Source organism: Hypanus sabinus, chromosome 9, assembly GCF_030144855.1.
Source record: "Hypanus sabinus isolate sHypSab1 chromosome 9, sHypSab1.hap1, whole genome shotgun sequence".
NCBI lineage: Eukaryota > Metazoa > Chordata > Chondrichthyes > Myliobatiformes > Dasyatidae > Hypanus > Hypanus sabinus.
Genome location: NC_082714.1, coordinates 19,290,053 through 19,362,141, shown reverse-complemented (window position 1 = coordinate 19,362,141; position 72,089 = coordinate 19,290,053). Strand labels below are relative to the sequence as shown.

Here is a 72,089-nt window from a genome sequence, read left to right as displayed (position 1 = left end):
GGCAGTGTTGATGGAGAAGGAAGGGAAGCCCTTTTCTTTGAAAAAGGAGGACATCTCCTTCATTCTAGAATGAAAAGCCTCATCCTGAATACTACTGGACTCCTGCATTTCTCGCTCACTTTTTGCAGTTGCAGAATTTGTTCTTCTTCGCGCATTGGTGTTTGATCCTTCCTTGAACAGGTTCCATGGTGTTTCTTTGTTTCATGGCTGCCTGCAGGAAGAAGAATCTCAAAGTTGTATTTTGTATACATACTTTGATAAAAACTGTACTTTGAATCTTTGAATCTATTAGCTCTTCGTTAATAATGTTAGCTCTTCCAGAATCTCAGTTCCATTTTCATTTACTGAGTATCTGGCAATATCTTCTTCCTTGACAAATAATTACTAACCAATGAATCATCAACCTTGGGCAAACCATTTTAATATTACTTTACTGCAGGCTATTTAATCTCTGGAGGAAAAAAAAGTGTGAAGATTTTTCTTGACTTGATTGGCAGAAGTCCATCCTGTCTGAGATTGTATATTTACGTGCATGACAAGTTAATTTCCTTATTTGGAAATGACACTCCAATCTGTTCTAAAGCCATCTAGAGCTGTAGTTTTTCCCTAGAAGATGGCACTGAATGTTCTCACAATGTTGTGTTACTGCAATGTTCGTCATCTCTTTTCTTTTAACCAACCGTTTGGATCAGGCAATGCACCATAACACATTCTATCCTCAATCGTTTTGGAATATCCTTGGGTCTCACCTTCAGTTTGAGTGGAAAATTAACCTGGGTGTTAATGCAAGCAGATTCAAATGGAGAAGGCCTTCTTTTGATAACTCCAGGCCTGCCAATCTCATCAAAAAGTGGCACTGAGGGTCAACCCTCCCTGCGCCCACACTCCGAACTACAGCAAGACATCTCTAACTCTGGTAAAGCTCCAGAAGCTGTATGGACTTTTCCCAGGGTTGAAAAGCTAATTTTGGAGAGAAACCTTTTAAGGTATGAAGAAATAAGTTCAAGGGAGATGTGCAGAAGTTTCTCACACAGAGCGTCATGAGTGCCTGGAATACACTGCTTGGTGTGGTGGCAGAGGCATTCGAGAGATTCTTAGAGAGGCACAGAAATGTGCAGGAAATGGAAGCATATGGACATTGTGGCAGGCAGAATGGATTAGTTTCAGTGGGCATTTGATTACTGAAAGAATTAGTTTGTTTTAACACTGTGAGCCGAAGGACATGTTCCTGAGCTGCATTGTTCTATGTTCAATATTCTAGATGTACCTTCACCCAAATGGCCCAGTAGTGCTAATCACCATCAACTTCTGTCTCAATTGTAGTTAGGCAATAAAATCTGGACTTAACAATGAGCCCACGATAAAATAAACACATTCAATTGGAATCAAACATGCAGGTGTTGTATTAGCAAGACATTCTGTTAACATGACATTTATATTTTCTTTGCACCTTCCTTGTGCTTTCCAACATTTTCCCAGAAAAATGACATCAAGTAGTTTTATATTTTGTAACTTCTGACAATGGAGTATTTCTAAATGATTAAATCATAGAAACATAGAAAACCTACAGCACAATACAGGCTCTTCAGCCCACAAAGCTGTGCCAAACATGTCCCTACCTTAGAAATTACTAGGCTTAGCTATAGTGCTCTATTTTACTAAGCTACATGTACCTATCTAAAAGTCTCTTAAGAGACCCTATCATATCCGCCTCCACCACCGTTGCTGGCAGCCCATTCCATCATAAACAAGAGAAAATCTGCAGATGCTGGAAATCCAAGCAACGCACACAAAATGCTGGAGGAACTCAGCAGGCCAGGCAGCATCTATGGAAAAGGACGGTTGGAGGGTCCTGCCAAAGGATCTTGGCCTGAAACGTCGACTGCATTCTTTTCTATGAATACTGCCAGGCCTCTGAGTTCCTCCAGCATTTTGTGTGTGTTACATAATGGTTAAATATACTTTTAAGTAAAAAACTGACCAGCTGGTAATCCTGAACTTACAGTGGATCTGTATGTTGTGGTTGATATATTTGGTCAGCCTCATTTGCATAGCTGGCCCTTTCGTTAATGCTTACCTTGCGATACTTTCTGCAGATCTGCCCTCGCTTAATTAGAATGTAAGAAAAATAATGAGCGAGAGCTTCCTCAGTCCAGCAGAATGAGTCAAACTCCCAAGCCAATTCGATCCAAAATATAGAGAATTTAATAACAGTTAATTGGGATCTGTCAGTCGGTCTTATGAAAAATGTAACATCCGCTGTTACTTCCAAGAGTAATTAAAAGTCGTCAGTCCCTTCATGTGCTGAGCTCACACAAGGTGTTTCAGCAAGAAGTTGCTGAATGTCGAAGGCCGATGAAACGGGACAAACATCCTGAAAATCTTCACCTTTTCCATCATTCGGCAAGTCAAAGTTCAAAGTTCAAGACAAACGTATTATTAAAGTATGCCTATAGCACCATATACTACCATGAGGTTTATTTTATTGCAAGCATTCACAGTAGAACAGAAATACAATATAAAATACAACAAAATACTTATAAACAACTAATGTATAAATGAGGACAAATAAAATTTTTAAAAATATTGAGAACATGAGTTGTAGAGTTCTTGAAAGTGAGTGTACTGGTTGTGGAATCAGTTCAGTGTCTGTCCCTCCACACAAGGTACATGCATCTAGCCTCAGCTGTGGGGCAGGTCTTTTCAAGGGGTTGCAGTCACCAGATTCTCAAAAGAGAACCGACCAAAAGAGAACTGAATTCGTAATATCTGGAACATCTGTGCACCTGGCTCTCGGAGGGAGCTGAGGAGTTGCTAAAGCTGCTGTGAAATCCATGGCAAAGGAGGATTTGGGTGCCATTTGAAAGGACTGCACTCCAGATGATTTATGCTGTGAACTGGGCCACACAGGCATATTAATGTAATGGGTAGCAGTTCTTGACTTCAGCACGTGCTCATGAGAATCAACCACTTTCCATCTAAGTGTGCTGCTGACCACTCGGAACTTCCTGGGATCTTAGCGGGGCTGCTTGGCTTTCACTCCATTGCTGGGTGTCCCAGTCCTCCGTAAGTCCATCTTGTTACCCAGCAACTCAACCGCATTTAGCTCTAATCTCCCGTTCTCTCTGTATACTGCTCCAAACATGCTGGGGTTTCAAGGTAAGGTTGAAAGAAATTGAATTAAAGGATCGTCTCGCTGGTTCCTCACATCATCTCAATAGAATTTCTATTAATTATTGTTGTATTGAAAAGATCATTGTTCTTCTATTTACAATTACGAGCATTCTTATATTTACACATTTAACTCCTTTACATTAAAATGTTAATGTTTTTATCCAGGGCATTGGTGATTGGCTTATTCAGTCAACTTGAATAAATGTATTAAGGTTACCATCAGACTGAGTTCATTGTAATGGTTGTGTAGGACTTATACTCCTGATATATTGTTGCCTGATGACTTAAAATCCTGTCATGAAATATAGCAGCAGCATGACCCAAAAACAGAGCAGAGGAGAGGATTTAGTCGTAAATGATAACTTTAATAATAAACTACAAAATAACAAACCACAATGCACCACAACACAAGTAGAACAGATAAATAACATGACAAAGCAACGAGGTAACAGAAACAACACACACAAAATCCTGTAGGAACTTGGCAGGCCAGGCAGTATCCATGGAAAAGAGTAAACAGTCAACGTCTTGGGCCAAGCCCCTTCATCAGGACTGGAAAGGAAGGGAGAAGTCAGAGTAAGAAGGTGGGGAGAGGGGAGGAAGAAGCACATAATAGTAGGTGCTAGGTGAAGCTGTGAGGGGGAAGGGGTGAAGTAAAGATCTGGAAAATCAATTGGTGAAAGAGATAAAGGGCTGGAGAAGGGGGAACCTGATAGAAGAGGACAAACACCATGGAGGAAAGGGAAGGGGAAGGAGCACCAAAGGGACTGACATGTTGGAATGCTGTTTGTTGAGTTCCTCCAGCATTTTTGGTGTCTTGCTTTGGATTCCCAGCATCTGCAGATTTTCTTGTGTGTTTGATACTAATACTACTGCGAAGTCTCTTTGAGGAATGCCTACCCTAAAGGTTTAAATCTTCCATTCAATGGGATTTCAGTGAAACCTTCTTGCACTGCTCCCCCTCAGTGATTTCTGCTGTCCTCTGATTCTTCGCTACCTTGTACTTCTTCCACCCTTCTCCCCAGCTTTTTATTCTGACTTCTCCCCTTCCTTTACAGTCTCAGCCCAAAATGTTGACTGCTTACTCTTTTCCATAGATGCTACCTGTCCTGCTGAGCTCCTCCAGAATTTTGTTTGTGTTGCTTTGAATTTCCAGCACCTGCAGATTTTCTCATGTTTAAGGTAACTGAAGGCTAAGATCAATTACTTGTGCCTGACTGGTTTGATGAGTGAAACAGGATTGTGGATGAGAGCTGGGTTTAAATAGGCTGCAGGTGATGAGTTGGAAATGAGTGGCTGGTGACTCCTTTTATCAGAATGGAGACAATGTGGTGCGTGCCTACGCAGGCCTGACAGGATGGTCCAACATCTACCCAACAGCCCAAGACAACCCAGATGGGTCCAGTTGAACTTCTCAATGAGCAATGGATCGAAGATGAAATTAGATGGCAACCAAGACCAAGCATTCCTATCTGTACCCTTCCTAGTTGAACAGGTACTCTGCATCCTGTCCATGACAACGTGAATTCATCAATGACAAACTATATACAATGGACAACATTCCAGCATCCTAGGTTCTGAAAATACAAGCCCTGGTGAGTTGAGTGGTCCACGGACCACAAGCTTGAGGCAGGACATGTGGAAGGTAGGTGTAATCCTGAGGGACAGTGGAAAATGGAGATGGTAAGTGACTGGACTGAAGTGATGGGTAATTTTGAAAGGGGCAGTGAACTGAGGTGAGAGATTGTGGGAGTCAGAGAGCAGGGGCAGATCTCAGTTGGATAGCCAGACACAGAACCCAGGATGGAGTAGTTTGGCTGGGCACCACCAGTGGTTGGCCTGGTAGCAGTGGCGCTCCATGCCCTCTTCCAAACATTCAGGCCTCAGCGAACCAGGGCCTGGTGCATGAGACTTCCAACCTTGGCTCCTCTGTGGGAACAACGTGGGTTGGTAGTAATGAAGCAGTTCGAAGGTTGGTGTGTAGATTGTGGGACAGCTCCATCCAGAGCAGATACCTTTTCCATGCAGAATGCTTAGAGGTGGCAAATCATCGCAGAAATGTCTCCAATTGTTGATTTGCTCTTTCTGATTGTCTACTGTTCTGTGGATGATAGCCTGAGGACAAACTCACTGAGGTGCAGAGGAGGGAGCAGAAAGCTCGTCAGAAGCAGAAGATGAACCGTGGGCCCTGTAGAAGTGAATTACATGTTGGGGAAATAGGTTCACCATCTCAGCGGCTGACAGATAATGGGGGAGAGCAATGAAGTGGATCGTCGTGGAGTACTGGTCCACCACTATCATGATCACTGTAACCCCAATGTAACAGGACAAACCCATGATGTAATCCATAGCATTATGGGACCATGGGCATTGAGGGACCAGTAGGAGCTGCAGATTGAAGGAATTGTACTGTGTGCATTGAGAATAGGCAGCAACAAATTGACATTTGTCTGTGATCATGGTGGACCACCAGAAATGGCGTCACAGAAAATTCAGCTCTGTCATGCCCGTGGATAGCTGGAGAGGGATGAGGAGTAGGCCCACTGAAGTGCCTTTGAATGTACATGCGGTTGACAGGAGTGTCAGCCAGAGCAGGCTCGTGCTGTAGGGCCTGGCAGATCTGGTTCTGAAGATTTCAGATGATCAGGGCAAGGATGGAATGACAGGCTAAGGGTCGATCTCTGTTTCAGCTGATCGAACTGCAGAGACAGAGTGACCACCTTCGTGTTCTTGGGCCCGGGTTGGCAGGAGATGGCAAAACTGAATTGCTCGACGAAGAGGGCCCAGGGAGTTGAGTTGGCAAAACTGCTGAATGGATATGAGGTTCTGGTGGTTGGTCCAGGTCAGGAAGGGCTTGATGCTCCCCGTCATCCAATTTCTCCATTCCTCTAAGGCCCATTTAATGGCGAGTAGCTCCTTGTCTCCTACTCCACAAGGGAACTCATTAGAGTTGAACTTGTGTGAGAAGAAGGCACAAGGGGATGTCTTCCCATCCAGCCCTCTCTGGGTTGAGGATGGCCCAGGTGCCTATGTCAGATGCGTCCACCTCTACCAGATGGCGGAAAATAAGTGTGATGATGGAGCATCACTTGAGCTCCTTAGAAGAGTGGTCTGCGATAGCAGACCAGCTTATCCTAGATGATTTAGTGAGAGAGAGGAGAAGAGTGATGATTTGGCTGTAATTCCTGATGAAATGATGGCAGAATCTGGAGAAGACCAAGAAGCACTGTAGCTAGTTGAGAGACTCTTGTTGGGGCCATCCAATAATGGTGCACACTTTCTCTGGGTCCATGGGGTGAAAGGACGTAACCCAGGAAAGAAATGACTGGGGTGTGGAACTGCTATTTTTCCGACTTGCAGTACAGTTGGTTTTCAAGGAGACACTGATGGACTGAATAGACGTGTTAGACATGTTCTTGGGGGTTCTTGGAGAAGATGAAGATGTCCTCAAGGTAGACAAATGCATACCTGTGTAACATGTCTCAGAGGATCTCATGAACAAAGGCTTGGAAAATGGCTGGACTGTTGGAAGAAGATGACACCAGCCAACAATGTAACCAAGACCAACATCCTCCTGACGGTTCATGAAACTACTTCTTTTGTCTTCTTTGTTTTTCAAATGTGGTTCTGCTAATGTTTGGTGTCTGTGATCTACATTTTGGTGGTATGTTTTCAGGTTGATTAAGTGAACTGACACTCTGCTCTCTCCAAAGGAGTTCATTGAGGTCTCAAGCAGCCTCGAGACCAAGAAACCTAAAGACAAGGCAGAAGCCTTTGATCAACTCCACTTCTCACTGACAAAAGCATCAAGAAAGATTGAAATCATCAAGGAGCAAGTGGAAGGCGAAGTGGGCGCTCAGCACCATCTACTAGCCTCTCATTCACTGCTGCCAAAGCAAGGTGTCTGGGGTGACAGTCTCGCTCTCCTTCTCACACACTGCTCCCGAAGGAAGGTCCTTGCATTCAAATGGATTCTCTCTCCCTCTGGCTCGATACTGCTGGAGGATTGTGCTGGACGACTGGGTCTTCAGCGAGGTTTAATCAACGCAGTTTGTGGATTGGACTTTGTAGTTAATGTTATAATGTGTTTCTGGTTCCTGGTCTCTCCTTTCTTCCATTGCTATTTTGGGCAATTTTGATAGGGGCGGCCTGCAGATAACGAATGACATAGTGTTTGATTGAACTGAACAGCGTTCGCCTGGACTCCTTTAATTTTGTGTTTTGTATTCCATATTTTTTGCTTCTTTTTTTTTGCCCCTTGTACAATTTGTCTTTTGTTTGCACGTTGGGGGGAGGGAAGTGTTAATGCTTTTCTCTGAACAGGTTCCAGAGTTTTCTTTGTTTTGAGCTTGTCTGTGGGAAGACGAATCTCAGGGCTGTAGACTTCACACGAATTTTGATAATAAATGTGCTTTGAAAGGCATCACCGGGTATTCATAGTGGCCAGCGTGTGTTACACTATTCATCCCCCTGGTGAATGCTGGTCAGGTTGTACATACTGTGTTGATCAAGATTTGTGAAGATCTGAGGCTTGTGGAGTGTTTCAAATGCGCTATCCATCACGGGGAGAGTGTAGTCATTCTTAATGGTGAGCTTGCTGAGTCCACAGTACTTGATCCAGGGACGGAGATGTCCATCTTTCTTTTTGACAGAGCAGAACCCTGCACCATTTGGGAACTCAGATGGTCGAATTAAGCCATGCTGTAGCACCTCAATGATGTAGTAAATCATTGCTTGTGTCCCAGGACAGGAGAGGGAGAACAGATGACCTCAGGGTGGGGTGGTGCTTGGGAAGAAGTTGATCTCAGTTGTGTGGTCCATGAGGAAGCAGAATGCTGGCCTTCCTTTTACTGAAGGCACTGGCTAAGTCATGTTATTGCTGCAAGAAATGGTAAGGTAGAGAGTTTCCTCTGTCTCCATGGATTTATGTAGTAAAGTCAGCTGAGGTTTCAGGCAACTGCTCCCCAACTCAGCAATGAACCAGTTGATGAGGTGAAGTGAGGGTCATGAGAAAAGAACGAGGGATAACCCAAGAAGACAGGAATTTTGGATGAGTCGATGAGGAGGAATTGAATGGACTCATGGAGCTTTCCAATACTCATATGCACAGGTTGTATCTATGCTCTGACATTCCTTGGCCCATCAGTGGCCATGATGTAGAAGAGGTACAAGATAGGTTTGGTAGAGATTCCAAGCTACCATACAAAATCTGGTCCAGAAAGCTGCCGGCTACACCAGAATCCACCAAAGCTCCTGTGCACGTAGAACCATCAGGGTGTGGATGAGGACGAAGAGAGTTAGGCTACGGTGCTGGAACGAAAAGCTGCGGGGAGCCCACATGATTGTAGGCCACCCGTCTCTACCTGGTGGTGTAGTCTTTTCAGACTCAGTGGACATTTAATGCATGGGTGATAGGCTGGTCTGTTTTAAGGTGCACATTAGTTCTCCAACAATGCTCACACTCTTTTGGGGGGAGCTAAGGGATCTCTCCCTAACTGCATGGGTTACGCAGCCTGAAAATGGTTCTGGGAATAGAACTGTGTTCTGGCTGGTCATCTGTAGGGTCGTTCCATAAGATGCTTATCAACATGGAGAGCCAGAGTGATGAGGCTTTTGAGGTCAGTGGGCATTGCCAGAGTAGATAGCTCGTCTTTCAAGCGCTCTGAGAGACCATGATGGTAATAGGCCAGCAGCGCTTCCGCGTTCCAGCTGTGCCCCGCCATGGGGCAGTTCGGATAGCAGAATCCAGGGCTCCGGGGCAGATGGCTCAGGGTTATTGTAGTGAGACACTGAGCTGGTTGAGAGTGGTGAGCAGGTAGTCAATGATCCCCTCATTAAAGTGTATAACTTCTTTTAGGTGAGTAAACTCTGCTGAGTCAATCACTAATTCACCCATCCCATCAGGAAATATAAAGGAGTTTTGACCCAAATGCTGAACAATGTAGATAATTTAGCATACCAGTTCCCAGCCTGGGGTCCATGGACCCTTTGGCATTAGTCCATGGCTTTAAAAAAGTAGGGAATCCCTGATTTAATGGTAAGCAATAACTTTAATAATAAACTGCAAAATAACAAGCCAAAAAGAGCCACACAACAAGGTAACTAAAGAGCTCAGAGCAACCAGATGAGGCTGGCTGATTTTATGGGTGAACAAGGATTGTGGATGAGAGTTTTGTTTAAATAGGCTGCAGATGATGAGTTGGAAACGAGTGGCAGGTGATCCTTGTTAGCTGAATGGAGACTGGGATGTCTGTGCAGACCTGACAAAAGTCTTTGTGATTCAAAGCATTATAGACAACTGTGAGGAAGAATTGATTGTTCGAAGTTTCATCTCCGTGTTAGTGATGGTGATATTTATAAGCACCTTCTCGTATTTATTTTCAATTCATTGTTTTGAAACAATGTAATTATTCACATCTCAATTCCCAACACTTTATATAAGAGGTTCATTCATTCTCCCCATGACCTAGTGGGCTTCCTCCAGTTAGGGTTAGTAAGTACAGGTTCAAATTCAAGTTCATTGTCACTCAACCTATAAATGTACACTACCACACAAACCAATGTTCTCCCGGACCAAGGTACACAACACAATACACACATTAAATAATATTGCCATGAATAAATTAATTAATAATAAAATACATTCCAGAAGTTTGACATTAAGCTTAAGGTGTATTTTCAACACATGGCAAAAAGTAAACAGTGTAACACTATTGGCATTTTATAAGTGATGAAATCTAGGTGCTGCAGGGAGTTTAGTAGTCTCACAGCCTGAGGGAAGAAGCTGTTTCCCATCCTAACAGCCCTTGTCCAAATGTCATGGTACCTTCTGTCAGATAGTCAAGGGACGCAAAAAGATTGTGGGATGGATGGGAGTGCTCCTTGACAATGTATGTTGTAAGTTACTGAGCATGCTGTGTTGGTGCTAGAAGCTTGGCAATGCTTGTGGGCTGCCTGCAGCACATCGTTGTCCTTAATGCAAACGGTGCATTTCACTGTCCGTCTATATGTGGCAAATAAAGCTGACCTTCAACATCTTTTATCTTGCACACAAACTGCGTTTTTATTCCCGCATAAATGGGATCTAAATGCTTAGAAACTGCACCGTTTATGTTGGCAATTACATGCAAATTATAATAAAAGTCATCTAGCTCACACTTTGAGAATGCTTGGTGCCAGTTAGAATTTGGGCAATGGAGTCCATTTCTCCTACCTTGATCCCACTTGCATCTCAAAGGTCCACATGGTATCCAGTAGCACAACTTGTGCTCAGTACCTAAATGCTACTTATACTGCTTCATTCTCACCCCATTGTTGTATTTTCTTCAGCATCAAAGCTTTTGGACTAGACAAATTTCAGGTGGAATTTGATGGGTTGTGTATGATCACCCACCCATTCAAAAAGCTGCTGTTTTTTTTAATGCAGAATCAATAATAAATCTTCTTTATTGCTGCATTTATACTTACATTTGCATTCTAACTGCTTTGAAAGTTTCGCTCTTATATCTCAGGAATTAATTATAACTTTGAACCCCGGAGACAACATGTGCAATTACTCTTTCATGATTTCAGAAGCTGTTGAAGGGACCATTTAGAATAGATGTTAAGGAGAATTTGTTCATACATAGAAATGGCCTGCAAGTAAGATACTGGAGGCCAAACATTATATTAATTTATGGGACTGTTTGAGATGAGTGCACTGCACAGATCCTCGAGCTAGCTCAGTCGTTGAATTGGATCAGAAGTCTTCTGCATCTTAACTCCATGCCATGTTCTGCTTCACAAGTATGCACTCCGTGACCACCTCATTAGGTACAGGAGTGGAATCCTGTGTGGTCTTCTGCTGCTATAGACCATCCAATGCAAGTTTCAACAGGTTGTGCGTTCAGAGATGCTCTTCTGCACACCACTGTTGTAAGTTATTTGAGTTGCCATCACCTTCCTGTCAGCTTGAGCTACTCTGGCCATTCTCTGCTGACCTCTCTCGTGAATAAGGCGTTTTTGTGCATTTTTACCGCACACTAGATGTTTTTAGTCTTTTGACCCATTATCTGTAAACTCTAGAGACTGTTGTGCATAATAACCTCAGGATATCAGCAGTTTCTAAGATGCTCAATCCTCCCCATGTGGCACCAACAATCATTCCATGACTAATGTCATTTAGATCACATTTCTTCCCCCGTTTGATGCTTGGTCTGAACAATATCTGAACCTCTTGACCATGTCTACATGTTTTAATGCATTGACTTGCTGCTATATTATTAGGTGATTAGATATTTGCATAAATGAGCAGGTGTACAGGACGTGCCTAATAAAGTGGCCACTGAATGTACAAAGGCTCTTACTGACTAAAATACGGCAATGTCAGCTTGGCTCTGATTTTTACTGTTCAAGCCCTATGTACTGGACACGAGGGAAATAGTTCTCAGTCAACTCTATCAGCTCCTTTAATCATGTTAAGCTCATCAAATAGATCATTCCTTAATCTTCCACAATCCAAACTGCATACCAAGTGGGTGCGAAAGCTTGCTGCATGCTGGAAGTCTGAGAAAAAGCAGAAAGCACTGAAGCTGCTCAGCAGATCTATTACAGAGTAAGTGATGGCACTAGTGTTTCAACCTAACAACCTTCGGGCAGAACAAAGAGAATTTAAATGTAAAACCAGTTATAAGGCATATAAGCAGTGAATATCAGTAAAACCTGACATGGTGCATTTAAATGCTTCAGAAAAAGAAACCTCTAGCCTTCTCTCGAATTCTAAGTCAAAGTGAATTTATTATCAAAGTACATATATTTCACCATATACTACCCTCAGGTTCATACTCTTGCAGGAATTTACAGGAAAATAAAGAAAAATATTATTGTATTTATGGAAATCTAAACATAGATAATGACTGGCCATCTGATTGACTCTTGAGCCCGTCAGGGAGCTAACAGTGATGAATTACAAGCAGAAAAATGGTGCTGACACCAAAATTCAATCAGTCATGTTTTAATTGAATGGTGGGGTTTCTCGAGGGGCTTTATGACCTATACTTGCTTATATTTCTTATGAAGGAAGGAAGAGGAGGACCAAACAAATAAATTGGAAGATAGAAACAGTCTCCATAGCACTAGGGGACCTGTCTGTTGATGAGCTCTGCTTCCTGGCTATGGGTCGACTTCCTGGTTCTACGGCAGACACTGTATTTGATGATGCAATGATCCTCAAATGTTAGCCTTCTGAAAACTGTGAATCTTTGTACAGCTATATGAAGAACTGACAATTTCAAATCAGTACGGTGAATTAAAGAAACACAAACTGCTGGAGAAACTCAGCAGGTCAAGCAGCGACTGAAGAGGGAAATCGGCAGCTGACGTTTTGGGTCAAGACCCTCCATCTGGACTGAAAGACAAGAGTCTGGACCAGGAAGTGAAGGGAAGGAGTGGAGTAAGAGTTGGCAAACAACCATATGATCCAGGTGAGGAAGAGTTGTAGACAGAGGAGAGAAGAGTGGAAATAGTGACAGAGGCTGGGAGGCGATAGGGGGAGCAAGAAACAAGCTGGCCTAATCGCCATCTGGAATGGAGAGGTGCACTGCACAGGGCTGAAATAAGCTGCAGAAAGTTGTGGACTCAGGCAGCTCCATCATGGACACGAGCCTCCCCAGCATCCAGGACAGCTTCAAGGAGCGAAGCTCCAATAAGGAGGCATCCATCATTAAGAACACTCTATCACTTAGGACATGTCCCCTTCTCATTGCTAACATCAGGGAAGAGGTGGAGGATCAAAGTAGAACATACAAGGTAAATGGTAGGACACTGAGGAGCGCAGTAGAACAGAGGGATCTGGGAGTACAGATACATAATTCCCTAAAAGTGGCATCACAAGTAGATAGGGTTGTAAAGAGAGCTTTTGGTACATTGGCCTTTATAAATCAAAGTATTGAGTGTAAGAGTTGGAATGTAATGGTGAGGTTGTATAAGACATTGGTGAGACCGAATTTGGGGTATTGTGTGCAATTTTGGTCACCTAATTACAGGAAGGATATTAATAAGGTTGAAAGAGTGCAGAGAAGGTTTACAAGGATGTTACCGGGACTTGACAAACTGAGTTACAGAGAAAAGTTGAATAGGTTAGGATTTTATTCCCTGGAGCGTAGCAAAATGAGGGGTGATTTGATAGAGGTGTATAAGATTATGATGGGTATAGAGTGAATGCAAGCAGGCTTTTTCCACTGAGGCCTGGGGAGAAAAAAAATCAGAGGTCATGGGTTAAGGGTGAAAGGGGAAAAGTTTAAAGGAAACATGGGGGGGGGGGCTTCTTCAGGCAGAGAGTGGTGTGAGTGTGGAATGAGCTGCCAGGTGAAATGGTGAATGCGGCTCACTTTTGACATTTAAGAAAAACTTGGACAGGTATATGGATGAGAGGGGTTTGGAGGGATATGGCCCAGGTGCAGGTCAGTGGGACTAGGCACAGCCAAGAAGGCACAAAAGGCCTTTTTCTGTGATGTAATGTTCTATGGTTCTATGGAGCTTGATGGGGCACACACTCAACAATTCAGGAAGAGCTTCTTCCCCTCTGATTTCTGAATGGACATTAAATCCATGAACACTATCTCACTACTGTTTCTTTCTATCTTTGCACTACTTATTTAATTTAACATTTTAAATATACATATACTTCTTACTGTAATTTACAGTTTTTATTATTTTGTATTGCAATATACTGCTGCCGCAAAACAACAAGTTTCATAACGTATGCGAGTGATTCTAGTTCTGATAAATATGGTGAATAGTTTGGTGAAAAAAGTTCGTTGAATGGTTCAAGCCATGGATTTGTTGATGTGACTTTTTTTAGTTCGGAGTCAATTGTGGGTGCAAGTCCCGCGCCAACTGAGTCCGAACTGGCACTATGCTAAATTAAGGTGCATCCTTCCAATGAGACATTAAACCCGACCAAATCTGTTTTCAAAGGTGGGTGTAAACAATACCAAGGAACATTTGAAAAGCAGAGGATTTTACCCCAGTGTTCTAACCAATACTTATCACACAGTCAATATTCAAAGATTCAAAGTGTTCAAGGTAAACTTTTTATCAAATTAGAAAAATGTATGCCACTATATACCTCTCTGAAATTCAACTTCTTAAGGCATTCACAGTAGAACAAAGAAATACAATAGAATCAATGAAAAACTACGCACAAAGGCTGGCAAACAATCAATTTGCAAAAGAAGACAAACTGTGCAAATACAAAATAAACAAATAAGTAAATAAATACTGAGAACATAAGTTGTTGAGTTCATAGGTTGTGTTCAGTGATCAGTTCAGTGTTGGAGTGAGCAAAGTTATCCCCTCTGGTTCAGGAGTCTGATGGTTGAACCTGGTGGTGTGGGACCTGAGGCTCCTGTACCTCCTTCCTGATACTAGCAGCGATAAGAGAGCATGGTCGGGATGATGGGGGTCCTTGATTACAAAACCTGTTTCAAATGGTTCAATTTAATATCAGAGCATGCATACAGTAAAAAGAACCAGAAATTCTTACTCTTCATAGACATCCATGAAACAGAGAAAAGCTAAAGTATGAATGACAGAATTATTAAAACCCCAAAGCCCCTCTCCCCACTCCTTATAATAATATAACAACATCACAGATAAAGCCAATAGGTTTATCTAGTTGTTATCATGTTGCTGTTCATGGGAGGTATCTATGTGCAAATTAGCTTTGTTATTTCCAATATTAGAACAGTAACCACAGATAAAAATACTCCGTGGGTTGTAATTTGCTGCAACTACGAAAAGCACCAGGTAGTTCATTTTCTGTGTTATTTAATGGCATATTGGATGAAACAGGCAACCCAGGTATCAATATTCTTGGATGGTTTATGCGATGTGAAGACTGCCTTCCTCTTACCCCTACGAGTGAGTTAAAATGAAGGAAAGGTCAGTGACAAAGTTTAAGGTGTTCCCTTGGAGACTTCTTATAAAAGCTTCATATTTCCCTTCCAATGGACAGTGTACTCTGCAGCACTGTTCTGGAATCATTTAATATTTAGCATCTTACTTCTCTTTGACAGCTACATAGTCATTGTGAAAACCAATCTTACCTCTGCTTCCACTTTCAGAATACTGATTGTGTCTTCTTTCAATGGTTCGCCTGTGAATCGTTCATTAGAAACATGCACCTCTTTTTAAGGTATTCTTAATCTTCCCCCCCCCAAAGAACCCAACATGTGAAGTTTTAGATATTTTTTATTATTGGCACAGGTGTTGGTGATGTATGAGTCTCTAAAAATTAAGTGCATACTGCTATATTGTTTCCACGGAGATGAAATAATTGGCTGGTAAGGCAAACAAGGAAGGCATGTAAAGAATAAATGAGAGTTTAATGAAGGAGTTTGAAAGAAAGGATATTTTTTAAAGAGAAGAGGGATAAAGGTCCTCGTGCGAGGTACGATCTGCTGTTTAGACAATTTTAAACGTCAGCCCAAATCGGAGGGAAGAGCAGATATCAATCGCTCTCCATGATTTTCACTCCTCGCCCTAGGATGCCAGAGCTTTCCACTGTTCTGTTGTTTGGTCAAGTTAAACAAAAGCCAAGATAGACAGAAAAGACAGGGTTTTGGGATCCAAGGCAAGAGCCGATTTCACTCACTCTCTGCGATGGTCACTCCTCTCTTCACAGCATTGATGCTCCAAAGACTGCCCTGGCTGTTGTGCCCTGTGCCCACTAATATGACAAACTGATTATCGAGGCTTTGGGCCTGCTCCGAGCTGCTCTGGGACTCAGATCTGAAGTCTCAATTTGGTTCAGAATGTTGTTGTTCACTTCAATTGTTTGCATGATTTGTGTCTTTTCATTCTGTCACAAATCAAGTGTTGGTCTTCTATTTTATTTTCATTCTTTATTTTTCTTTTACTGTGTTCTTTCGGATTTCTTGTTTTGTGGCTACCTGTATAATTTATACATTCTTGATAATAAATGTACTTTGAGTGAAAGGTAATTCAGGTAAGAAATTCCAGAACTTAGCCTGTTATGTTTGAAATGTGTTGGGTGGTAGTTGCCATTGAACATGCAACTGGTATCAAAAGGAGTGGTGGGCCTAGAAAAGGTTATGGAAATAGGATCGGAGTCAGGAGGGGTGGTGAGATTGGAAAAGGTTATGGAAATAGGATCGGAGTCAGGAGGGGTGGTGAGATTGGAAAAGGTTATGGAAATAGGATTGGAGTCAGAAGGGGTGGTGAGATTGGAAAAGGTTATGGAAATAGGATTGGAGTCAGAAGGGGTGGTGAGATTGGAAAAGGTTATGGAAATAGAAGTGAGGTAGGCTGGCTTAGATAAAGTAGCATTTATACATAAAATGAAGCTAAAGTTCAGTTGGTGAGCAGCAGAATCTTGACTGAAGTGGTTTCTGGAACATGGGAGGCGGCATCTGTAGGCAATCCAGCAATCAAAGGGTTAAGAATGCTGCCGAGCTTCTGATCCATTGTGAGTGGATCGTTCCTGGCCTTAGGTCACCTCCACCACCCCAAAACATAAACTGTGTCTGTGGTTCCTCACACTTCTTTTGCTATAAGACCTCCCCAAGCACTACTTTGCACTCACCCCCACCCGGTCCAGTACCCAACGTCGTCATAAAGAAAGGATGCTTCAAATGTCACTGGACAATCGAGATAGAGCAGGCACAGTAACAGGCCTGTGGTGAACTACATATACCTGTCTGGACACGCCACCCATGCTGACTGCTCCTGTGGCTCCTCCCACAGACCCCGGTATAAAGGCGATTGGGGCCTGAGCCCTGCCCTCAGTCTCCAGGATATAGCATGGTGGTCAATTGCTGCTTGTTCTTTCTTCCAGTCAATAAAAGCCTATATCTCGCCTCACGTCTCAGAGAGAGTTATTGATGGTGCATCAAGGCCCTTCTGGCCCAACAAGCCTGCACTGCCCAATTTCACCCACGTAACCAATTAACCTACTAACCTGTACGTCTCTGGACTGTGGGAAGAAACCGGAGCGTCTGGAGGAAACGCATGCAGTCATGTAGAGAAGGTACAAACTCTTGACGGGCAGCGGCGGAATTAAACCCGGTTCGCTGCTGCTATAATAGTGATATGCTAGCCGCTAAGCTATGCTACTGTTTTAACGTGGCAGCACAAATAATCAATCATGAGTAAACTGCCCAGGTCAGGAAAGCAAATAGCATCTTAAAGCTAGCTGAATTGTTCCACTGCATTTCAGGCAGTCCTTCCAACAGTGAGCCTGCAGCTTCAGGGAATAGCTGTCTGCACTCATTTATGATAGAATCTTGCATAACAAAATGCTTGGGAAGCAATGACCTGTGCTTTTTCCCACAGCAGAAACATCACAGCCCATCAGAAGAGGAGGGGTGTTCTATGTAAAGCTTCCTGTCACTGCATGGCCTCAGACATCGAGAAGAAAATTTAAAAAACATAATTTATACACTGCTTTTTAAGAGGCCAGATCCTTATTGTTAACCTCTCTGATGCTAAAGTCCCTCAGGATAATATTTCTGCATTAATTTTATTCCAGTATTTTTGTTGCTTTTGGGTACAATGAAAGGATCCCCTTATTAGAGTCTCTTCTGTGTCCTTTCTGCTTGAGTTGGACTAAAGGTAGTCAAAAGGCCACTGGGTCTCCCCATGGGAGTGGGTAGGTGTGGCTTGGCTGGCAGGTTTCAGAATGTGGCTGTGACTGCAGAATTTAAGCTTTAAGCTTCCATTTGTTGGTGTAAGTGGAAAGTGAAGTGGGCTTGTGGTGAATATACTGTGGGGATAGTGGAACTGACAAAGGCCAGTGTTGGCCCACTCACATTGATCAGAAGCTTGGCCACCAGTACTGTTCCTCTCAAGATCTGAGCCCCATTACATTATCCATGCTCTGTCTGCCTGCTTGGAGATCATGGAGCCATAGAGTTGTATAGTGAGAAACAGGCCTTTTGACCCATTACATCCAAGCTAACATTATTTGCCCATTTACACTAATCCCATCTGCCCACATTAGGTCCATATCATTTATGAGCTGCCTATTCAAGTGCCTGTCTAAACATCTCTTAAACATAGTGACTGTGCCTGATTGCAGCCTCTCCTCTGGCAACATGTTCCTCATTTCAACCGCTCTATATGTAAAATACTTTACCCTCAGATTCTTCCTTGAAGCTCCTTCCTCCTAGCATAAACACTATTCCATCTTGTGCTGACAGCCCTACCATGGGAGAAATGATTTGGACTATTGAGCCTATCTATGTCTTCTGTAATTTTACATATCTCTATCAGATCATCCCTTCAGCTGCCTTCTTTCCATGGAAAACAAGCCTGTCCTATCTGATACTCCCCAATAACTGAAGCCCTTTAATCTTCTCAGCTTGGAACATAAAACAGTACAGCACAGTACAGGCACCTCAGACCACAATGTCGTGCCAAGCCTTTAACCTACTCCAAGGTCAATCTAATAGTTCCCTCTCACATATCCCTCCATTTTTCTTTCAACCATGTGCCTATCTAAGCGTCTCTTAAATGTTCCTTCTGCATCTGCTTCCAACACTATTGTTCACAGTGTATTCCATGCACCCACCATTCTCTACATAAAGTACCTCCTGCTGACATCCCCCTTATGCTTTCCTCCAATCATCTGAAAATTATGCCCTCTTGTATATGTCATTTGTGCCCGGAGAAGAAGGTGCGAGTGTCCACTCTATCAAATCTTCTAATTATCTTACAACCCTGATGAACCTCCTCGGCAGTGAGTATGGTTCCAAATTTTATATCTCTTGCTCCTGTGCAGCTGGTTGGCTTGATGCTGAGTGTCAAGCGGGTGATCACCAAACTGGATCTGGTGAAGGTTGCATCTAACCCTGCCTCATATCAGGGCATCAAAGGGTATGGGGAGAATGCAGGGGAGTGGGGATGACTGGAAGAATTGGGTCAGCCCATGATTGAATAGCGGAGCAGATTCGATGGGCTGATTAGCCTACTTCTGCCCCTATATCTTATGGTCTTATGGAAGTGTCAATGCACGGGATTATAAAAGGCTTCAGAGGGTTGTAGATTGAGCTAGCTCCATCAAGGGTGCAAGCCTCCCCATTATCAAGGACATCTTCAAAATGTAGTGTCCGAAGAAGGTGGTATCCATAACGAAGGACATTCACTATCTGGGACATATGGTCTTCTCATCAGGAGCCTGAAGGCCCAAACTCAACATCTTAGGAACAATTCCTCCCCTCTGACATCAGACTGCCGGATGGTCCTGGAGCTCAAGAACACTATCTCATTGCTCCTTTGCACCACTTAATTATTTATTTGTTACTGTAATTTTAGTCAATTGTTATGATTTGCGTTGTATTGTTGCCACAAAATAACAAATTCCACAACTACTGCCTGTGGTGATAAACCTGATGCAAACTAAGTAACAACCTTCTCATTTTCAAATAAGCATTGTTTCACTTCTTTTACTCTATTTCCAAAGTATTAAATAAAACCGTTACCTGTAATGTCTCTGTGTAAGCTGCCACTTACTGTGATTTTCTTAAAATGCTGGACAAGTTTTCTGGATGTTCAAAGTGAAATGTTGCATGTCCTTGAAGTACAAAACAATTGCGGAAATAATTTGATTTGATTTGACACTCCTTTCTGTAACCTTCAGAGAGAGGACTGAAGACCCTTTCCAAAGTCAAAACTAGTTTGCATTAAGTACCAAGGTTGAAATCAAGTCACCTCCAGTTAAAAACATAAAACATCAGCACTTCCAGAGGTTTACTTAGGACAAGGCAAACAATACCCAGACAGGACAAGCAAAAAATAACTGTAGATGCTGGAAGTCTAAAATTTAAGCCATGAATGCTGGAGATATTCAGGACAGGTGGCAGCTGTGGAGAGGGAGAAGCAGAGCTAACAGTTCAAGTCGATGACCTTTCTTCAGAAGATCATCGTCCCATGATAAGGATGTGAAAGCTTTAGAGAGGTTGCAGAGGAGACTTATCAGGGTGCTGCCTGGATTAGAGAGCATATCTTATGAGTACAGGTTGAGAAAGCTAGAGCTTTTCTCTCTGGAGCAAAGGAGGGTGAGAGGTGACTTGATGAAGGTGTATAAGATGATAAGAGGCATAGATCAAATGGACAGCCAGAGACTCTTTCCCAGAGCATTAATGTCTGATACAAGGGCTATAATTTTAAGGAGATTAGTGGATAGTGTAGAGGGGATGGCAGAGGTGTTTATTTATGTACAGTAGTGGGTATATGCAACCCCTTACCAGGAGTGAAGGTAGAGACAGATACATTAGGGACATTTAATAAACTCTTAGATAGGCACGTGGTTGATAAATACATGGAGGGCTATGTTGAAGGGAAGAGCTAGATTGATCTCAGAGTGGATTAAAAGGTCACCACAACATCTTGGGTCAAAGGGCCTGGACTGTGCTGTAGTGTTCTTTGTTCTATGTTTCATGTTCTAAGTGCCTAAATTAATACACTCAGTGGCCACTTTATTAGGTACCTCCTCTACCTAATGAAATGGCTACTGATTGTACGTTTGTGATCTTCTGCTGATGTAGCCCATCCACTTCAAGGCGGGATATGTTGCAGCTTCAGGGATGCTCTTCTGCACACCACTGTTGTAACGCTTGGTTATTCAAGTTACTGCCACCCTCCTATCAGCCTGAACCATTCTGGCCATCCTCCTCTGATCTCTCTCATTAACCCTCTCATGTGCTTTCTCACACAGAACTGCTGCAAACTGGAGTTTTGTTTGTGCTTTGCTGTCCTTTTGCCTCATTCTCTGCAAACTCTGGACACCGTTGTGAGTAAAAATCCCAGCAGATCCGCAGTTTCTGAGATATTTAATCCACCCTAGACACCCATTTGATATTTGACCTGAACAGCAACTCAACCTCTTGACCACGTCTGCATGCTTTTATGCATTGAGCTGCTGCCACATGATTGGCTGATCAGATATTCGCATTAATGAGCAGGTATACAAGTGCACTTAATAAAGTGGCCACTGAGTGTAAGTATCCCGAACTTAGTTTGTGTTTATTCATACAAGGGAACCTCAGTTGCTCTGGTCTCACATTAGAGAAGATTAGGGCTCATTTCCTTTACCTTAATGCAGCGACTACAGGTGACTCCTGCATTTTGGGAGGGAAGGTAGGACTGGGGACTGTGTGCCAGAAAATCACCTGTATAGTGAACTTCCATCACCCAAAGGCATATCATATGCAAATGTACCAAGAAATGCTTAACAACTGACGCTCAGATTGTGTAAGAGCGTATTTTTATTCTGTATCTCAGAATTTTATTTTTGACAATGATTTATCAGTTTGCATAGTCTGAACATCTGTAATATGGAGGTCACCTGTGCTGGATCAGCTGCACTTGAAGGAATCTGTCCTCTGCCCTCTTTTGGAGATGGGACTTTGGACGAGGGGTTCAGAAATTGCACTTTCACCCAGTTCATGCAGGTAGGAAAGGCCTGGAGTAATTGGAAAAGCAAGGACAGTGCACCAAAACGATATAACCATATAACAATTACAGCACGGAAACAGGCCATCTTGACCCTTCTAGTCCATGCCGAACACTTACTCTCAACTAGTCCCACCGAGCTGCACTCAGCCCATAACCCTCTATTCTTTTCCTGTCCATATACCTATCCAATTTTACTTTAAATGACAATATCGAACCTGCCTCTACCACTTCTACTGGAAGCTCGTTCCACACAGCTACCACTCTCTGAGTAAAGTAGTTCCCCCTCGTGTTACCCCTAAACTTTTGCCCCCTAACTCTCAACTCATATCCTCTTGTTTGAATCTCCCCTACTCTCAATGGAAAAAGCCTATCCACATCAACTCTATCTATCCCCCTCATAATTTTAAATAGCTCTATTAAGTCCTCCCTCAACCTTCTACGCTCCAAAGAATAAAGACCTAACTTGTTCCACCTTGGTCTGTAACTTAGGTGCTGAAACCCAGGTAACATTCTAGTAAATCTTCTCTGTACTCTCTCTATTTTGTTGACATCTTTCCTATAATTTGGTGACCAGAACTGTACCCAATACTCCAAATTTGGCCTTACCAATGCCTTGTACAATTTTACATTACATCCCAACTCCTATACTCAATGTTCTGATTTATAAAGACCAGCATACCAAAAGCTTTCTTCACCACCCTATCCACATGAGATTCCACCTTCAGGGAACTATGCACCATTATTTCTAAATCACTCTGATGCATTCTTCACAGCATCATCTCCTGATAACCACAATCACTGCAGGCTCTGCACCCTAAAGCTAGCTGTAAATAGTAATCATCACATGCTGTCAGACTAGTGACAAAGCAGGGAGCTTGATAAACTGGAGAGTAGTTTATTGTTACAGGTACTCTATAGAGATTATAACAATTGATATTGTGTCATATTTTAATGCACTCCCCATTTTCACTAAGTTAAATAGTCAGGGGTTATAGTGTGCAGACAGAAAAGAGGAGTTCAGGCCAGCAATAAGATAAATCAGTCCAAATGAAGTGTCTCAGCCTGAAATGTTGACCATTCATTTCCCTCCGCAGATGCTCCCTGTCCTGCTGAATTCCTTCAGCAGCTCATTTATTGCACTGGATTCCGTGTTCAGCAGGCACAGCCATTGGTAACCTTTGACTTAAAGTCCATCCACAGGGGCAGAGCCACCCCTAGAAACTGTTTGCGTTGGTACCATCAGGAAGGAGGTCCAGGAGCCTGGAAGGAGGTCCAGAAGCCTGAAAGGACACACTCTGCGACCCAGGAACAGCATCTTCCCCTCTGCCATCTAGTTTCTGAACCCATGAACATTAACTTGCTATTTTTTTTTATTTTTGCACTACTTATTTAACTACAGGTAATTCATAAATGTAATTCACAGTTTTTTTATTATTACGTAATGCATCGTGCTGCTGCCGTAAAGTTAACAAATTTCATGCCATATGCTGATGATATTAAACCTGATTCTGATTCCCTTTGAGTCTGACAACACTGGGGAGGAAGCTGCCCTTGAGTCTGGTGCTGCGTATTCTCGAGCTTTCATGTCTTCTGCCCTGAGGGAGGGCAAGGGGTTTAGAGAGAATAGCCTGAAGGTGAGTGATATATGATCATGTTGGCTACCTTCCTGAGGCAGGGGCAAGTGCAGATGGAATAATTGGAGGTAGCTTGTGTGATGGACTGGGCCGAAGTCTGAACATACTTTCCTACTTCCACACTTTTCCAAAACCCATTCCTTCCTCAGATATCCCTTTCTTACTCATAAACCATTCAACCCTGCTTTAATGATCATATTCAAAATTCTATGCTATGTCAGTCATAATTCCACTGAATAGAAAATGTTATTTTAAAAGCTTTAATTGTAGAATAACATCATAGCCAGACACATATTCATTTCTTTCTCTACTTGACAAACCGCCCAGGATTTGGTGTAATGTGCAGTGCTGAGATGCAAACGTGAGGATTTGACAAATGAAGAAACGTGAAATTAATTTTCTGTATCTCCACAGTTTCGAAACCTTCATCAATCACAAGACCAAACAGCTTCTCGATAAAGGACTGCCAGGTTTAAACGGGAGTGTTGGGGCTCAGTGAGACACACACCTCTCAGTGAGTTCAAGTCCTCTGTGGAGCTTTGAGCACGACTCATTACCGAGGAAGGACAGCACTGCTGGAGGTGATGAGTTTTTAGGTCAAACTGCTATTCGTTCTTTCAGATTTAGGAAATGGTGCAGCATGCCACGGTACAAAGGAACAGGGAGTGTTTCTAAGCACATGAGGGATAGGACTAGGGGTAGACCCTTGGGCCCGTCAAATTAGAATCAAAATTACAGTCTTTGCAAAAATCTAAGGAACATATGTGCAGCTAGGGTGCCTGAGATTTTTGCACAGTGCTGTAGGAATTTTATGCATTGCACTGTACTGTTGCCACACAAAAAAAAATCAAATATCAAGACATACGTGAGTGATATAAACCTGATTCTGATTTGGTTCTCTTTTGTTGACTGAAGGGAGCAGGGAGAAGGAAATAGTGGTTGGGAAAAAGGAAAGGGAGAGAGGAGGGAGCAGGAAGCACCAATGATTCACTTTATAATGTTCAATAAACCAGTTGTTTGGAATCAAACATTCACGCCTTGTGTCTCAGGGCTGGGTGTGTCTGCACCAGTGCCACCCAACACCCCTGGCACTCCCTCTCTGCCACCTGCCCCACACCCCTCACATGGCACTCCACCCTCACCATTTCCAACATCCTTTTTTCCTGTCATATTTACAAACTTGCTCTCCTTCCACACTAACAAATATAGTACTGTGCAAAAGCCTTAAGCACGCTAGCTATCTATAAATGCCCAAGATTTTTGCACAGTACTGTAGGTTTACTATCCCTGATGTATACCATAACACTTGTTCATTTTCAGCAGCAGTTATGCATAAACATTACATAAATTACAATAGGAAATATATAAAATAATAGAGTGCAAAATGAGAGCACGATGGTGAGGTAGTATGCATGGGTTCATGGACTGTTCAGAAATCTGATGGCAGTGACAAAGTTGTTCCTAAAATGTTGAGTGTGTGTCTTCAGCCTCATTTGTAGTAGTAATAAGAAAAGGCAGATCCTGGATGGTGAGGGTCCTTAGTGATGGAGGACTGAATCCATCCTGAAGACTCAGTTGATCCTGCCCTCAGTTTACTCTGCAAAATACTTTCCTCATTCACCCTGTAATTTTCAGAAGAATAGTTCAAGTCAAGTTGGGTTTTATTGTCATGTGCGCCGGAGTGGTGAGGCATAGTATAATGAAAACTTGCACAGGTAGCGCAGACAAAACACAAAATATAAATTATACATAGAGTTTTATCATACAATAAAAAAGGCCATGCAAAACCAAGATCAAAACACTGGAACGCAAGAGAAGGCAAGGCCACAGTACCACAAGAGGTGGTCTGTATTATTCCATTGCTGAGGTAGAGTTAGGGTTGTGCACTTTGATTCATTAGCCTAATTATTGTAGGAAAGTAGTTGTTTTTGAACCTAGTATTGAACCTAATATTATTATTAAGCCTTTTTGGTATCTTGCTTTTAAATTAGATCATCTTATTTTTCTAAACTCTGTGTTTAGGTCTGACCTGTTCAAACAAATCAAGCCAGGCAAGCCTTTCATCCTGGTAATGTATTTTTCCTGAGTCAGGTTAAAAAGATCCTATTTGTCAACTTTAGATTTAGGAGCAAGTGTAGGCCATGCAGCCCCTTCAAAAATGTAGGGGTCGGTGTTTGAGATGGTCTTTACCCAATTCCATATTCCCACTCGTTCTTGGTAACTTATCACCCGCTTGCTTATCAAGACTGTAAAGGTCTTTTGTTGAAACACTTTGCTGTGCGTGGGATCTTGCCATGTAGATATGTTTCCTCAACAGCAATAACAGTATCAATGAATGTGGTTCACTAGCAGCAAAGCTCATCGGACACTCTAAGTTAATAAATGTATGCTATATAAATGGAATAATTACAGCAAGTGACAGTCTGTGTAAGAGTGCAGAGTTGTAAACTCAGACAACTCCATCATGGGCAGTCGTCTCCCCACTGTCGAGGACATCTTCAAAAGGTGATGCCTCAAAAAGGCAGCATCCATCGTTAAAAACCTTCAGCACTCAGGACATATTACGACCATTAGGCAGGAGGTACAAGAGCCTGGAATACAGAGTCAACATTTTAGGAACAGCCTCTTCCCCTCTGCCATCAGAAATCTGAATGGTCTAAGAACCCATGAACACTACCTCCCTATTTTGCATTACCTATTTACTTTGAATATACTTCCGATTTTAACATAGTAATTTTTTATTATTGCACTGTACTGCTACCATACAACAACAAATTTCATGGCATTTGTCAGTGATATAAGCCTGATTCTGAATCTGAGTGTCATAATGATTCAAGATTCAAGATTGTTTAATGTCATTTCATGTACACCGAGTGGAAAAGGAAACAAAATGATTCTTACTCTGGATCTGATGCAGCAAAAAAACCCAAAAATAAATAAGATAACAGAATAATTTAAAAATATAATAAATATAAATACATAAGATAAGTAGCTTATATACATAGATTTATTGTAAGTACTTAATGCTCATCTTGGAGGCAACTTTAGGATGAAGGGACATATTAAATCTAACCCTGGGTGGATGGAAGCATACTATAAATTTAGAAAGGCTCTCACTACGACATGCATTTAATCTCAAGTCATGAAGAGAATGATCGAGCAAAATAACAGAATCTTTCTTGTGTGAAGAAATCTTCCTTCATGGCAGGAGCTGCAGCTCTACAGTTATCTGGCTGGAGTCCTCCATATATCTGAAGGTTTCTGACAGTACACAGCATGGGGCCAGGACAAGTTCTTTGACATGATCAAAAATAATTGATTTTCCGAATACAATTATGTTGGCTGCAGGACGGTGGATATATATATTACAATATAAATGTAGGGCCATGAAATGTACAGTATGGATGTTAACTCTGGTTAAATATGAGATGAGAGAAGGACAAAAAGGACAAACTCATCTACATAGTACTTGATATGATCTGTCTTCATATCTGTCTTCATAAAATGTACTTAAAACATCCTCCTCTCTAAGATTAAAGATGATGAATGGTGCCAGAGACCTTGTAGCTTTTATTCAAGCCCATGGCACTGCAACTCAGCCCCAACCAGTCATGGAAGGAGCCTGATCTTTAGCAAGATTGCTCAAGGGGGTGGGCAATTCGCCCTCTGCCTTTCAGGGAATTCTGAATGGACCTATGTAGTTATTAGTAACTCTTCCTTGTGTACTGGAAGATAAGGAATAAATTAATGGGATCAAAGCCACTGTTAAACCAAAGGGGAATTACAGTGAGGGACATTTATGTATGGCCTCATCTTGATAACTACAGCTTCATTTATATTTCAACCAGTAACAATCTAAAGAGAGCAGTTGGTCACAACTGATAAAGGGGAAAATTGCGTGCGTGTGTGTGTGTGTGTGTGTGTGTGTGTGTCTCCACACACGCTCTGATTTCCTGTGTCAATCCGCATAGATCCTACTTCACCTGCCATCCCTCCCATTTACATTTTTGTTCTGTAATTGACAATTGAATTTTGTAAAGCCAAGAGCTTCTGCAGCTGCTGGAAATCCAGAACAATGTACACAAAACACTGGAGGAGCTCAGGCAGCATCAATGGAGAGGAATAAACAGTCGATGTTTCACGATGCAATCCTTTGTTTTTGATTTTTTATTTTATTGTGATACAGCCATTCCAGCCCTTTGATCAAAATCAGAATCAGACTTTAATCGCCAAGTATCTGTACACAAACAAGGAATTTACTTCTGGCAGATGTTGTCTCTCTGCTCATAACAATAATAATGATAAATATAAATGAAAATATAGATTATACATACAAGTAGTGCAATCCAAGTAATAGTTAGCCGACAGTTAACCGGCAGTTAACTGTTCAGCAAAGTGACCGCAGTAGGGAAAAAACTTCTCCAGTGCCTATTAGTCTTAGTCTGGAGGGATCTGAAGCGCCTACCAGACGGAAGCAGTTCAAACAGTCCATGCGCAGGATGGGAGGAGTCCTTTATTTTGATCCATGCTGTCCAGCAATCTCCTGATTCAATCACGGGATAATTCACAATTGCCAATTACCCTACCAACCAGTGCCTCTTTGGAAACTGGAGCACCCAGAGGAAACACACATGGTCATGGGGAGAACATATAAACTCCTTCCGGGCAGCGGCAGGAATTGGCCTAGGTCACCTGCAAAGTGTTGTACAAACCACAACGCTACTGTGCTGCCTTCAAATCTTGATGAAAGGTTTATTCCTCTACATCAGGGGTTCCCAACCGTTTTTATGCCATGGACTAATACAATTAAGCAAGGGGTTCATGGACACTAGGTTGGGAACCCCTGCTCTACATGGATGCTGCCTGACCTGCTGAGTTCCTTCAGAATTTTGTGTGTGTTGTAATTGAATTTTATCTGTTTTTTTCTTCCCTCTCACTCTTCATTTTCCTCTTCCTCTCCCTCATGCTTCAATTGCATCGGCCAGGAAAGGAAGACCAGGATCGGCCAGGGCTGAGGCTCAGGAGGAATATACTTTGACAGTACACAGTATACCTGGAATATATCCAGCATCCTGCATACCTCTTAATCAAATCTGACAAACCATTTTAACTCCACTCCCCTGTGCCCATCCTGACACGGCCTCCTTTACTGCCTCAATAAGGTCACTCTCAGATTGGAGAAGTAACACATTATATTCCATTTGGGTAGCCTCCAAACTGACAGCACAATCATTGATTTCCCCAATTTCTGATAATTCTTCCTCCCTCCCCTTTCTCTCCTTTTACATTCCCTATTCCGGCTCCCCTCTTACACTGCCTCTTCTCCTCACCTGCCTATCACCACCCTCTGGTCCACTCCATCCATCCCTTTCTCCCATGCTCCAATATCCTCTCCTATCAGATTTCTTCTTCTTCAGCCCTTTATCTTTTCCACCTATCACCTCCCAGCTTCTCACTTCATTCTCCCTCCCCTCTCACACCTACCTTCACTCTCACTTGACTTCACCTATCACCTTCTAACTTGTACTCCTTCCCCTCCCCAATACCTCCTATTTTTGACTTTTTTCTCTTTCCTTTCCCATCCTGATGAACGGTCTCAGCCCAAAGTGTTGACTGCATTTTCCTCTCCGTAGATGCAGCCTGACCTGAGGAGTACCTCTAGAATTTTGTGAGTGTTACCCTAGAGACCCATCCCACCTTATGAGCCCATGCTAATTACATAGACTTCAATCCATTGGTTCCAGTGTGTGCATTTAAATATAATCACAATGACACCAAATTAAGGTGATTAGCATGAGTGAACTAATGCTGATTGGTCGAGTTTCTCTCAAATGATACCAATTCATTTGATGAGAGATCTAGATGATATACCTACATGGAAATTGTAACTGGAATACAATGGTATGAAAACAGGTGTTAAGTATTCTTATTATCAATAAACATTATTCCCTAGAGCGTTGGAAAATGCAGGGAGATTTGATAGAGGTATACAAAATTATGATGGATACAGACAAGGTAAATGCAAGCAGGCTTTTTCTGCTGAGGTTGGGTGAGACTAGAACTAAAGGTCATGGGTTAAGGGTGAAAGGTGAAATGTTAAGGGGAACATGAGGGGGGGAACTTCTTCACTCAGAGGGTGGTAAAAGTGTGGAACGAGCTGTAGAGTGGTGGATGTGCTGGATTTGGATCAGTATATGAGCGAGAGGGGTGTGGAGGATTATGGACAGGGTGCAGGTCAATGGGACTAAGCAGCATAGTAATTTGGCACAGAATAGACTGAAGGGCCTCCTTCTGTGCTGTAGTGCTCTATGACTCTATAACTAGTCTTTGATATTTGTTGAATGTTCTAGCACCACATAGATTCACACACAAAAGAAATTGCTCCAGGGCACTACAGTAGCATAGTTGTTAGCATGATACTGTTACAACTCCGGGTGTCGGGGTTCAATTTGTCTGTAAGTACCTTTGTATATTCTCCCCATGACTGTATAGGTTGACACCGGGAGCTCTGGTTTCCACCCACAGTCCAAAGCCATACTGCTTAGTAAATTAATTCTTCTTCTTCTTCTTCCTAAGTCCATCACCCCTACTTCAGCTCACCAACGTTCTCTGACCTGGGTCAGTCTTTCAAATTTGCTCTCAGGTGTAGCCCATCCTTGAAGTCCCTTCCTCTCCCAGTGATGAGGTCTGTGAAGTTTCTGTTGGTGTTTTTGTAGCACTGGGTTTTTATGGGACTTGCTTCTTGGCCGCATTGCTCAACCCTCCTCCTTTCGCAGCTGGGCTTGGGATTCCCCATGGCAGAGTTAGCAGTTTAACTGGACATCGTAAATTGTCCTGTGATTGGGTTAGTGTTAAACAGGTGGGTTGCTTGGCAGTGCAGTCTGTTGGGTGTGAAGGGCCTGTTCCACACTGAATCTTTAAATAAATGAAATAAGTGAATAAAATATTTTACAGTAGAATGATCTGTTAGGTTTAATATCAAGGTCTGTAAACAATTTTAGATAAATGAACTGGAACAAATGAACTTTATCAACTGCCAGGACACATAAAATTAACCTTATTTTTAATAAAATAACAATTATTGATGGCATTAAAAATGAAATTTTTGTTCTTAAAAGCCATACAAAAATGCTATTTTTATTGATAGTAACCTCAGGGCATGTCCTTTAACAAAAACTCTGGAGGACTTTGACTTTTGCCAAAAAATTAGATTTGATTTCTCATTGATGTGTTAAACCATTGTGTAGTCCAGAGCTAACACTGATTTAGGACCTCACCAAAGTTCATAGCTCCTGCAGGGCATCATCATCACCGTAGAGTCCCATTGCAAAGTTCAAAGTTCAAAGTAAACTTATTATCAGAATAAGTCACTATATACAACCCTGAGATTTATTTTCTTGCAGGCATTCACAGTAAATACAAGAAACTCAATAGAATCAATGGAAGACTGCACTCAACAGAGTGGACAAAACATCAACATGCAGAAAAAAAAACTACAAACTGACCAAATACAAAGAGAAAGAGAGAAAAAAAAAGTCAGTAAGCAATAAGTATCAAGAACATGAAATGAAGAGTCCTTGAAAGTGAGTCCATAAGTGTGGGGTCATTTTACTGATGGGGCGAGTGAAGTTGAGTGAAATTATCCCCTCTGGTTCAAGAGCCTGATGGTTGAGGGGTAGTAACTGTTCCTGAACCTGCTGGTGTGTGAGTCCTGAGGCTCCTGTACCTTCTTCCTGATGGCAGCAACAAGAAGAGAGCATCGCCGAGATGGTGGGGGTCCTTAATGATGGAAGCTGCCTTCCTGTGACAGCGCTCTGTGTAGATGTGCTCAAAGGAGGGGAGGGCTTTACCCCGTGGTGCACTACGATAGATTGCAGTCACACTCCACATCCCTGCGTGACGTGCTCCTATTTTTTTTATATACCCTGTGAACATTCACAGTGTAAGATTCCCTTTACTGCTCTAATTTCATTTGGATGCTTCCCACATTCCAGAGATGTACAGTTAGGGTAGTGAGTCGCAGGCTTGCTATGTTGGCCCGGAAGTGTGGCAACAACACTTGCACAATCTTTGCTGATTTGATTTGATGCAAACGACACATTTTACTCTATGTTTCATTATCTTGATGTACCTATGACAAACAAAGTTCATCATTATCTTCTTTTCCAATTTCTCCTAACTCTGGAGTAAAACTTTGCTCTGCAATTTGTGGGGTCATCAGCTGTCTGACTAACATTGAGCAATTATCAGCTTTCCAGAGGTGAATCTCACTCAAATGTTCCTGTGTTCATTTAGGGCACCATGGTAGCCTAGAGGTTAGTACGATACTATTACAGCTGGGAGATTCCGGAGTTGAGCGTTCAATTCCAGCGCCAACTGTAAGGAGTTTGTATGTTCTCCCTGTGACCATGTGAGTTTCCTCCAGGTGCTCAGCTTTCCCCCCATAACTCAAAGACATACAAGTGAATAGATTAATTGGTCATTATAGATTATCCCGTGATTAGGCTAGTATTAGTAAATAGATGGCTCGGGCAGCACAGCTCATTGGGCCAGAAGGGCCTATTCAAAGAGGTATCATGAAGTAAGTAAATTCCTATAGGCTTGCTGAGTAATTCAGAAATGCTTCAAACGCAATCCACTGCATGCAAAATTGCCTTTCCTTTACAAATAATATATCTGAAGAAACTTTTGGTATCCTCTTTAATATTATTGGCCACTTTACCTTTGTGCTCCATTTTTCCTTTTTATGACTTTTTAGTTGCCTTCTGTTAGCTCTTAAAAGCCTCCCACTCGTCTGACTTACCATGAATTTTTGCTCTATTATATGCTCTCTTTAGCTTTTAGAATGGGTTTGACTTCTCTTGTAAGCCACAGTTACGTCATTCTGCCTTCAGGATATCCTTCCTCTGTGGGATGTGTATCTCTTGCACCTTCTGAATTGCTCCCAGAAATTCCAGCCATTGTTGCCCTGCCTTCCTCCCTGCTAGTGTTCTTTTCTGATCACTTTTGGCTAGCTCCTCTCCCATGCCTCTGTAATTCTCTTTACTCCACTCTAATATTGATTCATTTGACTTTGGCTTCTCCTCAAATTTCAGAGTGATTTCCAACATATTATGATCACTTCTCTCCTAAGGGTTCCTTTACCTAAAGCCAGTTCATTGCACAACACCCAATCTAGAATAGCTGATCCCCTAGTGGGCTCAACCACAAGCTATTCTAAAAGGCCATCTCGTAGGCATTCTAGAAAATCCCCCTCTTGGGATCCAGCACCATTCTAATATCCCCAATCTACCTGCATATTGAAATACCTTCTCAGTATCACAGTATTTTCCTTTTGATATGCATTTTCTGTTTTCCATTGTAATTTGCAGACATCTTTACTACTGTTTGAGGGTCTATATATTTCCCATCAGTCTTTTGATCCTTGCAGATCCTTAGCTCTACCCACAATAATGCAACACCTTGCTATCCTGCATCACCTCTTTTGAACAATTTGATAACATTTATTAACAACAGAGCCACACCATCCCCTCTGCCTACCGGCCTGTCCTTTCAATGCAACATCTACCCTGGACATTAACCTCCCAGCTATAATCTTCTTTAGTCCATGATATCATATATGCCCATCAGTAATTGTGCTACAAGTTCATCTACCATATCCCGCATACTGCGTGCATGCACTAAAACATAGCACCTTCAGTCCTACATTCACCCTTTCCAATTTTGTCTGCCTTTTGCAATGCAGCTCATCCTGTTGACTGCAATTTTGCCCTATCATCTGCCACTCCTTCCTAGGAGTCTCACTGCACCCTGTCTCTGTTTGTAAACCAACTACCCCATCCTCAGCACTGTCACTCCAATTCCCATTCCCCTTCCAAATTAGATTAAACCCTCCTGAACACCTCTGGAAGACCTGTCCACATGGATATTGGTACCCCTTGGGTTCTGGTGTAGCCTGTCCCTGTGTACAGATCATGCCTTCCCTAGAAGAGATCCCAATGATTCAGAAATTTAAAATCCTGTCCCCTGCACCAGGTCCTCAGCCACGCATTCATCTGCCAGATCATTCTATTCTTGACCACTGGTGCATGGCATGGGCAGCAATGCAGAGGTTATTACCCTGGATGTCTTGCTTTTTAGCTTTCTAGCTAGCTACCTAAAGTCTCTCTTCTAGACCTTTTCACCTATCTTACCTATTTTATTTGGAGTCATTGTGTACCAAGACTTGAGGCTGCTCAATCTCCCCCTGCTTTGGACCCAATCTGAGACATCCCTGTCCCTGGCATCTGGGAGGCAACATACCATCTGGGTGTCTCTATCACGCCCACAGAATCTCATCGCTGTTCCTCTGACTATGGAATCACCTGTCACCACTGCAGTCCTCTTCACCTCTCTTCTCTTCTGAGCACCAGACTCAGTGCCAGAGACCCGGTCACTATTGCTCGTCCCCCTCAACAATATCCAAAGTGGGATACTTATTACCCCACTCCTGACAGTCACACAGTTACCTGCAACCTACGGGTGACTACTTCCCTGTAGCTTCTACTCATCAACTCCTCATTCTCCTGTATAAGCCCAAGATCATCGAGCTACCTCTCCATTTCCTTATTTTTCTCTCTGAGGAGCTGCAGCTCAGGGGACCTGGTGCAGCTGTGGTTATCCAGGAGGCTGGAGGTCTCCTAAAATTCCCACATCTCACACACAGAACAAAACACTGCACTGGAGAGATTCTCGCTGCACTAACAGGAAACTTGGCAGAGCATGACGGAAGAAAAAAAACAGAAACTTACCAGATACTTATTTCACCCAATGCTGATGAGCCAAAGCCTCTCCAAGATTGGCCACTCCGCTTGCGGCTGCCTTACATGTGAAACCTCCCTGGTTTCCTTGGCTGCGTCAGTCAAGGCAATACGCACGGTCCCGCCAAACCCATGAGATTGAGGTGCTCTCCCATCCCAAACCCTGGTTTGTGTGGATGCTGTGTAATTTGCTACCCTGTTACAAAACTCAGTGCCAAGAAACAACTGACAGCACACTGCTTACGATTAAAGGAATTATATTTATGAATCCTAACTTAACTAAAGGGTTAATAAAAAAAAACAAAATCTGCCCTTTATAATTAAACAGTTGGATGTGAGCAAGTTGGACTTCAACTCTTCCCAAAATTCATATTCTCCAATCCTCAGTCATTCTTGGCACCTGGTTCCATCAAATCACGGTCCTCCACCTGTCATGGTCCCGTCAGGCATGCCCCACCTTGCTATTACCTCAGTAATAGGGCCTCAATCCCCTCGTCTAATTTCTTAGTTCCACTAATTACACACACCGGCTTCCCCCGTCAGAAAATGCAGCATAAAGACCCTGGAATCACAACAAGGCGCTGCCAGTTCGTTGGTCGACTCTTGTATGAGGAATCTCGGTTCATGGTTCTTTAGGACTGGCAGTTCTAAGTTCCGCATCGTCTCCTGGCTCCTCTACGTGAACCTGGTTTCCGCGTTAAGACTCTCCTGGATCCCTATTCCACGCTCGCTACGGTGCTAACGCCTCCCGACTCTGTCTCCGCGCCTGTGTCCTGCACTTGGGCTCGTCCCCAGCCACGCCCTAGCACCACCACCGGGTCGAATCCTACAGTCACTTCTCTCCAGCGTCTTCCCTCTTCATCTCCCCCCGAACAAAGGACCCGGCTCACGTTCGAAGCACCCGTTATCTCTGACCATCTACAGAAAGACTATTGCGTGGGCAGTGAAACTTTTCCCAGGGTGGGAAGCTTGTGTTCGCTCATTCTAATGCATCTCGCCCAGCGACTGGTTGCAGTCCAACTCTGGAAAAACTGCCGCGAAGGGCTGCCTTTTTTTTTATCTTGAGTGCGGCACTAAGTGAAAATGCAGCTCTCTACTCGCACTCCCGCTCGGTGACTTGTTACAGTCCAACTATAATGTACTGTTCTACCTTACAGCCGAACTCAACATTATACGCACAGGTGTATGCTAAAAATGTAACCACTTTCACGTCAAATAACTTTCTAACCCAAAACGTGAACTCCTCACCCAGATGCCGCCCCCTCTGGGGTACGTTTCCAAAACATTCTGTTTCACGTGAGTGAAATGTGGATTGTCACCTCCTTCCCTGTAATCCCGCAATGTTATGTGCTCAGCTGCGCTTATTTTTGAATTCGCATCTGGGAGGAGTGGCTCCGGAGTGTAGCCATACAGTTACAAGCAGTAGCCACTCCTCTTGGTTGCGAGTTAACTTCTCTCAAGTTCCAGAACGAGTCATTACAGTGGTTCCGAGTTCACTCAGCGTTTGCTCTGGAATCCTGCTCCTGATCGCTGGAAGAAGCTGGAAGTCTAAGGGAGCCGGAGATGTCGTTCGACTGTGTTTACTCACCGGACGCTGTGACTTTGGTGCTTCTTTGCGCCGTCGTCGTGTTGTTTCTCGCTTATTTACGCAACGGGGCTAAAACTCACGTAGAGCTCAACTTCCCCCCGGGACCCACTCCTCTTCCGATCATCGGGAACCTGCACCTCCTTGATCTGAAGAAGCCCCACCAAAGTCTCATGGAGGTAAGAGGAGTCGCGACCCAGACCAGCAAATACTGGACACTGTGTACCAGTCCTACCGACGGCCTGGCAATGTTGTTAGCAATTCAATTTAGTATTCCAGGAAACATGCAAGAAAAGTTAACTCAATACTTCCGCAACTTCCCAAACAACTACCACTTGAAAATCGCCCTCCAAGTCACTCACCTTCCTGACTTGGAAACTTATCGCCGTTCCTTCATGGGCAAAATGCTGGTTTAGCTGGCGACACCCACATCCCGAACATAAATAAATAAATAAATAACTCTTGTTGCAGATACTGCCTGTTCTAGATAACGCTAGTCAGTGTTTCAACATGAGGAGGTCTTCTCCAAGTATTTTTTTCAGTAATAAATGAATATTTACAAGTAAAATACTGTGCAACACCTTAGTCAATGTGTTAAGTTAATATTTTAAAATATTAGTATTGCTGTTATTTCTATGGGCCCCCTGGGGTGGTATGCTTCCACAATAATTGAGAGGATTTCTCTTTTCTTTTTCATTCTTTTTATTAATATTAAAAATAATGGATATAACATAATATTACTACACAATTATTGGGATTACATTGTTAATGGTTAACATATTTAAATATATATATTCAGTTAACACAAAGGTAATAAACCTCCCAAGATTGCTCAAGTACAAATATAGTATATATAGGATTAACATATCCAAAAAGAAAAAAAGATATACCCCCCAAAAAACTAATCTAAACAATACTAACCAAAAACTAAGTAAAAGAAAAGAACATGGGCTGTTTGTAACATCAAAAAAGAAAGAACCATTAGTATCATTAACTCCGAGCCCCTCTGCATATCTTAAAACAAGGAGATAGGTTTGGAAAAAGATGAAATCACATTATATAAAAGTGTTGAATACTTATAGCTGGGAGGCTAAGCACAGCTCCAATGCCATAGTTAAATTGGCTGATGACGCCACTGTTGTTAGCTGAATCTGAGGTGGTGATGAATCTGCATATATGTGGGAGATTGAAAATCTGGCTAAATGTAGCCTCAACAACAATCTCAACAAGTTCAAAGAACTGATTATTGACTTCAGGAGGAGGAAAACAGAGATCCACGAACCAGTTCTTATCGGGCGATCAGAGGTGGAGAGGGTCAGCAACTTTAAATCCCTCGGTGCGTTAGCTACTTACCTGTGTATTCATTTTATTTAGTTATCTTTGGTGTTTGTACAGTGCGCTGCCTTTTGCACAACGCCTGTTTGCCCTGTTGGCCATGGTCCTTCTGATTCGCTGTTATGGTTCTTGGGTTTACTGTGCCCGAAAGAAAGCAAATCTCAGGGTTGTAAATGGTGATATATATACTTTGATAATATATTTATTTTCAACTTAGAACTGTACTGTAGCTCTTCCCTACCGAGCCTTTGCGGTAGACGTGCCGAGCGTACTCCCGCAGGCAGGGATGTGCCAGTTGGCAGAATTCCTCTGCGAACATCTGAATGAGCTGACAGACCAAAGGGCGTCCGGCATCCAGTTGATCTTTCAGCAACACGGGTGTGCAGGGGAATAACCCACAGATCAGAAAGTCCTCTGTTGCGCAGCTGCTCGAGGTGAACTGGGTCGCATCTTCCGCCGCACCCTCCTTGAAAGTTGGCAAGCTTGCTCCTGGCATTGACAACAAAAGCAAACCTTATCTCTTGGAATTGAGTAGCGGGAGTGGTTCTGCCTGGACAGCCAGTCCGGCGAGGAAACATGCGGTGTCCATGGGGATGTTCCGGAGCCTCTGGGCATCGCATGGGAGAAAAACTTCTGTTGACAGCGATGGGAACATTTAAATTCAGTTGGTATTTGTCAATGTGTTAGTCACTGTTATTGTCTACGTGTAGTTGTCGTATTGCAGAATGTAATTTGTATTAAAAGTTTTTATATAAAACATACGCAAATTCAGATGTTAATAGAATGGAGCCAGGGAGTGTTAACTGGAAGCTGCTGCCCTAGAGAGTCCACCTTTAACACGTGGAAGTTGTTTAAAGACCAGCTGATGTGCACGCTACAGGATGTTAAGATAATGTGAGCTTGGATGACCAGTGTGGTTGTGGAACATGGAATATAGAACATTACAGCACAGGAACAGCCCCCTTGGCCTGCCAAGTGACCAATGGCTAATTAAACTAAGCTCTTCTCCCTATACAATGTCCATGTCCCTCAATTTTCCTCACATTCATGTGCCTATCTTAAGGTCTCTTAAGAGTCCCTAATGTATCTTGCTCCATCGTCACCCCAGGCAACACATTACAGGCATCCACTACTCTGTGTAAAAAAAAGTTGTTGCCTCTCACATCTTTGAAATTAGCCTACTTCACCTGAAATGCACATCCTCTGGTATTAGACCTTTCAACCTGAAGAGAAAGAAATTGTCTGTCCACTCTATCTGTGCCTCTCATAATCTTATAAAGCTCTATCACACCTCCCTGCAGCCTCTGGCTCGACAGAGAAAGCAACTCAAATCTGTCCTACTGCTCTCTGATCAGGCAACATTCTGATAAACCTGGTCTGCACCCTCTCCAAAGCCTCAACATCCTTCCAACAACAGGGCAACCGGAACTGAATGTAATACAAACACGAGGAAATCTGCAGATGCTGGAAATTCAAACAACAACACACACAAAATGCTGGTGGAACACAGCAGGCCAGGCAGCATCTATAGGGAGAAGCACTGTCAATGTCAGGGCGAAGGGTCTCGGCCCAAAACGTCTACAGTGCTTCTCCTTATAGATGCTGCCTGGCTTGCTGTGTTCCACCAGCATTTTCTGAATATAATACAGCCTAATTAAGAGTTTTATAAAGCTGCAAAATAATTTCCAGAACTTTGAACTCAATGCCTTGACTGATAAAGGCAAGCATGCCATCTGCCATCTGAACCATCCTATAGACCTATGTAGCCACTTTCAGGGAGCAATGAACTTGGACCCCAAGATTCCTCTTCTAGTCAATACCAATAAGGGTCTTGCCATTCATAGTGTACTCTCTCCTTACAATTGAAATCTAAAGAAATGATGAAGGTTCCTGTTCTGGTGAAGAAGATGGTGCCACCATACAATGTGTCTGAACTTCAGACAGCTCACAAAACTATTTCTATTACTTCTTCTATAAAATATGATTATTTTATTAAGCTAAGTCCAATTGGAACCTGCGATTTACATTTTGATGATGTCTTTTTGGGTCGATTAAGCAATCTGGTACTTTTTCATCTCTGAAGGAGGTCAGTGAGGTTTATGAGCAGAGTGTGTGGTCTGGATGCCAAGAAACCTGGAGACAGGGTGCGAGCCAATGATTGACTCCATTTCAGGCTGCTTTTAGAGGACCCTGCAGTTCATGTTATATGTATTTCTGGTTTCTGCTTACTTCTCGTTTGTGATTTGACTCCTTTCTTATTGCTAGTTTGTGTGATTTTCATCGGCGTAGACGGGCTCTGTGGCTTGCAGTCAATGAGCTACACAGTGCTACATGGAACTACTCTGAACTTTCATGGACTGTTTCAAGGATGCTGTGGTTTTGATGTTTTATATTCTGTGTTTTTCCCTTGTTTTTTGCCATTTGATCTTTTATTCTGCATTGGGTGTTTGATGTTTTCTTTGAACTGGTTCCATGGTGTTTCCTTCTTTCGTGGCTGTCTGTGGGAAGATGAATCTCGGGGTTATACACTGCATGCATACTTTGATAATAAATGTACCTTGTTTTGACATTGCTTTGGAACCTTTAGCTACTGCTATTCATGATTCACCTAACATTTCTGGTATTACCCATGGAGAAGGGACATATAAGCTATCATTAGACACAGTTGATTTGTTATTATATATTTCCAGTTCACAGAGATCCATTCCTGCAGTTTTATCTTTGCTTACTCAGCTTAGTAGCTTTTCTGGCTATAAACTGAATCTTAATAAGAGTGAACTATTCCTATTAAATATGCAAGTTTCAATTTACAAACATTTATTATTTAAATTGGTCACAGACAGCTTTACTTATTTGGGTGTTAAAATTACTGAGAAATGTAAGGACTTATTTAAGGTTAATATTTTACCATTAATTGATCAGGCTAAACAACTGTTTACTACATGGTCCCCATTGTCCTTATCAATGATTGGTCGAATTAATGCTATTAAGATGATGGTTCTACCTAAATTTCTACATTTATTCTAAGCATTACCAATTTTTATTTCTAAATCCTTTTTTGACATTATTAACTCTAAAATTTCTTTGTAGGTATGACAAAATAAAAATCCTAGATTTAAGTAAAAAATATTTACAAAAGTCTAAGAAGGAAGGTGGATTGGCATTGCCAAACTTAAGACTTTACTATTGGGCAATTCATATTTTATATTTAATATTTTGGACACAGGACTTGGTGGCAATACAAAGACCACAATGGGTAAATTTGGAATGTAAATCCATACAAGGTTTTTTTCTGTTTTCTATCTTAGGGACCTCTCTTCCCTTTGTTCTTTCTAAACTGAATAAACAAATAATCCAATAATTAAATATACATTACAAATATGGTTTCAATTTCATAAATTTTTTGCTTGAATACGTTTATTTTATCAAGCCCCATTATATCTAATTTCTTTTTCCAACCCTCTGTTATGGACCAAGCCTTTTCGATATGGAAAATGAAGGGTATAACATGTTGTCAAGACTTATTCTTGGATAACTGTCTCATGTCGTTTGAACAGTTGTCTAACAAATATAACTTGCCTAGATCCCATTTTTTTGTTATTTACAAATCAGAAATTTTTTGAATAATATGTTACAGTCATTTTTGAACTCATGCCCAACTGATATTATGAAATAAATTTTAGGTTTAAAGTTTAAACCTAAAATTTATTTCATAATATCAGTTGGGCATGAGTTCAAAAATGACTGTAACATATGACTGTAACATAAGGGTTTAATGGCAACTATTTATGATATGATAATGAAAATACAGCCAGGGATATCAGATATAATTAAGAATGAATGGGAAAAAAAGAACTTCAACTTTCCTTCCCTACAGAGCAATGGGAGAAAATTTTGCAATTAGTTAATTCTTCCTCTATATGTGCTAAACACGCCAACACGCCTTGACACCATTTAAGCTGGTGCATAGGGCCCATATGTCTAAGAACAAACTTGCTCATTTTTACTCCCATATTAATCCAATTTGTGACAGATGCCATTCTGAAGTAGCCTTTGTGACTCACATGTTTCGGTTTTGCCCTTTTTTGCAGAAATACTGGAAAGATATTTTTGGTATCATTTCAACAGTTTTGAGTATTAATTTACATCCTCAGCCTATTACTGCAATTTTTGGTTTACCAATGGTGGATAAGGGTTATTTATCCCCTTCAGCTCCTCAGATGATTGCATTTGTTACATTAAAGGCTAGAAGATCCTTTTTATTAAACTGGAAAGAGATTAATCCTCCAACTACATTCCAAAGGTTTTCTCAAATTATATCTTGCTTGAATCTAGAAAAAATCAGAAGTGTTATTTTTGTCCCTTCGGTTAAATTTGAAGGGACCTGGAGACCATTTATTCAACATTTTCATATGAGCTAAATCGACCTTTCCCGAACCTTTTTTTTACTCTTAGATATTTGGTTAGAGGAGTGGAGTTATTGGCATGACTCTTTATACCTGTTATAATATAATAGCCCAGGTTTGGTTAGCTTAGTTTGTAGTTAGTCAGTTTTTTTAAACTTTTTTTGGGGGCAATTTTTTCTTACTATGTTAATACAGTATGAGTTTGGGAGGTTAATACTTTGGTGTTATCAACTGTTTGTTTTTGAATATATTGTAGCGGTGTGCTACATGCAGCGCTAAAATTACGACACGGAGTCGGTAACTGCAGTCGAAGGAAAAAACTTTATTCGAAATCCTCAGCCTCACTTTTAAGCCTCCCTCAACCTGCCCCCCGTGGCGCAGAGGCTCCAAAGCTCTGTGCTCGCAAACCCCCGTAGGCTATCTAATTGTGAGCCGGTTCGGATGTGCCAGGAAATGGGTCGCCACAATATGGCCTTATTAGCTATGTACTTTCAAACTCTCTGTATTTCTATTGTTTCTATGTTCTGCTTGAAAATGTATAAAAAGATTTAAAAAGAAAGAAATGTACTTTGAACTTTAAACTTTAAACATTTCAAATATAAATGTTATAAACTTAGTCAAAAATAAAAAGTCAGTGTATATAAGGTTTAAGAGGATAGAGTCACTCAGAGCCCTTGAAGGATATAGCAGTGGCAGAAGTCAGCTGAAGCAGGGAATTTGGAAGAGCAAAGGAGTCATGGAATATCCTTGTTTTAAATGTAATTATAAAACACTTTGGGTTGCCGTGGTAGCATAGTGGTTCATGTATCACAGCTCAGGGAATTGGAGTTCAGAGTTCAGTTCCGACGCTGTCTATAAGGAGTTTGTACGTCCTCCCCGTGAGGAGCATGGGTTTCCTGTGGATGCTCTGGTTTACTTCCACAGTCCAGAGATGTACAGGTTAGTACATTAACTGGTCATCACAGATTGTCCTGATTAAGCTAGGGTTAACTAGGAGGGTTGCTGAACAGTGAGGCTTGTTGCACCAGAAGTGCTTGTTCCATGATGTATCTCTAAAAAAAATGAACAAACAAACAAGCAATCAAATAAATAAATAACATGAAGATCTTCAATTGCCCTGAATGGTGGAAACAAGTATAGAGGAGAGTTAGGAATGGATGACGGACACTCAGTGGCCACTTTATCTGGTACAGGAGTGGGACCCGGTGTGCGCTTCTGCTGTCGTAGCCCAACCACTTCAACGTTCAACATGCTGTGCATTCAGAGATGTTTTTCTGCACACCACTGTTGTAATATGTGATTATTTGAATTACTGTCATCTTCTTGGCAGCTTGAATAATTTTGGCCATTGTCCTCTGTCCTCTCTCATTAACAGTATGTTTTTATCCACAGATCTGCCACTCGATGTTTTATACACTTTTTGCACCACTCTCTATAAACACTAGAGACTATTGTGCATGAAAATCCCAGGAGGTCAGCAGCTTCTGAGATACTCAAACCACTCTGTCTGATGCCAACAATTACTCCACGGTCAAAGTCACTTATTTCTTCCCCATTCTGATGTTTGGACTGAACAACAAATAAACCTCCTGACCATGTCTACATGCTTTTATGCATTGAGTTGCTGCGACATGATTGGCTGATTAGATGTTTGCATTAATGAGCAGGTCTTCCTAATAAAGTGGCCACTGAGTGTAGTTTCTGGGCTGTATGCTAGTGGCCATCTCTGATGAAGTGATTATATAACTGAGTATAAAAAACAAGGATTTAATTGATTAATTAATTAATTGATGATGTAAATGTGTTCCTCTGATTTCAGTTGTCTGAGAAATATGGTACAATCTTCACCATCAAGCTTGGACTGATGCGAGTTGTGGTTCTGACTGGCTACGAGACAGTGAAGGATGCTCTTATCAACCATTCAGCTCAGTTTGCAGGAAGACCTCACATCCCAATATTTGATGATTTAATGCAGGGTTTTGGTAACTCTCACCATTATTATTATTATCAAACCTGTTACATTTGGTTGCATCCTCATTCTGCTCAGTTCAGTTCTTGTTGGAGGCTTGTTATTCTAAAGTGTGAAGCTTGCAAGGGTCTTAGACACAACATGAACACCAAGATTATGCAGGTACTGAAATTCCAGAGTAATACACACAAAGTACTAGAGGAACTCAGCGGGTCAGGTGGCACCTATGGAGAGGAATTAAGGGTCAACATTTCAAGCCGAGACCCTTAATTGTGACTGGAAAGAAAGGTGTAGAAGTCAGAATAAGAAGCTGGAGTGAGGGGAAGGAATACAAGATGGAAGGTGATAGGTGAAGTCAGTTGAGGGGAAGGTGGGTGGGAGGAAAGAGTGTGGATGAAGTGAGAAGCTGGGAACATCTTCAAATGTCTTTGCAATCCTTTGCAAACTCTGCTCAATATAATCTCATTATACCCAGGTGATTTATCCCTGTGGAAATTTCCATCAGTGTACAAAGGGAGTGTGGTACTATTGGGGGGTGAAATGTGTCACTAAGCTGGACTTCCATCAGGGCACTATAAAAGATTGCGTGGCTGTATTTTAAAGAATTTGTTCTACCTGTTATCTTTGCCAATGTTGATCCCAGTAACAATACATATGCAGATTATTGGGAGCATTGGTTACCATAATTTACCCCTAGTACAGGCATGTGATTGGATAGTCATGACCTTGGAAGTTATATGGCAATGTAAGAACAGAGGTGTTTTCTTGGTGTTTGGTGTAGGTTTGCTGTATTGTTGGCCATGAAATAACTAAGTAAAAAAGAAAACATCTAACTGCAAAGAGTCAAAAACAATGGAAAAAGGCAAACCAGATGTCTTTGTTCCGGCCATGTGGTAGAAGCAATGGATGCCACCACTGTGTGAGACTGTTCTGCTACCTCCATTTTGGTTTTGCTCAGATGTAGCTGGATCAAACCACTTAGAAGTGAACAAAATAAGGCATCTACTGATAATCTGCTGAACTAGAGATAATTTCCAAATAAGATGTTATTTGTGAGATGCTCATATATAACTCCTTTCAGTCTTGCATTCATCAACCAGTCACAGTGACTAGCTATTATTGAGGGTAAAGGCCACAGGGGTACTCTGTGGCTGCCCGTTTCCCTTCCTTCTCCTGGCAGTCACCCAGGTACCTCACTCCTGAATCCTAGGGGTGACCAGCTTCCTGCAGATAGAAAGCATCTTTCCTCATTTTTGATCAGTTTTAACTTGGGTAGCAGGTTGCATTGACATCCTGTCTCAATAATGATAGGTGTCGCTTTGAGTAACGGCGAATCCTGGAGGCAAATGCGAAGGTTCTCCATATCCACTCTACGGAACTTTGGGATGGGCAAGAAAACTATTGAAGATAAAATCATCGAAGAAGCCCATTTCCTGATAAAAATGTTTGAATCCCATAAAGGTAAGTCCAAGTGAATAAACATAAAAAGCATAGAACATAGAACATTATAGCTTAGTAAAGGCCCTTCTACCCAGGATATTGTGTTGTCCTTTTAACCTACTGTAAGATTATTAATTTCATTTTAAAATATTTTATTAATATTGAAGATCAACAAAAAATACAGTAAATCAATATGTCATTATGTACAATAAGGAATTAAATTAGCAAATAACTGATTAGCAAAGCTAAGCAACATATCAATAATAAGAAGAAAAAATAAATGTTAAGAATAGTTTTGAAAGAAAAAAGAAGGAAAAAAAGAACCCCTACTAACTAACTAAAAAAAACCCTACTAACTGGGAAAAAAAACCATTGGGAGCACAACCCTGGAGCTACATATCATATAAGCTTCCATTAAAAAAAAACATCAATCTGCCAACTCAAATCCATTTAAAGAAAAATCAGAAGGAAACTATATTAATTAACTCAAATCAGATGATAGTAGCAGGCGAATGAACCCCATCGTTTTCTCAAAATCAAATCGAGGAACAAAAGTTCGACTTCTGATTTTCTCCAAACTAAGACATAGCATCACCTGAGAAAATCATTGTATCAAAGTAGGAGCAGAAGCATCATTCTAATTCAACAAAATAGCCCTTCTGGCCAATAACAGAATGAATGCAATTGCATGTTGGTCTGATAGAGAAATACCATACCAAATAAAACTGTCAATTTATTAGGTTGTAAATTAATTTTTAAAACTTTAGAAATTGTAGAGAAAATAGATTTCCAAAAATGTTTCAATACAGAACACAACCAAAACATATGTGTCAATGTGGCTGTCTCGGTTTTACAACTGTCAACATTTGGAAACATTTTAGACAGTCTCTGTCAAATAGTATCAATGTACAATTTTAAATTGAATTAAAGAGTGATTGGCACAGATCGAAGAAGAGTTAACCAACTCCAAAATCTGCAAACAATCTTCTGTTATCAAGGTCATGTTAAGCTCTCTCTCCCAATCTTGCTTAATCTTAAATCAAGGGTAATTATGCTGTTGTAACAATAAATTATAAATTTTCCCAATAATACCCTTCACTAAAGGATTCATTTTTAAAATAATATCAACAGGTCAGAATCCTGTATATATGGAAAATTATTTAAATATTCTTGTAAGAAGTTTCTGACCTGAAGATATTGTAGGAAATGTGAACACCAGAGAGAGTATTTAGTTACTAATTTCTCAAAAGACATCAATCGGCCATCTTGGAACAGATCCATGAAGGAATAAACTCCTTTATTCCTCCAAAGAAGAAAGGTAGGACCACTTAATGAAGGTTTAAATAAATAATTTCAATAAATCTAAAATGTTTAAATTTTTTGAGATTAATAAAATTACAAAACTGGAACCAAATTCATAATGACTGCTCAATCACAGGGTATAAATTTAAATTAGTAATTTTGTCCAGTTGTACAGGTAGAGAAGCTCCTAATAATGAGGTTAAGTGAAACTGTTTCACAGCATTCAATTCCAAATCAGCCAAAGGTGGTTGTTCATTTTTATTAGCACAATATAACCAAAAACACATATAATGTATATTAACAGCCCAATAATACATTCTTAAATTAGGCAGAGCAAGACCTCCATCTTTTTTTAATTTCTCCACTTTGTAGAGATCTCTTTTCACTTTGACATAAAAGAGTCTTTTTGTGTTGATCAGTGTCAAAAAAATCCAAATTAAATCCACTGTGATTCAATGGTCCAAAACAATAAAACATGAAAGATTCCAAGGGAATGGAGTGAATAATTTTTATAGGCACTGATCATAACATGTAGAAATCAATAAGTGAAAAACACCAGAAATATGCTGAATTAAAAGAGGAAATTGAAAGACTATTGAGGATACTTAATAACAAGTCAAATAGTATTCGGCATTTCAGTAATTTATGAATGATCTGTGTTTCTGCAGGCCAAGAATTTAATCCAACCTTTCAGATAAATGCTGCTGTGGGCAATATCATCAATTCTATAGTTTTTGGTCATAGATTTGATTATGATGACCAAACATTCATCTTTTTGATAAAGAAACTGGATGAAAATAGTCAGCTTGTTGGTTCTCCAATGATTCAGGTAAATAAGTCTGTAAGACTATAAGACACAGGAGCAGAATTAAGCCATTTGACCCATCAAGTCTGCTCCGCCATTCAATCACGGCTGATCCTTGATCCCCTCCTCAGCCTCACTCCCCAGTCTTCTCCCCAGAACCTTTGATGCCATGGTGAATCAAGAACCTATTAAGCTCTGCCTTAAATACACCCAACGGCCTGGCCTCCACAGCTGCCTCTGGTACTAAATTCCACTAATTCACCACCCTCTGGCTAAAATCTCATTGTTCACCAGAAGTGCAAATGCACATTCAGTGCCATTACCTGTACATCTGGTTGTTAATGGAAATATCTGATCACCCAATCATGTGGCAGCAACTCAATGCAAAAAAAAACGTGCAGACGTGGTCAAAAGTTTCAGTTGTTGTTCAGACCAAATATCAGAATGGGGGAAACGTTGACCTTGAACGTGCAATGATTATTGCTGCCATATGGGGTGAGTTCAGTATCTCAGAAACTGCTGATCTGTTGGGATTTTTACACACAACAGTTTTTGGAGTTTACAGAGAATGGTGCAAAAAAATAAAGAAGAAACATCTAGTGACAGCGGTTCTGTGGGCAAGAATGTCTTGTTAATGAGAGAGCTCAGAGGAGGATTGGCAGACCGGTCCAAGCTGACAGGAAGGCAACAATAACTCAAATAACCACACATGGCAACAGTGGTGTGCAGAAGAGCATCTCTGAATACACACATCGAACTTTGAATTGGAAGTACTGCAGCATCAGAAGACCAAGAGCATACGCTTTATTAGGTGCGGGAGCTGCCCAATGAGGTGGCTGCTGAGTCTATTTCAATTGTAGTCTATTTGCAAAAAGTCCCAGCAGATATTTTTGGGATTTGCAAGTACCTGCCCTTCAATTCATGAACAAAGCAACTTATATAGTCGACCGGTGAATCTGTGACAGAGAAATGTTCTCCATTGATCTATCAGTAAACCACCGTCGTGTACCATCCAGTGGTTCCACACATTGGTCAGATGTGGCCTTTGGACCCTGTGGATCTGTCCTTTCAGGCATACAATCCTGCTCAGAATAACTGTGGTAATAAACACTTATCAACAACTGAAATTAAAGTCAAGGATCAACTTTATTTGCCATTCGCACAGTCGTGTGCGAAAGTCCGAAGCCAAATATGTAGCTACAGTGCCTAAGATTTTTGCACAGTACTGCATATTGGTTAAAGTAAAAAGGTGGCGGGGAATCAGAAATAAGAGCACTTAGCTTTGTTTTAGCTCAGTAATATTAAGTGTTATTTGAAAACTGGGAAGATATGCAGTACCCCCAGTTATAGATATGTCCCTAAGGGTTTTGCACAGTACTGTACATTTGCATGTATTAGGAACTTGCTGTAATGTGTTTGTAAGACATGCAACTAAAAGAGCAGCAACATTTAACAAAATAAAGAATAAAAAATATGTAAAGAATAAAGTTAAAGTAAAAATATGAGATAAAATGTTCATAAATGCATAAACACCAGCATGTATTTTCAATGTAAACAGCATTATAAAAAGTGGTTTAAGGTGTTTAATGTGCAGTGCAGTGATGGGGTAATAGATAGAGGAAGGTAGGGGTGGTCTGACTGGAATGATTGATCAGATTGACTACCTGGGTGAAGAAACTTTTCAAATGGCATGACATTTTTGTTTCAATAGCCTTGCAGCACTTTCCTGAAGGGAGATTTTGGAAAAGTTATTTTGCTGAGTGGGTAGAGCCTGCAATGATTTTTCTAAAACACCTAATTTGACATTTTTAACGATTTGTTGCCATTTCTCTAATCCATTGTTAAGCTGGGGTGCAGCATTATCCAGCTGCAGAAAACCCTCGGGAAGAAGCTGTTTTCCAGTCTTACTGTCTTACCTGAGAGTTTTCATGTCTCCTACCAGATGGCAGGAAATTGAACTGACAGTGTTCAGGATGGGTTGGGTCTTTAGTGAGGTTATGAGCATGCCATTGGCATTTGGAGTTGTAGATTGTCTCCAAGTCCAGTAGCTGAGTCCCAGTGATGTGCCAAGCCACACTAATCACTCGTTGGAATGGTGTGTGATCAGTTTTGCTGCAGCTAGAGTACAACCCTGCGATTCTGTATGTCAGTATGCTCTCTATCACACTTTGATAAAAGTTGCCCAGCAATGTTTGGAGCAGATTAGCTCTCCAGAAGCATCTCAGGTAATATAGTCACTATTATAGAGTCATAGAAAAGAACAGGATCAGCAACAGGCCCTTTGGCCCATCTAGTCCATGCTGAGCCATTGAAACGGCCTACCATGTTCCTCAGTACCCTCCCATTCACCATGCAATACCTACCCTGGTTGGTCCTACCAAAGTGCAACACCTCGCACTTATCTGCATTAAATTCCATCTGTCATTTTTCAGCGGATTTTTTTCCAGTTGGTCCAGATCCCCCTGCAAGCCATGGTAGTCTTCCTCACTATCCACTGTGCCTTCCCTACTATCATAGTTGTGTTGACAGACCAAGACAGCTTCTCAGTGATGTTCATCCACAAAAACCTGAAGCTGGAATCCCGTTCCACTAGCTCACCATTTATGAATAACAGGGCTTGTTTAGCCAGGACCTCTTACCCTCCTGAAGTCAATTATCATATTTTGTTTTCTTGGTGTCGAGTGATCAGTTGTAGTTCCTGCACCAATCAGACAGAGTTTCAGCACCTCCGCTCTGTTTGGCATTGCTTGTGATTAGGCCAATCACAGTCGTGTCATCTAGAAATTTGATGACTGAGTTTGCAGCATGAGCAGGAGTGCAGGGATAGGTGAAGAGAGAGTGGAGAAGGGGGTTCAGTGCATACCTCTGTGGGGCACTTGTATTCAGGGTTGGGGGTGGGGTGTTAATGTTTACTTGCCTAGTTTCACCATCTGGGAAAGATTAGTGAAGAAGTTCAAAATCTAGTTAGACCTACATTGGGGAGCTTGACAGCGCTTGTTCGATGGTGTTTTGTTAAAGGCAGAGTTGTAATTAACCAAAACCATCCTGATGTAGGTGCCTTTGTGACCTTAGTGTTCCAACACAGTATGAAGGGTGATCGAATTGGCATCTTTAGTTGAATTATTCACCTTGTAGACAAACTGATTCGGGTTCAGGGTAGCCCGCATGACATCCTTGATGTGGGACATGACCAATCTTCCCAAGCACTTGGCAACTATGGGAGTGAGTGCCACTGGTCTGTGGTCATTAGAACACAGTGCTACTGACGTCCCAGGGATTAGTATGACAGTGGTTGCTTTGAAGCATGCTGCAAACATAGCCAAGGACAGCGAGAAGTTGCAAATATCCATCAGAACTTCCTTCTATTTCAGAACAATAATACTGATAGCAAAGTTTTTATTTACAGCTTTACAATGCTCTTCCCATTCTGGGATTTCTACCCGGTACACACAAGAAAATGTGGAAAAATCAAACATTGATTTTGCAGTTTCTCAAAGAATTCATAAGCAAAGACTACCAGACACCGGATGCAAATGATCCAACGAGCTTTATTGATGTGTTCATGTTAAAGCAGCAGCAGGTATGCTCCACACTAGCTCATAGTTTGCATGTTACCTTTTTTTTTATAGAATTCCAGAGTTATTGAAGTACTTTGAATTTAATCCCTCAGGACTATGGTGGGATTCGAACTCCTTTCTCTAAGCTCCTGTATTCTAAAGGGAAGATGAGGTAACCATGGCTGACAGAGAAGTCAAAGCCACCAGCAGCATGGAAAGTATCAGGGGGTAGAAGTGAGGATTAATAAAGAGAAGACGCTTGGGTAGCTGAAAAGCTTGAAGGTAGATAAGACATCTGGATCTGACGGATGACACCCCAGGGCTCGAGAAGAGCTAGCTGAGGAGCTTATGGAGGCATTACTAGTGATATTTCAAAAGCCACTGCATTCTGAAATGGTTCTGGCAGACTGAAAAATTGCAAAGGGTGAGAGGCAAAAGTCAAGAAATTATAGTTCAGTTAACCTGACTACACTACAGAGGTTGCTAAGATGCCAGAGTCCATTATTAAAGGTAAGGTTGCTTAAAAAGATAAAATCCCATGGTATTACATGATTGACACTAGCATGGATAAACGGTTGGCTGATAATAGGAGGCAAAGAGTGCGAATAAAAAGGGTGTTTTGTGTTTGGCTGCTGGTGAGTAGTGGAGCTCCATGGGGGATGGTGTTGGGACCACTTATTTCACATTATACTTCAATGATCTGCATGACAGAATTGATGGCTTTATGAAGATATGTGGAGGGACATGCAGTGTTGATGAAGCAGGGAGCCTTCAGAAGGACTTGGACATATTAGGAGAATGGGCAAAGAAGTGGCAGAAGGAATACAGTGTAGGAAAATATACTTTTTTAGAAGAAATAAAAGCTTAAACTCTTTTCTAAATGGGGAGAAAATTCAGAAATCAGAGGTGCAAAGTGACTTGGGAGTCCTCAAATGTCAACTTGCAGGTTGAGTTGGTAGTAAGGAAGGCAAATGCAATGGTGGCATTCACTTCTTGGGGGCTAGAGTGGAAGTGCAAGAATATAATGCTGAGGCTTTATAAGGCATTGCTCAGACCGTACTTCTAGCATTGTGAGCAGTTTTACTCCCTTATCTAGGAAAGGATGTTCAGGAACTGAGGAGGGCTCCAGAAGAAGTTCACAAGAATTATTCTGGGAATGAAAGGGTTCACACATGAGGAGCGTTTGATGGCTCCAGGCCTGTATTTTTTGGAGGAATGAGGGGATCTCATTGAAATCTGTTGAATATTTGGAAATGAAAATATATTGACAGTGTGGTTGTAAAGAGGATGATTCCTGTAGTTCCTATATTGGTGGCGGGGGTGCGGGGTTCTAGGACCAGTGGGCCCAGCTTCAGAACACAAATAACAGTGATGAAAAGTAACTTATTCAACCAGAGGGTGGTAACTTTGTGAAATTCTTTACCATAGTTGGTTGTGGTTGCCACATCATTTAGTATATTTGAAGCATAGGTTAATAGCTTCTTGATTAAGTAGAGTGTCATAGGTTATAGAGGGAAAGTAGCAGAATGGCGTTGAGAGGGTTAATAAATTCATCATGATGGAATAGTGGAGAAATCTTGATGTGCCAAATGGCCTAATTCTGCACGTGTATTTTATGTTCTTATCATCTTTTACAGGAATCAGGTAACCCAAATACATATTTCCATGAAAACAACTTGGTATTCACAGTACTCGACCTGTTTGGTGCTGGGATGGAGACAACTTCAACTACGCTTCGTTGGGCTATGCTATTGATGATGAAATATCCACAGATTCAGGGTGAGGAGCACCTGATTGATGATGGATTTTCCTCATGTGAGAATCTAGGCTCTAATCCTGCTGCTGAGTCCATTAACCATTTCCTTGTGTTCCAGAAAAAGTCCACGATGAAATCAGCACCATGATTGGTTCTGAACAGTTCCCCAGAACTGAAGATCGGAAAAAATTGCCGTACACCAATGCAGTGATCCACGAAATCCAGAGGTTTGCTAACATTGTGCCATTGAACCTCATGCATTCAACAACAGAGGACGTGAACTTCAAAGGATATTTCCTTCCAAAGGTACGTGAGGTGAAGTGAGTGGCTGATTGCTTCTCATATGCCGGCAATTGTTCCATGAAAGTGCAAATGGATTGTTTGCAACTAAATTCTTAAAATTTCTGCGTGTAATTTTATATAACATATAAAACTGACATTTTTTGGAAGCATCAAGCGTGGGTCATGGGATGAGATACAGAGGGCAACTTGCAAGAAAATGGACTTTATTTTTTGTTCTAATTGTGTCTCTCTTATATCATTAACATTTTTGTTGTGAACGTTCTATCTTTGGAAATGTCACTCCACTCTTTCAGAAGGGAAGGAGGTAAAGGCAGGAAATTATAGACCAGTTAGCCTGCTTCATTGTTTGGGAAAGTGCTTGAGACCATTATGAAGGATGATGTTTTGGTGTACATGGAGGGCCAAAATACAAAAAAATGCCAAAATCAACATGGTTTCCTTCCAAGGAAATCTTGCCTGACAAATCTGTTGGAATTTATAGAGGAACTAACAAGCAGGATAGACAAAGAAGAGACAGCGGATGATGTTTACTTGGATTTTCAAAAGGCCTTTCACAAGGTACTGCACATGTGGCTTCTAAACAAGATATGATCATGGTGAAAATCTTATGATGCTATGTGCTGCAAGCAGGTGACTTATTGCACCTGGGCATACACGCACTTGAACATCTGATGATAATCTTGACCCAAGTCGAAGCCCACACCCTGTCCCTGTCAAGGCCCTCATCACTGTTGAACAGATCTACGTGGAATGCTAACACAAGAAAGTAGCATTCATCATCAAAGGCCCCCATCTTCCAGGCCATGCTCTCAGCTCTCTACTACCATCAGGCGGGATGTTCAGAAGCCATAGGTCCCACACGACACAGTGCAGAAGCAGTTATTACCCTTCAGCCATCAAGCTCCTAAACTGGCATGAATAACTTCAGTCACCACTGCTCAGAACTGATTCTATGACCTACAGGCTCACTTTCAAGGATTCTTTACAACTAATGCTTTCTGTATTATCTTCATTTGCAGTGTTTTTCTTCTTCTTTGTCAGATTTTGACTATGTATAGTTTTTTACATAAATTTCTGTTATATTTCTTTGTTCTTGTAAATGCATGCAAGAAAATGAATATCAAGGTAGTTAATTGTGTAGAAGATGAAGAATGCCCTTAACTCCTGGTGGAGTCATCGGGGTGCCATCATGGCAAGCTTTATGCACCAATCTTCTTTGGTGATTGCTCATCATGTGGTGTTTCTGTAGCATTCTGCAGTTTTTTTTTTACGTTGAGTTGCTAGCTCGACGCTCAACCCAGCACAGATGGAAAGTGTGCAAGGGAGCCGGCTGGATTCGAACTCAGGAACATTTGCTCCGGAGTCCAGCGCTGATGCCACCAGCCAGCCAGCAAATGTGTAACGCCCTGGTAAAGGTTTCACTGCTAACGTTGTAGGGTATTTCATCTGATGGTCTTCCTGTAGAGGCAGAGTTTGTTTTATTGTTAGAGATAACGGGTGCTTAGAAATGTTAGCCATGCAATCAGCAGAGAAGGCTGTGGGAGCAGATTTTTTTGTGCCTGACACCAGTGTGAGCCTTGCTTTTTGTTCAGCGGGAGGTGAAGACAGAAGACGCTGGAGAGAACCGATCATAGGATTCAATCCGGTGGGGATCATTTTTTGATGGAGCAAGGTGCAGGACTCTGCTAAGGATCGGTGAATATGAATTTTGGAAGAGTTGAGCTCCCACCTGTCCATATTTGACTGTTAAATTATAATGGGCCCTTTTTTGTTTTCTTTTTCTTTACTAACTCTTAAGTTAATATTCATAAATATACTTCCTATAATTATATGGGGTGTGCAATCTGTTATTTGCTGGCAACGAGCTGTAACAGGGCAGGAAATCACACAGCGTTCACACAAACTGGGCCTTGGGTGGGAGAGACATCCCAATCTCACAGATTTTGCAGGGTGTACACCCTAGATTTGCACAACCAAAGAATGGTGGATTTCTTGGTGCTGAGTTGGGAAGCTGCCAGCAAGGGATAAGGAGCTGTTTCCTGAGATACCCAGGAAGAAAGGGGTTTATACTTTGATACCAACTTGACTTCGAATTTTGAACTTTTGCAGTAAGGCTGAGAGATAGAAATCGTATCTGAGGGAAACTTCTCTCACCCAGAGATGGTGAGCAGCTGGAATAAGTGTATGTTGAACTTACTGAGCTATTGGAGTAAGTTTGATTAAGCAGTGATACTTTAAGAAGATGCTTTACTCGGGACTGAGAGCAGAGGTCTGAGCACCTCTAAGAGTCTGGTATGCTGCCTTCAGACACAACAACTTGATCCTCAACATGGGCAAGACCAAAATGATGATGTGGACTTTAGTAAGGTGGAATCTGTCCACATCTCACTGCACATAAACATCTCCTCTGTAAAGTGTTAGGAGCACCAGGTTTCTGGGAGTGCACATAATGGACAATCCTACCTGGTCCCTCAACACCACCTCAGCGTCTCCACTTCCTGAAGAGATTGAGGCTAGTGAGGCTCCTCCTCCATTCTAATGAATGTTTACAGAAGCACCATCGAGGGTGCCCTGACCAACTCCATCACTGTCTGCTACAGGAATTGCAAGGCGTCTGACTGCAACTCCTTATAGAGGGTTGCGAGAACTGCTGAGAAGTTCGTTGTGGTCTCTCTTGCACTCATCAGAGATATTTATCATATGCAGGGGCCTAGGCATTGCTAGTGAGCCATTTATCCAGCAATGTCTGACCTTCGACCATCAGGCAGGAGGTGCTGTGGCATCAGGAAAAGATCGACATGTCTCTGAAACTACTGAACTCCCCATCACAACCCAGGCCTCATCACACATGAAGTGCCAGCAGCGTTATACTTTTTAGCTTGTGTCATAACTGTACCTTATTATTTCTTAATATAATTTGTGTTATGTGTGCGAGTTTTCTGTGCTGAGTTGTGCAGCTTGGTCCAGAAGAAAATAATTTCATTTGGTTAAATGACAATAAACTGAACTTGAACTTGAAGTTTAAGATAAGTGAGTGACAGAGAGGAAATTTCAGAGGTCAATGCTTTGCCAGGGAAGGTGTTAGGGATAAACTCCCACTACCACTACCTGTTAAATGCTCCCCATGGCATGCATCTCAAATAGGCTCTAACAATCAAGTCCAGCTCCTGGCCTTCAAGTGTGGCTTAGATACTGATCCTGGTGAAAATGTTTCTACTGGCAGCAGAAAGGGAAAAGGTGGGTTTCTGGCACCTTAAAACTAGCCGCTTCGGGCAGATGGGGCTTATCGGCCGTGCTTGGCAGCTCATCTAGGAGAAGAAAATGTCTGATTTCAAACCTTCACTGCCTTGGAGCTATGCCCACTCAGGGGGAAGAGATGGAAACCATAAGACAGTTGTACATTGAGTTCAGCACTGCCTGGCAACCCTTGCGATGCCACTGGTGCCAGACTGGATTGGTGTCTGCCATTCCTTTGGATTTTGTAGTGTATTGTGTTGTGAGGAGAGGCTGTTGACAGGGCAAAATTGCAGTGAACAGGTTGAGTTGCAACATAAAAGGTGGACAAAATCAAAAGGTGGACAGCAGAGCAGCAATGGCTGAAATTTATGGAAGCAATATGGCAGGCACAGGATATATACATCCCAAAGATGAAGAAGCATTCTCGGGCCAAAATTACACCATCGTGGCTAACAAGAGAATCAAAACCAACAGAAAAGCCAAAGAAAGGACATTTAATAGAGCAAAAATTAGTGGTTAGAGGATTGGGAAGCTTTTAAAAACCAACAGAAGGCAAGAAAGATAAGTCATTAGAAAGGTAGAGATGGAATACAAAAGTGAGTTAGCCAGTAATATTAAAGGGGATACCAAAAGTTTCTTCAGATACGTAAAGTGTAAAAGAGAGCTGAGATTGGATATGGGTCCCTGAAAAGTGATGCTGGAGAGGTAGTAACAACGGACAAGGAAATGGCAAACAAACTAAATGAGTATTTTGCATTAGTCTTCACTATGGAAGGCACTGTCAGTATGTTGGAAGTTCCAGGTGTCAGTGGTCATGAAGTGTGTGGTTGCCATTTATCAGAAAGAAGGTTCTTGGGAAACTGAACTGTCTGAAGGTAGCTAAGTTACCTGGACCAGATGGTGAACATCCCAGAGTTCGGAAAAGCTGGCTGAAGAGATCACACAGGCATTAGTAATGATCTTTCAAGAATCATTAGATTCTGAAATGGTTCTGATTGACTGGAAAACTGCAAATGTCACTCCACTCTTCAAGAAGGGAGAGAGGCAGAAGAAAGAAAACCATAAACCAGTTTGTCTGACCTTGGTGGCAGCAAAGATGTTGGATAAGGATGAGGTCTCAGGGTACTTGGAAGCACATGATAAAATAGGCCTTAGAGAGCATGGTTCCTCAAGGGAAAGTCTTCCCTGACAAATCTGTTGGAATTCTTTGAAGAAATAACAAGCAGGATATAGAAAGGAGAATCGGTTGATGTTGTGTACAAGTTAAGAGCCCATGGTATCACAGAAAAAATTGTAGCATGGATAAAGTAGTGGCTGATTGGCCGCTGGCAAAGAGTGGGAATAAAAGGAGTCTTTCCTGGTTGCTGCCGGTGACCAGTAGCGTTCCACAGGGTCTGTGTTGGGACTGATACTTTAAGAAGCTGCTTTATTTAGGACTGTGTGTCAATGATCTGGATGATGGAACTGATGGTTTTGCTGCAAAGTTTGCAGACAAGAAAAAGGTAGTTGGAGGGGCAGTTTGAGGAAGTAGAAAGGCTACAGAAGGACTTAGACAGATTAGGAGAATTGGCAAAAAAGTGCGAGATGGAATACAGTGTCGGGAAGTGTGTGGTTATGCACTTTGCTAAAAGAAATGAAAGGGTTGACTCTTTTCTAAATGGAGAGAAAATACAAAAAGAATCTGACAGGTAAATGGATTTGGGAGTCCTTGTGCAGGATTCCCTAAATGTTAATTTGCAGGTTGTGTCTGTGGTGAGGAAGGCAAATGCAATGTCAGCATTCATTTCAAGAGGACTACAGTACAAAAGCAAGTATGTAGTGTTAAGATTTTATAAAGCATGGTGAGGCCTCACTTGGAGTATTGTGAGCACTTTTGGGCCCCTTATCTTAGAAAGGATGTGCTGAAACTGGAAAGAGTTCAAAGGAAGTTCACGGAAATGATTCCAGGATTGAATGGGTTGTCGTATGAAGAATGTTTGATGGCTCTGGACCTGTATTCACTGGAATTCAGAAGAATAAAGGGTGACCTAATTGAAACCTATGAGATGGTGAAAGGCCTGGATAGGGTGGATGTGGAGAAGATGTTTCCTTACAGTAGGAAAGGCTAAGACCAGAGAACACAGCCTCAGAATAGAGGGTTGTCCTTTTAGAAAAGAGATGAGGAGGAATTTTTTTCTCCGGAGAGTGGTGAATCTGTGGCCACAGGCAGCTGTGGAGGCCAAGTCTTCATGTATATTTAAGGCAGGTTGATAGATTCTTGATTGTCCAGGACATGAAGGAATATGAGAAGGCTGGAGATTGGAACTAAGATGAAAATCGGATCAGCCATGATAAAATGGTGGAGCAGACTCGATGGGCCAAATGGCCTAATTCTGCTCCTATATCATATGGTCTTTGGATTGATCAGCTGTGTGGGGCAAGAGAGCCTGCTACATGGGCAATAGCTTTCTCTCCACATCATACTGCCCTGACCAGTGTATCACACAGACAGCTAGGATACAACATCCATGGTTGACCCTGACCAATGGAGGGCCTCAGAATGCACTGAAGATAGGGACACAGTCGATCTTCGCTGAGTGAAGGACATTGGAGATCTGTTAGAGGTACAAATGTACAGTACCTGAAGTGTGGAATAGTTGCCAAGTTTGTTAATTCTGTTCTAGTGGAATACTTTCAGTGATAATTCTCAAAGGGAATAACAACCTAATTTATAAATTACATTCTTAGGGCACACCAGTGGTCCCTTTGCTAACATCGGTGCTGTATGACAAAACTCAATGGGAAGCCCCAAATAACTTCAACCCTTCCAACTTTCTGGATGCTGATGGGAAGTTTGTGAAGAGAGATGCATTTGCTCCTTTTTCTATGGGTAAGAAGTTTAAATTACTGGATTGTAGGTTATTGGGATTTCTCCTCTGACCTTGGCCTATTTGTAGGAAGGAATGTTTATATCAGATGGTAAAGCAAACATAAGTGGATGGTAGGAAATAAGTCATAGCCATTGAGCATGGAAACAGGCCATTCTCCCCACTATTCTATGCCAACCACTGTGCGCCAATCAGTATCAATCACATCTTCAAGAACTTGGAACTTCTATCTTCTATTCAATATCAGTGATCATCCAGATGCTTCTTAAATGCTGTCAACAGCTCTGCTTCTGCTTCTGTGTCAGGCAGTGATCCTGCCTATACCCCTCAGTTTTATAAACTGCAAACAGACACTCTGTGGCCACTTTATTAGGTACACCAGCTCGTTAATTCAAAATTCTAATTAGCCAGTCATATGGCAGCAACTCAATGTGTAGAAGCAGACAGACATGGTCAAGAGGCTCAGAATCTGTTGTTCAGAACAGATATCAGAATGGGGAAGAAATATGACCTAAATGACTTTGTCAGAGGAATGACTGTTGGCACCAGACAGGGTGGTTTGAATATCTCAAACTACTGAACTCCTGTGATTTCATGCTCAACAATCTCCGGAGTTTGCAGAGAATGGTGTGAGAAATGAATAGCATCAGTGACTGACAGTTCAGTAGGAAGAAATGACTTGTAATTCTCAGAGGAGAAAGGCTAGACAGGTTTAAGCTGTCAGAAAGGCAACAATAACTCAAATAACCATGTGTTACAACACTGGTGTGCAGAAGAGCACCTCGGAACGTACATGTTGAACCGGGAAGTGGATGGACTACCACAGCAGAAGACAATGAACATACACACAGGAGCTACTTAATAAAGTGGCCACTGAGTGTAGATTCATGGTGTTACACAGCACAGAAACACATCTCCTCTTATACTGCCTCACTCAAGGGAAAACTATCAAACCCTTCCTCATGACCGAAGTGCTTCTTCCAGGGGACATCCCAGAGGTGCCCTCAGTACCCTCTCCAGCACTATCACATTGTGAAAGAAAATCAGGGTATTGTGGAAATACTCAGTAGGTCAATCAGCATCAATGATGGGTGTATGAAAGTTAACCTTTCAGCTAATGTCTTTTGGTGGAACTAGGAATACTTGAGAAGCAATGGTTGAAGTTGCAGAGAAGTGGGGATGCCTCCAGAGGATGAAGGGAATGTCCATGACAGTCTGAGGGTCAAGAGAAACTAAAGACAAAGATGAGGGTGGTGCTGGCTGAGTGAGTGACAAAGACACACAGGAAGGGAGGCAGATAATCTGATGAGAGGAGGTGAATAAGGATAGCACAATATGGCCAGAACGAAGGGAAAAACAGGATGGTTGGAAATCTAAACAAAAGAGAAAGCAGAGACCATACAGCAAGCCAAGCAGCATCTGTAGAGAGAGGAATACTGTTAACTTGCATTCCCATTATAAAATATTACTGTTCATTGTCTTGGGGTGAGGGTGAATAACTTTGGTTTCTGAAAATTGACATTGTTCTGCCACTCTGTTTTGCAGGACGCAGGGCCTGTGCGGGGGAGACCCTGGCCAGAATGGAGCTTTTCCTGTTCTTTACCATCCTGATACAAAGGTTCAGGTTTCAAGTCCCACCGAACGTTACCAATCTGGAGCTTACATCTCGTGTGGGCTTCATCTCAGTCCCAAAATACCAAAATGTGTGTGCAGTCCGTCGCTGATGCAAACACATCATTTCACGACTTGTCTTGTTTTATCTCCTTTTCATTATTTTTGTAACCCTCCTATCAGAGCTCATATACAAACTTAGCTCATTAGCAAACTCTGCTAATAGCCATGTGACTCGGTAATGAAAAGACCACCTTTCATAAGCAACACACATTTTAGGGTTGGTATGATTTCAGGTTCAACCAAACAGGATTCAGATTCAGATTCAGTTTGTTGTCATTTAGAAACCACAAATGCAATGCAGTTAAAAAATGAGACAACGTTCCTCCAGAATGATATCACAAAAGCATATGACAAAACAGACTACACCAGAAAATCCACATAACGTTTGGCAATCCCCAATCCAGAGTCCAGAGAGGCTACTGCGTATTAATATCACGCTACCATCTTAGTGCGTTTCCCGGAAAGGAGCTCCAAAGCCACCAGACAAAACAAGACCAAAAACTAAAGCTACAAGACCTGCACAAAACCACATAGTTACAACATATTGTTACAACAGTGCAAACAATAGCATAATTGATAAAAAAAACAGACCATGTGCACAGTAAAAATAGTCTAAAGATGTTAAAGGACTATAAGTTCAAAAGAAATCATCACACAGTTTCCACGTCCCCAGGGTCCCGACAGACTCACCATCCCACACCGGCGGCAGAAGGGAATACCCCCTTTTGTATGGATATTCATAATTAAGGGACATAGGTTGTCGTGAATGCTGTGTAAAATACTGCTCAGACACAATTTTTCATAGCCAAGAAATGACAGATCATGCACTGCATAAAATTAGAAAGTAAGTATATTTAGCACATTGTCAACATTAACAAATAGTTACTGAAAAAAGTAAAAGAAAAATAAAAGGGGTGCATTCCAGTTAAACCAGTCCAATATGCACTTAAGCGTTGGATCTCATTTCTGGAGTAGTCGGAGTTGTATCATTTTACAAATGCACTGGGTCCATGGTCTGCATCTAAAGCACCTGCCACATTCTGACCATTCTTCAAAGACCATCTTAAATGGTCTCTCTCAGGAGCATTGGCCCTTCCTCCTTGGAGACATTCACTTGTATGACGTACTTCTTACAATAGAGACTCTCCTTCCAATGGCATTCTGCAGCACCTTCCCTTGTGCCCTGCTTGGCAGGTGCCACCAAAAGACCCCAAACCAGACGACTGTCCTTCAGACACAAAATGCCGGAGGAACTCAGAGGCCAGGCAGCACCTGTGCAAAGGAGTGAACCAGCTGACGTTTCTGGCCAAGACGTCGACTGTTTACTCTTCCATAGATGCTGCCTGGCCTGATGAGTTCCTCCAGCATTTTGTGTGAGTGGCTTGGATTTCTGGTATTTGTATATTTTCTCATCGTTTTCATCTACTGTCCTTCAGAGATCTGATCCTGCTTAGCTCTCCCGAATCTTCCACGGGGCAGAAAGTTGCAATTGACTGACGCAACATTCCTAAGTTGGACAACATGGCTCCTTCTCTTTAGCCAAAGCCAAAGCGCACTCTCCTGCTTTTACAAAAAACTGCTAAAGTAAAATACCTTACAGCATAGCAGTAAAAATCTTAACCAGAACACTATACTTTCATAATCAGAACAAAAATGAGTTTCTTTATGTGGAATGTGATATTTGTCAGCGGGCTAAATTATGAAGAAGCAATCTATAGTAGCTTCCTAATCTCAAAGCATAATCCTGCAAGTTCCAAAGATTAGAAACATAGAAAACCTACAGCACAATACAGGCCCTTCAGCCCACAATGCTGTGCCGTACATGTACTTACTTGAGAAATTACCTAGGGTTACCCATAGCCTCTATTTTTCTAAACTCCATGTACCTATCCAGGAATCTCTTAAAAGAACCACCTCCACCACCACTGCTGGCAGCCCATACCACGCACTCACCACTCTCTGAGTAAAAAACTTACCCCTGACATCTCCTCTGTACCTACTTACAAGCACCTTAAAACTGTGCCCTCTCATACTAGCAACTTCAGCCCTGGGAAAAGGCCTCCGACTGTCCATGCAATCAATGCCTCTCATCATCCTATACACCTCTATCAGGTCACCTCTCATCTTTCATCACTCCAAGAAGAAAAGGCCAAGTTCACTCAATCTATTCTCATAAGGCATGCTCCCCAATCCAGACAACATCCTTGTAAATCTCCCCTGCACCCTTCTATTGTTTCAACATCCTTCCTATAGTGAGGCAACAAGAACTGAGCACAATACTCCAAGTGGGGTTTGACCAGGGTCCTATATAGCTGTAACATTACCTCTCGGCTCTTAAAATCAATCCCACGGTTGATGAAGGCCAATGCACCGTATTGATGGTGCATATATTGATGGCCAATGCACCATATTGATGGCCAATGCCTTCTTAACCAAACAGTCAACCTGTGCAGTGGCTTTAAGTGTCCTATGGACACAAACCCCAAGATCCCTCTGATCCTCCACACTGCCAAGAGTCTTACCATTAATACTATATTCTGTCATCATATTTGACCTACCAAATGAACCACCTCACACTTATCTGGGTTGAACTCCATCTGCCACCAGTTTTTCATCCTATTGATGTCCCACTGTAACCTCTGACAGCCCTCCACAATATCCACAACACCCCCAACCTTTGTGTCATCAACAAATTTACTAACCCATCCCTCAACTTTCTCATCTAGATCATTTTTAAAAATCACGAAGAGAAGGGGTCCCAGAACAGATCCCTGAGGCACACCACTGGTCACCGACCTCCATGCAGAATATGACCTGCCTACAACCACTCTTTGCCTTCTGTGGGCAAGCCAATTCTGGATCCACAAAGCAAGGTCCCTTTGGATCCCATGCCTCCTTACTTTCTCAATAAGCCTTGCATGGGGTACCTTATCAAATGCCTTGCTGAAATCCATATACACTACATCTACTGCTCTTCCTTCATCAATGTGTTTAGTCACATCTTCAAAAAATTCAACCTGGCTCGTAAGGCATGACCCGCCTTTGACAAAGCCATGCTGACTATTCCTAATCATATTATACCTCTCCAAATGTTCATAAATCCTGCTTCTCAGGATCTTCTCCATCAATTTACCAACCACTGAAGTAAGACTCACTGATCTATAATTCTCTGGGCTATTTTACTCCTTTTCTTGAATAAGGGAACAACATATGCAACCCTGCAATCTTCCAGAATCTCTCCCGTCCCCACTGATGATGCAAAGGTCATTGCCAGAGGCTCAGCAATCTGCCCTTGCCTCCTACAGTATGTCTCGTCTGGTCCCGGTAACTTATCCAACTTGATGCTCTCCAAAAGCTCCAGCACATCCTCCTTCTTAATGTCTGTATGCTCAAGCTTTTCTGTCAGCTGAAAATGATCCCTACAATTGCTAAGGTCCTCCATAGTGAATACTGAAGCAAAGTATTCATTAAGTACCTCCACTACCTCCTCCAGTTCCATGCACACTTTTCCACTGTCACACTTGATTGGTCCTATTCTCTCACATCTTATTCTTTTGTTCTTTACATACTTTGGGGTTTTCCTTAATCCTGCTTGCCAAGGTCTTCTCATGGCCCCTTCTGGCTCTCCTAATTTCATTCTTAAGCTCCTTCCTGCACAGCTTATAATTTTCTAAATCTCTATTATTACCTAGTTGTTTGAACCTTCCATAAGCTTTTCTTTTCTTGACTAGATTTTCAACAGCCTTTGTACACCATGGTTCCTGTACCCTACCATCCTTTCCCTGTCTCATTAAGATACACCATGACTGGGGAAACTCCGTCCGTCCCCATCAAAACCAAACATTGTTTTGTTTGGTTGTATATCTGTTTTCAGGTGGCGCTGATAAGGGTCGACTCATTGCGTGTTGCTCCAATGGGAATCATCAAATATTCCCACTCAGGACCACTACAGCCGATATCCACAGTCACAGCCATACATACTTCAGAAAGCAACATCGTCTCAAGACAGTTCAGAAAATTATCGAAACTCAGAATGGACGGATCCCAGACTGCAGGCTCAGGTGTCAACTGCAGTTCCCCTTTAAGAAATAGGAAGTGAGGGAAGTGTGCTGGGCTGCAAGTGAGACAGAAATGCACAGGCTTCTGACCCCCACTCCAACAGTCCTGTGAGCAGATGTACAGTGTCTGGAAAATAAAATTGAAGACCTCAGAGCAAAATTGCTGTACCGGACAGACACTGGGGACTACTTTGCTTCACGGAAACATAGTTATCCCTGCCATTTCCGATACAGCACTGCAGCTCGATGGCTTCACTATTCACCATAAAGACAGGACAGCTCAGCCTTGTAAAGGCGAAGATGGAATATACTTAACCGCATGATTAACCGCACAGACATGGCATCATCTCCGTACTGCTCCCCTGATCTGGAACATCTAGCTGTCATACGTGGTCCCTTTTATCTGCCAAGAGAGTGTTCCGCCATCAGCCTTATAGCGGTGTAAATTCCACCTCAGGCCAACTTCAGGCTTGAAGTGGAAAAGCTAAGCTCCATAATCAGTTAATAGGTTAATTGGTCACATGCATGTAATTGGGACCACGGGCTCGTTGGGCTAGAAGGGTCTGTACCATGTTATATCCCTAAATAGAAATAAACAATAAATAATTGTAACCTTTTGGTTTTTGCTAATGGGATGTTAGTGTTGTTGGCAGTAATGCCATCTTTTATTTTCTCTCCATAATTGCCCCCACTCGTGGGGATAATCAACCACAGTCTGTAACCATTTATACACCAGACTGGGTATGGGTGGCAGATTTCCTGTCCAATCATGTTTCAAGAGCACAAGAATTCCACCTGAGAGGTAGCTTCATCGTACACATAACCTTAGCAATCTGTGGTTCCTCTGGCAGTAAAGCATGCCTACTGTTAACTTATTATGAACAGTTTTCCTGAAGATTGTAAGAGAATCTAATGGATTTCTGCAACAATTGAGTAGTTTCATGATTGTTATTTATACCTTTTTTAATAGATTGCAGATTTAATTTCTTTGAATTTAAACTCCCCAATGGCCCTGATGAGATTTGAAACTCTTATTTCTTTATCAGTAGTTCAGAACCTGGATTTTGCCAGGACTTGAACTATAGGGAAAGGCCAAATAGGTTAAGACTTTTTTTTTTCCATGGAGTGTAGGAGAACGAGGGGAGATTTGATGGAGGTATATGAAACTACGAGGGGTATAGACAAGGTAAATACAAGCAGGCCTTTTTCACTGTGGTTGGATGAGACAAGAATGAGATGTCATAGGTTCAGGGTGAAAGGTTAAATACTTAAGGGGAATCTGAGGGGAGCTTCTTCACTCAGACAGGGGTGTGAGTGTGGAACAAGCTGCCAGCAGAAGTGGTAGATGTGGGCTTGATTCAACATTTAAGAGAAGCTTGGATGGGAAGGGTATGAAGGGCCATGGTCAAGATTCAAGACTGAAGTTTATTTGTCATGTGTCCATCAAAACATACAGTGAAATGCATCATTTGTGTTAACTTGAAAGGGTGCTAGAAGCATCCCACAAATGTTGCCGCAGATTCTGGTGCTAACATAACATGCCTTCAATGGTCGACGTGTGCATCTTTTGGATGTGGAAGGAAAACGGAGCATCCAGAGAAATCCCATGCAGTTACAGAGAGAACATGCAACCTCCACACAGATTGTACTGGAGACCAGGACCGAACTCAGCTCACTGGAGTCGTGAGGCAGAAGTTTACCCTGTGCTGCCTTGATGCTGAAAGTCCGGCAGATGAAGCCCAGTGGCTGAAGACTGGACGCTGGAGACTGGAGGGGTCAGGAAGCCTGTCACGCAGTTGAAGGACTGTTTGCATGTGTGTGAGAGGGAGTGAGGGAGAGAGACAGCGAGAGAGGGAGAGAGAGGGGGGGGGGAGAGAGAGAGAGAGGGAGAGAGAGGGAGAGAAAGAGAGGGAGAGAGAGAGAGGGAGAGGGAGAGAGAGGGGGAGAAAGAGAGGGAGAGGGGGGAAATGGACTTGTTTTACTGTTGATTTGTTGCTTGTTGTGTTCTATGTTGATCTGCTGACCTTTGTGGGAGTGCTGTATTGGCGTCAGAACGTGCGGCATTAGTGCATCCTTAGATTGTGTTGGTTGTTAAAGCAAACAACACATTTTACTGTAGGTTTCGATATACATATTGCATATAAATTAATTAGAATCTGACAAATAGTGATTTTACTGAGGATCGTTAAGATTCACCAAATGTCGGGGTTCATTCTAAATACCATGCCTGCGTATTGGATTTAAGACCAAGCTTGTTGTCCAGTGGCTGTGATGTCTCTTCCCTCTTACAGAAGAATTAGCTTGCACAGCATGTTCCATGGGTGAAAATGCATAAGGATCCAATCGATTGCACAATAATTCCAAAGATTTTCAGTGCAGCAAGAAACACATGGGCAGAACAGTGACCTTAGGAATCGACTGATACATCAGAGAAGTCGGTTAGCTGAAAGCATTAAATCAATTGTGTGGCTTGATGAGCTGCAACTCAGCAAATGCTAGACTTAATTAGGAAGCCAAATGGAGAAGTGTGGAATTCTGGGAGATTTCAGGTCAGCCAATGGATGTCAAGGCTGTGAATGAGTCTGCTGGAAGCCAGAGACAGTTCTAATGCTGCTTCTTGGCTTTTAGAGGCAACTCCTGAAATGTTTTGCTCTGTTCATGCAAGTTCATTTCATTGCTAGCCACAGGCAAGTTTAAAAAAAACACCCAGATTTACTTCCACTCCAGAAACCCCCAACAAAACAAAACACTTCAGCAGGATGCAAAAGGCCTCGAGGCAAAGTGAACACAACCAAGAGTCGAGACCAAAGAGCCATGCTGTTAACCAAGATAATTATACAACCAACAACAACAATGTCTTTAAGAAAATATAAAGATAAAAAGTATATGCTGTTATAAGTTACTTTTATGATGCTGGCACTGTTGTTGAGTATGCCCTAGGTATGTTTGGACTTCCTTCACACAAGAAAATAGAATCAGGATCAGGTTTACTATCACTGACATATGTTGTGATGTTCACACTTGCACCAGCAGTACAGTGCAATACACAAAAAATAAAAGTTAGAACAAGAAATATCCAAAAAAGTGCAAAAAGAGAGATAATTATTGAGGTGGTTCATGGACCATTCAGAAATCTGATGGTGGAGGGGAAAAAGCTGTTACTAAAATGTTGAGTGTGTTCATGTAGGCTCCTGTAACTCCTCCCTGCTGATGTTAAAGAGAAGAGGGCATGTCCTGAGTAGTGGGGGTAATTAATGAAGGATGCTGCCATTTTGAAGCATCACCTTTAGAAGATATCATTGATTATGGGGAAACACTTGCCCATGATGGAGCTGGTCATGAGGCCTTTCAAGCCTGCCTCTCTACTTCTATGATCAAGGCTGATTTACACTGGTCTCATCTCCTCTTCTGTGCCATTTCTCACTAACCTTATATTCTTCGATCTATCAAATATTTAACTAACTTCAGTGTTAGTTAAATATTTCCAGTGAGTCAGCTTCTACTACCTATTGGGGCAGAAAACTCTAGAGTTACAGCACCCCCTCCCAAGAAAAATGTCTTTGTACCTCAAAAAGAAACAAGTCCAGTGTAGTGCAAAGTGCCAGTGTGGTTAAAGTGTTGTTATATGAACTACTGATTCAGATTGTGCAGGCTGATTCATGAATCAAACGGTTAAAGAGAAATAGCTGTTCGTGAATCGATTGGAGCGAGGCTTCAGTTTTATGTTTCTCCTGTCCAATGGTAGCTGTGAGAAAATGACATGGCCCAGATGGTGAGGATCTTTGATGATGGATGCTGTCTTCTTGAGGCAGTACCTCATGTACTGTAGATGCTTTTGATTATGGGGAGGGATGTGCCCGTGACATATTGAAATGAATGGCTCTGCAGCTTCTTACAGTCCAATACATTGGAACTGCCATACCAGAATGCAGTGCACACCCTTGTCCTGAAACTCAGCTGTCCTTCAGATTTATTATTGACATATGTCATGAAAATTATTGCTTTGCTGGAGCAGTACAATACATAAAAATACAAAAGGTTACAACAAAAAATATATTTAAAAAGTAGTGCCAAAAAGGAGCATAAGAAATCATTGCTGATGGAGGGGAAGAAGCTACTCCTAAAATGTTGAGTGTGTGCCTTCAGGCCTACTATTCAGACATTATTGTTTTAGAGGTTACCACATCCCCAACATGGACAAAGGCCCCCACAAAAACACAATATAGCATTATTTATTACAAAACACTTCGTAATCCATATTGACCAAATTAAACCTCATTACCTTTGTGTGAAAGTTTGTGTGTGTGTGTAAGACAATGTCAATAAGTGTGTGAGAGTGTTTTATATATGTGTATGTACACTCAGTGGCCACTTCATTAGCTACACCTGTACACCTCCTCAATAATGCAAATATCTAATCAGTCAATTATATGGCAGCAACTTAATGCCAAAAAGCATGCAGACATGATCAAGAGGTTCAGTTGTTGTTCAGACCAAACATCAGGGTGGGGAAGAAATGTGATCTAAGTGACTCTGACTGAGGAATTCTTTGTTGGTGCCAGACTCTCTCAGAAACTGCAGATCTAGGATTTTCTAGAATTTACAGAGAGTGGTGCAAAGAACATCCAGTGAGCAGCAATCGTGTGATTGAAAAAGCCTTGTTCATGAGAGAGTTCCAAGGAAAATGGTTCAAGCTGGCAGGAAGGTGACAGTAACTCAAATAACCACATGATAGAATGATGGTGTGCAGTAGAGCATCCCTGAAGCCTCAACCCTTGAAGAGGATGGGCTACAACAGCAGAACACCACAAATGTATTCTCAGAAGCCACTTTATTAGGTGCAGGAGATGCCTAATAAAGTGGCTACAGATTGCATATATTAGCTTAGTTCAGGGAACAGAAGGCATGGAAGTATTGGTGAAAATGTGAGTGGGGAGAATGAAGCTTTTTTTAATATCAGTGAATGTTGTGTCATCAGGAGATCTACAGGCTAAAAGATCTGTTAATCCAACTCCATCACCGATGATTATTTATTATTAAATCCTGGAGTAATAATCATAATACACTGTTAGGCTTTAGCTGCATTAAAAACTAATGGTATGAATTCACAATGCTGTGATTATATGGGTTGTTTTATGAAATTTAAAATCCACACAACACTTTCCTCTCAGTAATTTTATTTTGGATCGTTCATAAAGAAACAATCTTTTTAATATTCCAATCTTCAATTTATGCTGTAAATACTAAATAGGGAATCCAAAATGCATTGTATTGAGTGCAGAGGTTTTCACACAATTGAGATCTCCGGCAGAATATTACAGCTAGTGACCATTAGTACAAGCGAGTAAACATCAGGGATCCACTCACTGTTTCATGGAGTGGGAGGAGATCTGAGCACATAACAAAAGGCCCTCAAAAGTCAAAGTTCGATGATGAGCCAATTTATTTACTTAGTGGTACAGTGCAGAGAAAGTCTTTCAAGACACGCCGTCTCAGCAACACCACAACCCTGATTAACCCTAGCCCAATCACAGGACAATTTACAATGACCAGTTAACCTTCCCAGTACATCTTTGGACTGTGGGGGGAAACTGGAGCGTAAAGGCAACACCCCCACATTTCATGGGGAGGACATTCCGAAATTCCATACAGAACAGCGCCAGAATTGAATTCCAAGCTCCGGACGGCCCAAGCTGGAATGGTGTCATTCTAATGCCCTCGCTACTGTGGTACCCATTGGTGTCAATGTGGAGCTGAGTAGAATTGCCAGCCCATTCACTTTGAGGTAGGAGCCAATGGCAAATGTTTCAGTTGTAATTTTCCACCCAATTCTAATTCTAATTTTTCACACTCTGCACTGATCAAAGGTATGCTTGAAGACTGTTGTCCTGGTCACAGGTTGAATGATCCAGGCAGATACTGTCCACACTTTCTCTTTGATTGCAATGCTGGGTGCCAAGGGTTCATTTACTACCTAGCGAAAGAACATAATTAAAATGCATTGCATCAAGAATCCTGCAGATCCAAGCATGAACTACCCAATACACAGTGTTCTGCACGTTTTGATTTATCACTAGGATATGAACAAACACATCCTGATAGAGCTTCTTACAGCCAGCTTTACCTGGAATTCCATGAGGAATGGACCATCAGCCACAGATGATCCATGCAAGCTTTCAGGCTCTATAAGAAATTCCTACAACCCTACTTTACCTTCGATCCATTCCTTGCCAATGCATTTACCTTGCTCTTCCTTAAACACAACAGTTTTAATGTGCAGTCCTAGGGAAGGGCACATACTGAAGCATTTCCCTGTCAGCTTCTCAGTACACAGAGAATGAATCCTTCATTGTTTCTGCTTCAACGTCTCCCGTATGTTGCCACGTTCTCATTGCCCGTGAGTGCACCAGAATTTACATCTTGCTTCCTCCCAGCAATTGTTTATCCAGTGATTCTTTTATTTCTTTAGATTTGCCAACAATTCCCTTCACTTTTCATAGATCTGTGTGAAAATATCACCCAAGAATAAACTACGAAGATAAAAATAAGCTGTTGTCCATTCCACTAATTTCCCTCCAGCTGCTCTCAGCAATATGAGGATTGATAGAAGCAAAACAAGGTCAGTGTGATTCTTCCCCTTGGTACAGTGGTATTGGAGTTGACTAATTATAACAATCAATCTCAATCAAATTGACTGTGGAATCATTACTGCATGGAAAGAGCCATTCCGCTCATCAAAAGTACATTGCCTCGTTACACAAGCAATTATTCCACAGAAGATCTAGAAGTGACATTATGCAAGCTCGCATGACAGAAACCCTTTCAACTCCTCTTCTAAAGTCATCCTTTCTGTCCTAAGTACATACTGTCGGGGCTGAACAGACGTGCACCTCCCAGTCTCCACCCAGGTAAGAGGAGTCTTCTGCCACCCATTTCCAATTCATCACCTGCAGCCTATTTAAACCCAGCTCTCATCCACAGTCCTGGTTCACTCGTGTGAACCAGCTAGCTTCGACCAGTTGCTCCTAGCTTTCTGTTACTTTGTAAACTTGTTAATCCATTGTTGTTTTCTGGCCCCCTTGTGGCTTGTTATTTTGCAGTTTACTATTAAAGCAATTGCTCACTGCTAAATCATCTGTGCTCCTCTGTGTTTGGGTCAAGCCTCTGCTACATTTCCTGACAGGATGAGTGACCCAGCAGAGTTTTCTTGCCTAAAGGAAGTCATTTGCCTTAATGAGTACATAATCCAGTAGCAGCAGGAAACCACTGAGAGTCTGCCCGCCACTCTGAACCAACTCTATATCTCACTACAGCAACATCCTTCCTCAGAGTCCTGGATTCTGGTGCCCAAATGCTTCAAAGCATCACAATTTCCTGCCCCAGGGTGCCTTACATTTTCAGTTGCAGCCATCTCTGTATTCTACAGACTGAGCCAAGATTCCCTTCGCCATCTCTTTCTTGACTGGATGAAATCTGACCTGGGCATTGATCGTGTGGTGAGCCAAAGGCTTTCCCCCAGGGCTGAAATGGGTAACACGAGGAGACATAGTCTTAAGGTGCTTGGAAGTAGGTGCAGAGGTGATGTCAGGGTGAAGTTTTTCACTCAGAGTGGTGGTTGTGTGGAGTTGGAAGCAATAGTCCTTTAAGAGGCTCCTAGATAGATACATGGAGCTTAGAAAAATAGAGGGCTATGCAATAGGGAAATTCTGGGCAGTTCTAGAGTAGGTTACAT

General features: G+C 41.9%; 1 protein-coding gene across 1 annotated transcript; it reads left to right on the top strand.

Annotated features, from left to right (window-relative positions):
* The first annotated feature begins 35,520 nt into the window (after positions 1–35,520).
* LOC132399139 (cytochrome P450 2K1-like) lies at positions 35,521–61,238 on the top strand. Its single transcript, XM_059979178.1, has 9 exons — positions 35,521–35,827; positions 43,209–43,371; positions 44,670–44,819; positions 46,769–46,929; positions 50,312–50,485; positions 52,100–52,241; positions 52,337–52,524; positions 58,486–58,627; positions 60,171–61,238. Exons 1-9 carry the CDS (start codon positions 35,627–35,629, stop codon positions 60,347–60,349), a joined length of 1,500 nt encoding a protein of 499 aa, XP_059835161.1. The 5' UTR covers positions 35,521–35,626; the 3' UTR covers positions 60,350–61,238.
* Positions 61,239–72,089: the final 10,851 nt, after the last annotated feature.

Bases quoted from the DNA above. Each gene is read 5' to 3' on its own strand.
- LOC132399139 (XM_059979178.1), top strand. From the start codon at position 35,627: ATGTCGTTCGACTGTGTTTACTCACCGGACGCTGTGACTTTGGTGCTT. The intron at 46,930-50,311 runs GTAAATAAGTCT...TTTTATTTACAG, and splicing joins TTGGTTCTCCAATGATTCAG to CTTTACAATGCTCTTCCCAT. The intron at 52,525-58,485 runs GTACGTGAGGTG...TTACATTCTTAG, and splicing joins AAGGATATTTCCTTCCAAAG to GGCACACCAGTGGTCCCTTT.